At 40.0% G+C, this 72089-nt stretch overlaps 4 protein-coding genes across 4 annotated transcripts; 2 read left to right on the forward strand and 2 right to left on the reverse strand.

Moving 5' to 3' along the window:
* Positions 1-27952: 27952 nt before the first annotated feature.
* ndufa11 (NADH:ubiquinone oxidoreductase subunit A11) lies at positions 27953-30948 on the reverse strand. The gene is made up of 4 exons (XM_072660372.1): positions 30819-30948; positions 30109-30201; positions 29197-29319; positions 27953-28721 (listed from the first exon to the last, which is right to left on the reverse strand). Exons 1-4 carry the CDS (start codon positions 30895-30897, stop codon positions 28609-28611), a joined length of 408 nt encoding a protein of 135 aa, XP_072516473.1. The 5' UTR covers positions 30898-30948; the 3' UTR covers positions 27953-28608.
* A 1408-nt stretch (positions 30949-32356) lies between these two features.
* Positions 32357-36516, forward strand: vmac (vimentin type intermediate filament associated coiled-coil protein). Its single transcript, XM_072660932.1, has 2 exons — positions 32357-33176; positions 34153-36516. The coding sequence occupies exons 1-2, from the start codon at positions 32986-32988 to the stop codon at positions 34505-34507; spliced, it is 546 nt and encodes a 181-aa protein (XP_072517033.1). The 5' UTR covers positions 32357-32985; the 3' UTR covers positions 34508-36516.
* A 1189-nt stretch (positions 36517-37705) lies between these two features.
* On the reverse strand, positions 37706-39427 carry larp6b (La ribonucleoprotein 6, translational regulator b). The gene is made up of 3 exons (XM_072661052.1): positions 39324-39427; positions 38997-39210; positions 37706-38818 (listed from the first exon to the last, which is right to left on the reverse strand). The coding sequence occupies exons 1-3, from the start codon at positions 39425-39427 to the stop codon at positions 37706-37708; spliced, it is 1431 nt and encodes a 476-aa protein (XP_072517153.1).
* A 2416-nt stretch (positions 39428-41843) lies between these two features.
* gadd45ba (growth arrest and DNA-damage-inducible, beta a) lies at positions 41844-43850 on the forward strand. The gene is made up of 4 exons (XM_072659969.1): positions 41844-42069; positions 42219-42320; positions 42442-42697; positions 42990-43850. Exons 1-4 carry the CDS (start codon positions 42026-42028, stop codon positions 43101-43103), a joined length of 516 nt encoding a protein of 171 aa, XP_072516070.1. The 5' UTR covers positions 41844-42025; the 3' UTR covers positions 43104-43850.
* Positions 43851-72089: the final 28239 nt, after the last annotated feature.

Consider the following 72089-nt stretch of genomic DNA (forward strand, 5'->3'; position numbering starts at 1 on the left):
TCACTAATTTATCACTGTTAGTAATGCTTGATGTATATTTTTCTCACAATTTAGGCACAAAATATTAAACAACTCCACACAAATTATTGTCTTCACCTCTTGATTCATACATTCAACTTAAATTTACATTAAATTATTAGATCTAATTTCCAGTTTTCTGGGCTTACTCTATTAACAGTTATAAAATCAATCATATAGAACATCTCTTCTTCTGTAGAATATGTAATGTCAGTATTTAATATAATATTTATTTTACAATATTTATAAAATTTTTAAAAATTATATTACAATTTAATATGTTGTTATTATGTCTGTTCCAATGTTCAGGTCAACTCTGTTACATTTGACTTTAAACTGCATACAATCTGCAAACAGTTTGTCAAATAAATGTCAAATTTTTTGTGTATTCAAGCTTATTCATTTTTACCTTCAACCTTCAGCCAAATAGTGCAGATCAGTAGTCCAGCAGTTTTAACTGGAAACTCTACATTAAAGCGACTTTAAGCAAAGTATCCTACATGTTCTCATTCTGAGTATCCCACTTCGCAGCACTCGCTAAAAACATGGATTGGTTAATGTCTCGCCTATGGAACACACCAAATGCTCTGTGCACATTGTAGAATTGAAGCCTGCTGTGAGAAAGACTTTGTGTAGACAGGTTCATCATTCAGCAATTTCATTCACAGATGTTATCACAAGTGGTTTTGCCATCCGCAAATATTTTGCTTCTTCACTGAGCTTGTTCCGGTCGTGAGCTGCCGAATGCTCACAGGTGTAGATTCTTGGAGGGAATGCCATGTCCTTACCCCCCTTTTTTTTTGCATTCAATGAAGTGTCTGACCATTTCAATCCCAGCATGTTATTATTTACAGCCTTACTACTTCAATTTTCGCAAAGGTGAATCTAGAAATCTGACGGAGGCTCTGTGTAATCTATTATGGTGTTATCCTAGTCATGGAATACTGCTTTGGCAGCTTGTCAGCGCACACATGAAAAGTATATTAGTGCTCTTCTTTGAGTCATCTCCCCTGTCAGGTGAGTCTGCTGTGCCACAGTCTTAAGGGGGTAGTTTTCTTGTTGAAAGGGGCATTTGCAGATTTATGGGCTTTTTCCTATATAAGCCTATTTTTTCCTATGTGTTTCAAGCACGACCACGCATGCATAAACATTCTCTGTATCATCACTGACAAAAAGTATCTCTGAAATGGTAACTTTTTGGAGAAAATAAAATGTTTTTAATGTTTATGGAAATTACTTTTAGATTTGATGTAATGTCAGATCATTTCTATTGGCCCATTCATCATGAAATAATCACAAGGTATGTTAGATGCTGTGCCTTTTAGGGCTGGTATGAACATACCGAGCATCCTTAGGCACAATAGTAGCCAATAAAAACGTATTTACCACTATTAAAAAATTATATTAAAGATCATATACATATATAAAGCTGGAGGTTTTAGATGATAAACAAAAAAAAGATGTATTGGTGTTTTTGAGTGTTTTCACAATAGAGCATTTTTTCTGGACCCAGGTCCACTTGCTCAGTGATTTTGGGAAGTTTGGTGAAGTGTGAAAGCTGTTTTCAAGCCCGGGAGCGGTTCAGAGCACCGATCTCTGGTCTTGCTAAAATCATGGTCTGGGGTTTGTTTCTAGTGAACTCTGGTGTGGTCCACTGCAGGCACTGTGTGTGGGGTTGCATGATTGGTTAAATTTTTCATATGACTGTTTTGACTTATCGTTTGTCTGGCTAAAAACCTTCTCCTACAAGAACGGCTACATGTTTGCAGGTGTTTCTGCATGGTGAAATGTCATGATTGCAGAAAGCATTTGAGTGTCTGAATCCAAGGAAAATAATGAAAATCAATAACCAGATGATCACTGGCCCTACTATTTTGCCAAAACGCACACAGAAAAAAAAACGGTCAAAATCGCGCAACTGATCCACAGTTCATATAGAATTGTTGGGTGTCAAAGCAATGCTAATGAGCCCCTCCCCCAAAACTACCCCATAACTAGACCTGGGTGTGGACTTGTGTATGTGCGACAGGTGTGAAAAAACGCCCTGTGTGAACAACCCCTGGGTCCAATCACCGCCGTAATGGGAATTCCCCTTTTATGGCTTACCAATCAAGTAATTGGAATGCTCTACTTGTCTCTCAAACTAAAAGAGGATGCAAAACAGTTCTGCAGACAAGGAAATGGTAATCTGACAAAGAACTTCTCCAGACCTCTCAAAGTGCTTTGCCAGATTGTATTAGTACATACTGGCTTCAGATAGGATTTGGTTCCTGACCAGAAGAATGTGGAAAGCAACCAAAGACCAAATGAGATGACCAAGATATGAGTGTTTTTTGCTATGATTGAGAAGAATAAATGGCTTTAGATGTCACTGCTTGGAAGTAGTAGTATGACTAGTGATATCCGTTTGAGGACAACGTCTTGGTGTTCAAGTCTTTCAAAACAGCTGGAGAGATCGTTCAGTTTTTCCATACTTTGTGAAGGTTTTACACAACCTGTCACGCTGTGAACTCTAACATCTGCAGTGCCATAGGGATTTATTCTTATTCATTTAAAACTGGATTGGAGCATTTTTATCTCCATTACTGCCTCCGATGTAACCTTGGAGAATTGTGAAAGTTTCTTTCAACGTTTTAGGAGATGCACTTTGGAGCTTAGTGCTCTTGATGCCTTGAAGGAAGTGTCACAGCTGAGAAGCACTTCATGTGCTGTGAAGTGAATTAATCATTAGAAAGCATCTGTGGGACGAATGTCCTGAACCAGGGTCAAAGCCATATTTGAATACGAAGGGGTCCGGTTCCAGGTCTCTCAGGTCCTGGGCCTCATTCCAGTGATCATAAAGCAACTGCACTAGGACATTAAAACTAGCCCCATGTTTTCAACTGTCCTTTAAAAAGTAGTTCTTATTTGGGGCGGACATTTATCTTTCCTCAAAGTGAAGCGATATTTATCTAAGTCATGAAGAATCCTCCCTAAGTTTTTCCCACTATCGTACCTCTCACAGCACAATAAAGCATTTTAAGATGCTGTTACGGTGCGAAGATGATGACAGATAAGGATTATGAACTTTTTTTTTCAGCGTCGATGCAGTGCATAAAATGAAACATTGCTAATAACGATTAAAGGTTTTTTGGCCTGGGTGTAGAAAACAAGAGGAAAGGAGGGGTGTGTCCTACTCAAAATTGAAATGGGCTAGCTGTATCTGCTAATAAATAACCAATTGCAAGTTTGATTTAATGTCTGAAATGAAATATAATACATTATTTTTGGATTTTTCATGTAGCAAATGACGAAGTTGACCATATTCTCAGTTGCTTTTTGAAACTTTCTCCACCTTTTCTAACTTTTGCTGAACATTTCTTGTTGTGACACATCAAACATGGATAAACCGTCACAAAAACAAACAAAAAGAAGATATTTGTGAAAGATGTATTTAAAAAAGAGCCTACCTAAAGGCTTTAAAAGAATATAAAATATTACAACATGACTTTAGTAATATTGTAATACAACCAGTGACCCTTTCCTGGTCTCTCTTAGGTCCTTGCTTGACTGGCTCGGCATCCATAAAATGAGCTCCACTAAGGCAGCAGTTCTTAAACTGGGGTCTTCACAGTTTTATTTTTGTTTTTATTTTGGCTGTTTCTTAAATCTGCGTAATCCAAAATGTTCTTTGTAGATGTTAGAAAATGTTTTAAAAATGAAATATGTGGCAACCAGTCTCCCATCCTGTGCATGGATTGACAACTCCCATTTAAGTTATCTGTATTATCGTAGTGCTACATTCCATGTTTGCAGATCTGTGATAGGCAAGGTGAGGCAAGTCTAGAGAAAAAAAAAATAATAATAATAAGTAGGTAAAGCTGTGCTCATTACTCATTACTAAGGTCAGAACATACAAAGTAGAACAATATATTTTTATAAGTAGTAGAGAGACTTGACTATTCCTGGAAGGACAGGAGGACAGTTTGAAGCAACATTATGTAGCATTTGTACCGAAGAATAACAGCTTCAGAAATCATTGTGATGCTCCACTGACTGTAATAGGAAGAGTAGCACTTCTGTCATTACTACTTCGGGCTCAAAATAGCAGTTTCTGCTCTGTGTAACTTGAAGTGGAGTGAAGTGGACAGGACAATTCTTGTGAGAACTGTGTAATGCTGTGTAACCCAAGTCATATTTGTGTAAAACACTGTAATATCAGCTAGTCCACAAATGCATGTGTAAAGCATGTCCCCAACGCCCATTGCTCAATGTGTGAATTAGACTTAATAGCTGTAAGGGGAGCCTAATGCTGCTTTAACTCATTAGAAAGTATGATAAATTTTCTCTTTACTGAAAACCTTTGGGTTGCATGTTACTGAAGGGCAGCATTCATTCGGCTACATGGCAACTGAACCCTTCAGAAACATTTATAAAGACTTTATGTAGGTTTATGTCAGTTGTCATTAAAGGCTTATGTAGGTCTTATGTAGCCTTATGAATGCCTTCCCTCAGTAAAGTCTTTTTGGCCATTGCATATATCCCATGTTCTCCTTGGGATGTTAGAAAGTGAAGGGGCATTTATATGTATTCAAATTTTTTCAAGTATTAGCCCCAATATCCTTATATCCAAAGGCTTGTTATTTAGCAATTACATGGAAAACAGTGCAAACTCCCAGATATTCAAAACTTATAAGAATCGGGAATGGAAACCTGGGCCCAGTGCCAGGGTCTGTCCATTTAAGTAGATAAAACCACTGAAAATCAGTTTTTCATACCACAGTGTGGGAATGCTCACTTAACACTGGCGTCTGTGTGTGTGTAGCTGTGTGTGTGACTGACTGATCCTTCAGTCTTGTCTAAACAGTATCTGACTAATAGGTCTGCCTCTTCAGTTGCAGTGAAGTTCCTTTGTTCCAATGGCTCATGGACCTGACATTGTGAAAATGCCAGACAGGATATTCTCCACATAAATAGTACCATTAAGTGGCCTTGTCCCCTTATTAGGAAACCATGCAATTGTTCACAAACTTCTTTCGAAAATGATCACACTGCTATCAAAGCTATACGTCTATTTCCCGTTACTGAAGAAACAGAAAAGAACATCGTATGTATTTATGGAACATTTCAAAACAAGACCAAAAATAAAACAAATGGTCTGGTCAAGTGGGTACAGTGGCGCCTTTCAACCTTTCCTTGCACACTTTTCTCAGGCTGGAGAAACAACTGGAAAGCGTACTTTGCCACAATTTAATTGCGCGACTGTGCTGCATTTGTCAAATCACATCCGTCATGTGGTGAAACAGTCCTCCCCCACTAATTCTGGGAGTAAGAAGTGAGCAGTTTCCCCTCATTACATTCCATTACAGTTCTTACTCGGTTAATACAAGAATAGATGTTCATTCAGGTGCAACATAAAAGGAGTGTGGGATGGAAATGCTATTGTAGGCTTCAGCGGATTAGTGTTAAAGCTGGCCAATTTACTGTGTCAGTCACGTAGACTGTCAGTTCAGGGCAAATTTCTCGAATGACAGCGTGAGGCTGGGAGTTGAACCTAAGTCGTTTCTAGAACTGATTGCACAGATTGTGGTTCATCTGGTAGGGGCCACTATGACTATATAATAAAAATAGTCTAAAAGTAGTCCACACTTTACAATATGAAGATGTTTCAAATGGTTCTTTGAGGGATGCCATAATGAAACCGCTTTTGGGTTAAAAAATAAATAAAAAAGAACCATGTTTGTAATAGAGATGTGTGAGGAACCCTTTAAAGGTCTAAAGAACATTCAGTAGATGTAAAGGTGTTTTGTTTTTTTGCCAATTGAAAGGTTATTCACACTCACACATCTCTATTTATGGAACCAAATAAAGTATAAAGTTCAAATGTTTGTGGACACTTCTTGTAATGTTTACATTCAGCGACTTTAAGTTGCACCCATTGCTGACACAGCTGTGCAGATGCACACACACACACACAGTTTGTCTAGTCCCTGTAGAGAAGTATTGCCAAAAGAATCATACTGTCTAGACCACATAAACATACACCTTTTGGCACCATGTCTAATGCCAGGCATTGGTTAGAGATGAACTGTGTTCTCTAGAATGATGGTTGGTGCTCCATTCAATACTGTTGGGATGGATTTGAGAGTTGGGGATGAGGTGGGCAGTGATCTTATATTGCTGAATATAATCAAATCTTCACAGCAATGCTCTAAAATCTAGTAGAAAGCCTTCTTTCCTGGACAGTAGAGACAGTTACTCCAACAAAAGCAGGAGAAACTATTTTTTAATACCTGTGATTTCAGAAGAAACAATGAATGAGCAGGTGTCCCAATCTTTTTTTTCATATAGTGTACCTTTAAGAGTACCTCTTTAAGCAACTGGAATTATTTGATAGAAAAATGTAAATGTTAAATGAACTGTTTGAAATGCAAAACTCCTGTGATAGAAATAGTTTTGGGTTTGCTCATCTTAGATGAAGTAATATGAAAAGGTTCCACTCTGTCACAACAGAATTGGATTAATTTTCAATGGGTGGTATGGAAATGAATTTTGTATTCACTGTTTAAATTTGGTGGGATTGGGCAGATTTATAATCATTGGTTATAATTGGTGGGACTGGGTGGAATTTATCATCATTGGTGGGACTGGGCGGATTTTATAATAAATTAATGTTTAACCCATTGTACGATGACAATACATAGAATATTATATACCAAATATGGTAGCGAAACACACAGCTTAAACTAGTGATAGTAAAAGGTCATAATGTTAACTCAAATAGAAATAATAGAATAGGTAATAGAAATTCCTTCATATACCATATGAATCCTGCAGAGGTGAACCAGGCCTATGTCTTATTGTTCTGTCAGTGTTCGTAACTGTTTATGCTCTCCCACAGCTTGTCAGGCTTTTAGCTTTCACGATGTCTTATTACTCACAGACAAACGATTACGCTGAAAACATTCTTCTGATACTACCTCACCATTAATCATGAATAATAAACATCAGCGTGCACCAAACCATCACAGTGAGTTTTCAGAGATCCTGTGCTCAGGAGAACATGTTGAAATGTTTTGCTTGAGTGACAGCTTGGTCTTTTCATCTGACAACAGGCTGTCTGGGTCCAGCCCATACAATGTAATCAGTGTAAAAGGTGAATAATATCCTGCTTACTCCCTCTTCCTCTCCTGCTCTTCTGAAGCTTCCTCAGCGAGCTACATGATACCCATAACCCTCTCTAATTTTTTATCCCTGCTATATTGAGTAATAGGTAACTCTGTAATGGAAACCTCTTTGTGAGTTTAAAAAATCCTCTTTTTTAAAGCATCAGTTTGAAGAAAAAAATCAAACTAACCCTAAATGTAGTCAATCAGACTAGACATGTTTGGTGCTTGAGGTTTGCTTCTATGGTTTTGCACTGGACTTATGAGGCTACTGTGGCTAACACACAGTGGAAGTATACAGTAGCATGCCAGAGGTTGGCCACCATGACAAATTTCTTCAATGTCTAAACAGGACTTTCAACAGGACTTGTTTCCAAAATGCATCAGACTTGTTTAGATGTTCCTTTGAAAACTGATGCTGGATTTTGTGGTGAGGACCACTTTCATTAAGGTCATATTTGTTCAAGTATCACTGCACAAAAGAATAGTGCACCACCACCCCAGAGTCTGCTAAATCTCTCTAAATGTTTCAATTAGCCTTTCTAGCAATCATATGAGCAGTTCTCTCAAAAAGTTATCTTGGTCCTCCAGACCCTAACATGACCTTCATGGTTCCTTTTTTACTGCCATTTTGGGAATGGCTACCTGAAAACACTTTGCTTTTCACTTTTCTTAAAGTCTTCTCTTATAGTCATATTTTTATTTTTTGTCATTTTCAGAGTGCTCGGCAGCTGCTTAGAGAAGGATTGTTGGGAAAAGGTTTAAAGACTCTTAAAATTTGCATCACATGGCCTTTTCCTAATGATGATTGAGAAACAAGACATACCCCTAACATGCTAATTAAGGTCTAATGCTGCGATCTAACCAAAAAAAGTCCCACTTTTTATGTCCCATGGTAGCATTGTTAACATTGTCATAGGTTAGCACTGTTAGCGATACCAGACCATTATGATAACAATCATCCAAACACTGTGTCAAAGTTTCTAGATAAATGGACCAATAGAAACACATCTACAGATGTTGGAGTTAGCTTTTTTTTTACTGTTAATGTGCAGAGCATCCATTTTGGATTTTGAACTTAAGGTTTGTGAGGCTCTCCTGACTTTCCGAGTAGGAAATCTGCCTTGTGGGGGCATTCCAGTTGACATGTCCTGATTGGAACTTGGGAATTTTGACATCCCAGTTCAAATGGAACACCGCATAAGACCTTGATAAAAGTTGCATGGTGCTCCTTTCCATTTCCATTTTCAACAAAGTGTTGCTTAAAATGTTGAAAGGAATGTCCAATCTTTAACTGTATGCCTTTTGAAAATGAATTCATTTCCTGCTCCCTTAAGTATTCAGAGTAAAGAGTTTTGACCAGGGTGCCCAAACATTTGCCTACCACTGTACACCTAAAAAAGTAGCATTTTGGAATCAGTCATTTGCCTAAAATCACTCAAAAGTTTAAAAAAAATAGTTAGTTTGAAGCCTGAATTTTGCCAATTTTCTAAATATGTAACAGGGTCAGAAATGCTGTTATCCAGGACTATTTGAGATTACTTAAAGCCATCCCATATCTCTATATTTTTAAAGAGTTGGTCACATTACTAAATGTACCATTCACTTCCCAGTTCATACATGAACAATATTCACAGTTTACATTTACATTTATCTGCTTATCCTACTGTACATTATCCCCACCCATTAATTCGGAAAGTTATTAGGAGTGTTTCAGCCCTGGCGGCTTTGGTTTGAGATACAACACAGGCCAGTCAATCAGAACAGAGGTTATTTAAGCTTGGTTGCTGTCAAGAATAAACCAAGTCAAAAACTGCAGCTTTACAAGAGTCTTAGCTTTCAATAGTGATCAGTCAATTTGAAGCATTTCTATTGGTCCATTCATCTTGAAACTTTGACACGTTTTTAAATAACAACTGAGTTAATTATATATCAAAAAATAAAAAAGATGTTTTTGCGTGACAGCAACAGCATTCGAAGGGAGAATTATAAAGTGGTGGGAAGATGCTTTCTTGGATAAACCGTATAAGTGGACCCCAGGGAAAAGAAATCAAATACAAGTCGATGCGGTTTGAGGCAAGTGTGTGATGATTTAGGAATGTTGTTTGCACTGCTAATGAGAGGCTGTAAGTTTTCTTTGCTTCTAGCTACATTAGCCATTAGCAAACATGTCTTGGCTGATCTGCTATATTTGGGGCGAGGTAAAATTGTGTATCCTTTTTTCTTCTGTGGCTTAACCATTCTTGTAAATGCTTATCTGGGAATAGATCATTATTTCTTGTCAAACTGCTTTGACAAGAATGAGGCAGGAAGTGTAGTCTCAAGGTAATTCCTGGAGAGGATTCCTGGAGCTTTCAGTCAACCTCTGTGCTGGATGCTTTAGCATCTTGGCTGAGAGACTAATTCTGTCCATATCATGATAATAATAATAATAGTAATAATATAACTAGTGTTAGAATTCCCAGGGTACATGATAGTCCTCTGGTGCAACTGGACACAATGCCTAATCATGGTATTTTAGCCAGCACTCTTCTGTGTTCCAGCCGGCTGCTGCTTATCACACTGTTCCGTGTCTACTACCAGCCGCTAGGAGACGACTGTATAGAAAAATGACTAAAAAAACACAGATGTCTCTCAGATGAAAGGCACCACTCCCAGTGTTTATGGGCCATATGATGAATGGTTCCGTTCAAAACGTTGTTTATTTTTTTCCCGTGCCTTTCCGACTGCTATATTGCATGTTTATGTCTAGCTTTTTGTCGCAGCATCTGCTTTTGCACAGTCAGGTTAAATGGAGAGTGAATGTAAATAACAGGGTCTTCGTTGCATACTGCAAATATATTAAACATTTATGGGATTTGCATAGACAGCCTGCTATGCGCCATATGTCTTTATGTGATGTATTCAGCACCACTGTGCAATGCATGTGGACTGTCACAGGTTAGGTGCAGTGTTTTTACTGACTTGAATGATGGATTACAGAGCTGCACTATAAGGACAAATGTGCTCATTCAAAGAGTTTATTCTGCTTTTGTTGGAGTAACTGTCTCTACTGTCCAGGAAAGGCTTCTGCTAGACTTTGGAGCATTTCTGTGATTATTTGATTGCATTCAATGACAAGAGCATTAGTGAGGTCAGGATGTTGGATGATTACCACCCAACCTCATCCCCAAATCCCCAACTCTTTAACTTATCCCAAACATATTGGATGTGGCACCATCATACCAGAAACACATTTCCACTGCTCCACAGCTCAGTGCTGGGGGCTTCATACCTCTGGCATTAGGCATGGTTCTTACTTCACTGTAAGGAACCCTTTTGGTAGCTTTTTTGAAAGTGTACACATCCATCATTTATCACTGTAACGTCATTTTAATGGATTCTGAATTGATTTTGAGAAAAAAAAACTTGAATTGATATAGAAGTTTTATATATTTTTTTAGAACTTCTTTTGCAAATGTTCTCCATAGTACCACAACTCTTTTCCCAAAACCACTGAAATGTTCTTTAGGGAATTAAATGCGGCTTTTTTTCTGCATTAATTCTGTTTAGTACCTTTTTTTTATTTTGGGCTTTCTACAGTCATCATTGTGACTTTAGGAAGAGAACCATAAGAAAAGGATTATTTATAAATAATGGTTCATACATGGGTCTTGTCTTGGTAGTAGAGTCCTAGGGATAGAGAAACTTTACACTGAAAGTTCCTCAGCACTCACACGTCTCATTAACAGAAAGTGTTTTTAAGGAACTACTAAAGGGATGTTTAGGAAACCAGAAATGTTTTTTTTCTGTCTAATAGCTCCAAATAATCACTTTTGACATATTTATGAATGCCTGTCTTACCTTGGTAGCAGACTGTGAACACCTGAACGCTATGCTCAGTTTTTTTATGTTTTATATAGGACTATTCACCTAATCTGACCTCCTAAACGGTTGAACGACAAAGCCTTAAACAAAACAACTACATGTTGCTACTAGTAGATACAACTTTAGGTTGCATTATTATACACTATACCATCGTAATCATCTTAATCTATAGACCACAGTTGGGTTATTTTGTTAACAGACCCAGTTCTATTGTGGAACAGATGTATATCATTCTGCAGATGTGCATTTTGCAGTCTTTTGTCAGGTGGTGAGTTTTTAAAGGAGAGAAAGTCAGTTGGATCCTTGCTTCCAATCTCTCCATCCCAAGTCTTTGTTCTTTCAGGGGGAACTTGAGGAACTGCTTGTAGCTTGGCCCTAATGCCTGTATAGCCTTTATTCATCTCTTCTCCTTAACTGAATAGCGCCATAACTCTTCCCTGCTGAAAGAGCGGAGGAGGCCTTAAGCTGCTCTTTTCTAATGGGATATCCGCTCTGAACGTCCTAGCGTTTTATTAAAGATGGTTCTTTAAGACAAATGTTGTTTTCCACTTTACAGAGTCTTAAACATCAGTTATTGGCAATTGAGAACTTATGAAATAAACAATGAAGTGAGGTGAACAGTGTCCACTTTTGTTCAAGCTGAATCTGTACTGTCTTCAGAATTTTTACCTACATTCTGATGAGAATCCTTTATTTTCCTTCTCTTTCGTTTCATGCAACCCATAGTTTAATCATGCATTAGTGGAGTAGAATCAATGAATATGCTTCTGCACTGTTGCTGTAATCAATATACATGGAGGAATATGCATGATCTTATTTTTTATCTAAATAGATGTGTGTCCATACCCAACACAAAGTGCTTAATTGTATGATTAATTTTCTCTCCAGTATATACACTTGTGTTCACTTGTGAATAATCCAGCTGGGGCAGTTCTGACATTCAACACATATTTCTTGTGATTGCCTGAACGGGGGGCATGACCATTCCCAGCAGGTTTCGCTTGGGTGGACTTCAGCTATGCCTTTGCTTCCTATATGCCGCATGTTCCTCTCTCCTTCAACAGAAATAGATTAGGTGATGTGTGTGAGAGAGCACAGAGGCGGCCACACATATCTTTTATCTACTGTCATGTAGATTATAGCACTTACAGAGTGCCACTGTTCCGCCACTGAGAGCGAATGGAGACACATTCTGATAGTTTAGAAGTGGAGATTTATGAATGAGTGGTGCATAGAGACCTGTTTTCTTTGGTGCTATGGAGAACACAACAGTAAACAACAGTATATATGGAAGAACTATACAATGAGGACATGAACCATTTAAACAGATGGTTGTGTGCTGGCTTTGTCATGGTTTTACAACCTTTGCTAAAGAACCCTTGAAGAACCTCTTTTTAAGGGTGTAAATCAATATCAGCTTCATCCTTATTATTAATTACGGCCTATTTTAAGTTGTGACAGGTTTTTACAATTTTGCAATTGCCTATCCATGCTGTCAGGCAAAGAAATCTCCACAATGGCAGCTTTACAGGAGCCTTCTTACAAAAACCTTCTTAACTTTGAGTGGACGTCATTGTAAAAAGATTTTATTCCAAGTTATTTTGGAGCATTTCTATTGGTCCAGTTATCATGAAATTCTGACACAATGTAAAGATCTTCTGCCAGGTTCAAATTATGTCAAAAAGTGAAAAATGAAAAATGGAGATACAGTTTTTTTGCGCGAGAACAGTGAAATATTAACGCTTGTGTGAAAATATGTTCTAAAGAAAATTATGGCAAGGTTATTCGACGAAGGTATCAGGAAGTACTATAGATATGTTCTTCCAAAGAACCGATTTGGAAGATTTGCATCTATGTTTTCTGGAATTTCTCACGCACCTGCTTTTATCAGATGTAAAATGAATGCAAAATTGTGAAATATATATAATCAAATCCAACACCAGTAACTCCCATCACATTCCTTTTGTAATTTTGTTCAACTTTCTAGTATTATATTTAACTACAAATGGTCTGATGTTTAATTTCAGCACATGCCCATCCTGGAGTGACATATTGGCACTTAAGCCGCAGCTTAGATGACAAAAGAGGATGTGTTCTTACCGTTTGCCCGGCTTATCCAGACTTGTCAGCGTGTCTATGTTTTCAGTTGACCTCTGGGTAAAAATGGCATTGATCAATATTCCAGCCCTTTCACTTGGGGACAGGTACCAGCGCAAGAGAGCGCGGCTGTTTCTCCCTCGGTTTCTTGTTCTCTTTTCGTGGTCTTGTCCAGCGGTCAGTCTACGGTGCGGGACGCTGAAGGGTTAGCCCCCGAAAGTGCTGCATTCTTTTAGCTTCAGAGGACCATCCGACGTCCAGGGGCTTAGGGTGTGTAAGAAAGCTCTCCAAATCCCCATCTTGCTGCTAAGGGGTTATTGTGCAATAAGTCACGCAGGCATTTAAATCAAAAGCGTCTTCCTCTGGCTAAAAAAAAAACCCAAAAAAGTGTTTTGAACAGATGGTTTGCTTTTAGAACCACCCCCCCTCTTTCCAAAAGATCTGGAATACCAGAGCTCTGCGTGGATTTCAGAAAGTGAAGATAGCAATAACAACAACTTTGGGTGTGAATCCACCAAATATCAACTAATAGAGAACTTTAAAAAAAAGAAAAGTTTGAAACGCTTTAAGAATAAAGTTCAACTTGCCAGTCTGCTCGTGTCCCGTGAAATATAATACCGAACGATGGCAATGTGGCTTAGGAAAGTTGTTTATTCCGCAAGAATTCCTCTGCAGTGATTCACTAAAGTGAGGAAAAGCTGATGGCAGCACACTCGTGTGTGTCTCTTCAATCTCTAACGAGGAATATTCCGAAATCCATTAAACATGTTCCAACTTCCAAGAACCTTCTCACCAACCCCAATGATTCTTCTCCTCAGTTGTTCCGACGAATGGAATCGGACATGAGGTCTTCAGCACTTTGAAAGAGTCCTTTAGGGACAAGTCTTCAGGTACGTGATCCCAGCCTTGATTACACAAGCAAAGCCCAGAGCTCTTCCTTGGGCTGGGACCAGAATGTTACCTTCTCTTTTTTGATCCTGTCTGCTCAGTGGATTAAGAGCGAAGAGGCGCTGCTACTTGGTGCCTTACAAATTTAACACTTTCGACAATAGCTTGTAGTCATTTCCGTCCACTGCAAGACCAGACCAGTTTCTTGTGGGGTGAATGGAACTGGTGCGCAAAAAGCAAGTCTCCAGCTGGCTTAGTGCTGAAGAGCTGGTGCAGAGGGATGGTTTAGGAGGAGAGATGGGAGGGGGGGATATGGGGAGTGTTGTGAGAGAGATTGCTGCTCTTTACTCTTCCTTTACCTCCCCCTCCTTCACAAACACATGCAGGACTAATAGGCTCCACCTCCAGTAAGTGACTGAGAAAAGGGTAATTAAAGTAGATCTGTAGGAAATGTCTAAATGCATATACTTGCACAGCAGCTGATGTCTTAATATCTTACAGTGTCTTTTACTAAGTCATTTCCTAGAGTACCAGAATCATCTTAAGCCTTTGAACTTATCGGCAGTTATTGTCAGTGATAACAAAAGTGATAACATTTATTTTCTTTGGTCCATAGGTGCAGTCTGGAAAACAGTTCAGTACTCTAACTTTCCATACAATCAGTACCTTCAGTTCTTTATTTACATAAGCAATCACTAGACTGTAATGTTGCTCCGAAATAATCTGATTGCTCTGATCAGATCTTTGAAGTTTTATGACCCGTGTGTGCTTTACACACAACCTGATACAGCCTCACATAGGCTAACAATAGCCAAAGCGTTCGCATATTTGTTGGTAATAAATCACAAACACTCAATTCATCATATGATTTCATTCCTGTTACTACATACTGAAATCGGCATAGGCCTAAAACCTCTCTCACCTCTCTCACACTTGGTACACTCCAGATGGTACTGAGAAAAAGTAAGGTGGCCAAAAAACTGCTATTCAAGTACTTACCCAAACTGAGTACACTGATTTATATTCAAAATGTGCTCTCCATACAACTAAACTAATTAGCACTAATTATACTCTTTGTAATGAAATGTGTAGTTGGTCAGTGTTCCTTAAGCACTGATGATATTTCCAAAGTGTTCAGAAAAGTATATTGTGTATCACAATAAGAAAATATATCAAATGATTAAATATTGTCATACTGCCCACCATTAAGTCTGTTTAGAGCAAAGATGTAGAGAAAGAATCTGTGGCTGTTTATTGCCACACTTAAAATCAGTTCAAGATGATTTTTGCTTGTTTCTGACATTACTACCATGTACTGAGTTTTGTTCTGATATGAAAAAAAGTTCATTAACCCCTTAAAAAGCCTATGGACCACTGGTGGGCCAAAAGTGTCTATTACTAAAGAATAGCCCCACCAGTTTGTACAGAAGTCCCCGTAGTGTGTAATAAGCCTTTCTGCAATAAGGAGTTGCTATATTGTGATATACTTTGTATCAGTATTGAGCATTGCAGCGTTGTGACGACCCGAGTAGATGTTCATCCAAGGTATAACAGTACAAAATGTCCTCACTGTACACTGGAGACAGAACTGGTACATTTTCTTGATTATTATAAAATTATATTAAATGTCAAAAAAGTCTAATTCTAAGTCTAAGTCTAAAAGTCTAAAGATTCTAAACTTTTTATTCAAAACATGTTAATGTTCATACGCAGAAGATGATATATTATACCAATTTAGGTTTCAGACATCTAAAACAATAATGGACAGGCAAATTGTTAGGGAGTTTAATATGTACTTGCATGATTCTAAATGAAAGTAATTGTGTCTGACTTCTAAACGAGTATTAACTATTAATTAAGAATATTTAATACAAAAGAAATAAATCCCCAACACACATTTACTTGCACATGATTACAAGATAAAATGCCTCTAACAGTCACTATAACATCAAGAAGCTACTTGGGGCTAAAACTCAGTGTTGTTTCTTCTTACATGGCATTCTCCGAGCATCGTCTGCACTGCATTGTGCTGAATCTGGCATTGGCAGTCTTCACTGACCTGGGCTGCATGCCCAAAGCTCTATAATCAATAGGCTTTCATAAGCAAATGTGACAGTGGACTATCCTTCATTTTTCAATACATTTACTCATTTGAGATCCCCAACAACTGTTAGTAGACAGCATTCGTGAGCTTGTTCTTCATTTTTCAATTCACTTGAAAACATCATCGGTCTGAATATAGGCATGAAAAATAGACTAGACTTTAAGCTGAATGTAATAGGGTCTGTTGTAGCTTACAGCTTATAGTCTCAGCTGACAGTCAAGTGTATTTCATCAGATAGTCTGTTATCAATTAATGTCTGTAGACAATCCCTAAGGGACTGTCAAAATAAAGTGTGACCGAAAATGCTGGCACTGATACTGGATTTAAGGAGCCAGAATTTATCATAGCCAAGACTGTATATCTGAATCTGACGCATGCTACTTGCTAAACTCCACATACTGCCAAGAAAGAGTAATGGCTGAGAAACAACCAATGAAGAGAAGACGTCAAGAACAAACATTGATCTTTTCTGTTTTGAAGAACCAGTTGGTCAGTATTGTTTTGTACTGTTTGCTAGTTGTTTTCTATTTTTTTTAGATTTTTTTTTTAATCCATTTTCTCCTCAATTTAGATCGCCAATTACCCAGCGCCTTCTCCCCGTAAAGCATACAACACTCCCGACACTAGTGAGGGTGAAGACCAACATGAATCGTTAGAGAAGAATAGTTACCTTATTCTGCTGGACCACTCGGGGCCAGCAGATTAGTTTTTGACAACTAATCCCAACTGGTTAGCTTTGCAGGAGCGAGAGTTTGCTAACATTAGTTACTACTTGCTATGTCATTGTTTGCTGTAACAATGTATCATGGTGTTTGTCCATACAACATTTGCAAAGGCCATCTAAAATAATTTAAAAACTATTTTGGTAGCACAATTGGGATTATTTGGTTTGATGCATAATTTGAAATGCTATACTATGTAGCGCTCCCGTCCTTGTAACTTATAACTAGTCAATACAAACCTACGGCTTTAGAGTTTTACAGAAACATGTTGTGTTGTGTATTTTCCATTTGTGTGCCTGCATGTGGTTTATCTGACCCAACTATCAACCAGACTTGTCAGCATGTCTAAATGTTGAGAAATTTAAGATGAAGCATTAATGCCTTGACATAATATGTGCTTTTCTTCAAGGTGATGATCCAAAAACCACTCCCTAAGTTAATTTAACTCTGTCTAACATTTGCACCCTGAGAAATTAAACCATTAGCAAGAGCTAAAAGTTTACTCTTGGAAATGGAGTTAGCAGAGTAGTTTGTGACAGCCCAGGGATCATGTTTCCAGGGTGTGGTTTTGGGCATATGTTATTGTATACAGTTTCAGGAACATGCTTTGCAACAATCTGTCCTTTAGCACACTTTAAGAGAAAATGGAAATGTGGACATACAAATGGTACAAAAAAACAAACAAAAAAAACTGTGGACTCCAGCAAAACAGTTATTTTTCAGCAAAGTAGCATAATTTTGTGTTTCTGAAAGAAAGAAAGAAACACTTGGTAACATTGTTGAATGACATGAGCGAGTTAAACAGACCTGACAACTTTCCAAAGTGAAGTACTTCTTTAAATCAGCAGCGGGGGAAAAAGTCAGCTAAAGTTCATTTAGAGCTTGTTAACACAGTGGGCTGTAATGCCAATCTAGCACTCAACCAAAGGTAAAAACATTTATTCTCATGTTTAGTCTGAGAACGTTTCAATACTGGGGCCCGATCTGAAACCGAGCTGAAGAATCCATTACAGTTTCAAGATTAATCAAATAGTTTTAATGTGATTTTTTTTTAGTTCTTTTTTCCCTCAACTCTGAAGACAAGATGAAGCGAGGTGATCGTTATCCTTTTGGCCAAGCTTGACCAAACAAGTCCGGATCTTTGTCATCTATCCTCATTCTATAGCGCAACAGCGTATTTGTTTGGTTCCCTTGGAGAATAAGTCTAGAGGATGGCAAAACACTGGGGCATGGCTCTGAGCCAGGTATATATTTTTTTCCTCTTGTGATAATGACATTGAAGAGTAATTTGTTGACTGTTGGACAGCTGTGAGCGCTCCTGAATGCGTATACTATACCACAGCGACCCTCTGAAGAGAGATCACATAACCTGAACATATGTTCAAATAAGGCCTTATAATACGATTAAGCATTAAAACCTGAAGTGCTGACTGTTTTTATTACATTAAAAAGCCAGCTAAAGCTTTTATTTTATGCTCATGCAAGCACGAAGATAACAGCGGGGCCCGACGAGGATTTAGCAAATAGCTGTCTCTGGCTGCTTTGTGAGTGTGTGTTAACAAGGATCTAATTTAGCCTCACTGGGGTGCTATGAAAATTCTCGTTTTGTGTGGTCTGCTTTAGCGCAAACCAAATGTAAACCCAGCACCCAGGTTGAAACGTTTGTCCTGGCACGGCATCCGTTGCTAAAGGCTTTGCTCACTTGCTGCTAATGAGAGAGCTTTGTTACACGACGGATAAAAACAGCAGTCCAAACACTCGTTCCGAGGCAAGACAATCCCAGTAAAAGGCAGCTGTAACTGGAAAAGTGGTGATTTCTCCTCCTTGGTATTCCAAGTCACTTGATTCTCTCCCCCCTTTTTAGTTTAGAGATTCATTATTAAGGTCAAGAGACGGATTGAGGACAAACTGTTCTCTATGCAAACTCTGATTGGGGTTGTAGCCAAAAACTTAAGGATCAGGTAAGGGGTTGTGTAGCAAACTGTTGCCCTCAAATCATGGTGACTATAAACAGTCCTGAGAGGAAGGGTCTGCAGCTGTGCTTGGCTGAGAAACTGAAGCCTTCCATCTGCAGAGTGTTGGGTTTGGTCTATTAGTGAGATAGCAGTCACCAACACAGCTGAATAATGCTGGTGGAATTACACTGAAAGGACAAATAAAGAGGTGAAGTCATTTTTGGGCACACACAGCCACAATGGCTCAGAGTTTGAGGTGGGATAAGAGGGTTTCCCGTTAGTGGTTCCCCAATAAGTTACTGCGGATCTTCTCTAATTAAGTTGTATGGTTTTGTTGTTCAGAGTTTGTGAATATTTGGGGGGATTTAGCAACATCCTGTTGGGGGCCCCCCACCCAACCCTGCTTGATAAATGCTTTGAAAAACACGTAACAATTAATGTGCATAAAGTTTTTTAATAGACAGGTACAAACTAGCTATCTAGAAAGCAACTTTAACTTTAATGTCAGTTAGATTAACACTTCATGTTTGATGCTAAGCACAGCTAAAAACACAGCTAAAAACAATAAAATCACAATAGTTAAATATGTAGCAGTTTCCATACTGTCTAAAAATAAAAACAAATAAAAACATAAACATTTGTGGGGCCCACTGTTGGCTTTTGATTTAGCCTGCTCCACCATCAGCATCTTTTAGGTATAATATATATATATATATATATATATATATATATATATATATATATATATATATATACTATAACCCAAATGTTTGTAGACACCCCTTCCAATGAATGCATTCATTGCATCCATTGCTGACACACACACACACACACAGTTTGTCTAGTCCCTGTAGAGAATTACCACCAATAGAATATGGCTTTCTGAAGCAGATAAACATGAGCCTATTGGCACCATGCTACCTAATGCCAGGTGTGGGCTAGAGCATTGAGCTGTGGAGCAGTGAAACTGTGTTCTCTGGAATGATAGTGGTGCTCCATCCAATACTTTTGAGATAAGTTCAGTCGTTGGAGATAAAGTGGGGTGATGACAGTAACTCCAACAAAAGGAGGATGCACTCTTTTTTAGTACTTTTTTTAAATTACTTTTTTAATATCCTTGATTTTGGAAGAGACAGTCAATGAGCAGGTGTCCCATTACTTTTGTCTATATAGTTTCAGAAAATACATTTTTTAAAAACCTGCCTTCCTTCTTTATTTGTGAATTGTCCTGGCCCTTGGTCCGCCCTAAGGCAAAAAAAAAAGTAAGCACTGCCCTTGCTGTAACCAGGAGAACCACCATGAAGCTGTGTGTCAGTTAGTTACCTTTGTGGACTACGTAAAAAAAATGGCTGTAATTCTAATTTTTTCAACTACTGAATTAAGGCTGAAAGTCTACATTTCAGTTACGTTTTTGATTGCTTTACTGTAAATCCACTTAGGTGGTATATAGAGGGCAAATGTGCCACTCTCCAACTTCTAAGGGACCTGACTGAATAATAAAAAATCTATAAAAACATTTTACAGAGACTCTTGAAACCTCTGTTTCTGAAGGAATCTGTTTTCTAAAGATCGTAAATATCAGACGCTGGGTGTGTGTGGAATAATGAAGTACAATTTGTACAAATTCCACTGCCATCCCCCTGTCTTCCATTCTTTTTACAACTGTTATGGAACATTGTTTAATAATCTGAATTGAATTATATTTGAGTAGGTTCTATTCATACTCCAAATTACATGAGCTATAAATGGGTGCATGTAACCTGTCTCTTGAAGATGTGAGACCTACCTCTGCAACATGTAGAATAAATCAACGCCCTGCAATTCACAAGAGCATTGAACTATAAATTGTTGATGAAGCCAATGATGTTGAGCATAAACTTGATCGAAGGGACTTCATCATGTGGGTGACCTAATGAAAAAGAAAAGGAAACACAGCTGGATGGGATTACACACTACTTTCCCTCCAGTTCTTTATGGAACGCACCCAAAAGACCCACACTGGATAAAAAGGTTCCACAAATTTGTTTTTCAAAAAAAACCCATTGGGATTGAAATTAGAGTTGACGTGCCAGCATTAAGACAAAACAATTAATCAACAGATCGAAACTGTATAAAAGAAAGCATGTCATAGATTCCCATGCAGGTCATTTGTGCATAAGCTTGCTGCACGGCAGTCACCACAGGAGCCAAGTTAGCTTTACAAATGCTTCTCAAGATCATACATCTGCTCAGACCTAATGATTCTTTAGCGAGCCTTTTAACGACAGAAAAATGTGGAAATAACATAAATACTGTAGAGGGTGAAGATAAACTGAAAGTGAACATCTGCTACACTTAGGAACAATTTTTACCATATTCCCTCTCTTGGTGGTTGACAAATATTGTGCGATTTATGTTTTGTTGCTGCATTCATAGTAACCTGATGTTTATATTTGCGGCGAGGCTCAATTTGGCGCTTTCTAAGTAAACACTTGCTAAAGCTGCCAGATTCACAGGCAGTGATTATATTAGGACTCAAAGTTGAGGCCAGGGCTGGAAATGCACTACTAGCTTCTGAATTCTCTCAAGATAAGAAAAACATACTCTTTTGTTTTTGCTTTTCATTTTTTTTCTAAAATGCTAAACTGAGGTATCTATTCTTTAACATGGGAATTAGCAAAGGACAGTTTTCTGCTCCTGCAGTGTGTCGGCAGCAAACTCATGGGATTTATTCTAAAGGCCCTCAAAAAACAATTATAAGAATAAAAGCCTCAACGTACATAACTCTGTCATCTTCTCTCTTCAAATGACACACTGCCGTGGGGACGCAGCACTGTACAGGAAGTTTTCCCTGCACGTCTACAAAACATTCTATCTCCTGCGATGTCAGAAAGCACATTATCAGCCATGAGGGCTGCAGGCAGCAACCTTTTTTTTCACTGACTACAAACACTTTGTTGTCACAAAGTGTCATAAAAGACTGCTACAAATACTCTGTTGTCATAAGAAACAGCTACAGATATTTTCTTGTGATGTCATAAGAGACAGCTACGGATGCTTTGTTGTGATGTCAAAAGAGACAACTACAGATAATTTGTTGTGATGTCATAAGTTAGCTGCAAATGCCTTTTTATTATGATGTCATAGACAGCTACAGATACTTTGTTGTGATGTCATAAGAGACAGCTACGGATGCTTTGTTGTGATATCAAAAGAGACAACTACAGATAATTTGTTGTGATGTCATAAGTTAGCTGCAAATGCCTTTTTATTATGATGTCATAGACAGCTACAGATAGTTTGTTGTGATGTCATAAGAGACAGCTACGGATGCTTTGTTGTGATGTCAAAAGAGACAACTACAGATAATTTGTTGTGATGTCATAAGTTAGCTGCAAATGCCTTTTTATTATGATGTCATAGACAGCTACAGATACTTTGTTGTGATGGCATAAGGGACAGCTAGATACTTTGTTGCCACAATGCCATATGATAGCTACATATACTTTGTTGTGATGTCATATGAGACAGCTGCAAATACTTTTTTATTGTGATAAAAAAGGGTCATAAGACATTGCTACAGATTATTTGTTTTGATATCATAAGAGACAGCTAGATATTTTGATGTTGCAGTGTCATAAAAGACTACTGATACTTTGTTGTGATTATAGGACAACTAAAGATATTGCGATGTAATAAAAACAGCTAGATACTGTGCTGTTGCGATATCATGAAAAAAGGTTCGGACACTTTATTTTGATATAATATAAGATGGATACAGATGTTTTGTTAATTGTGATATCATACAATCTTATGCAAAAGTTGGGCTTTTTTATTGAAAAGTTGTGAACACAGCCTCTGTAGCTAATTAAACATAAAACCCAGGACATCTTAATGCAAGGTTAAATAAAAGGTCTTTCATAACATAATTGTCAGCGTAGCCTGTGCAAAACTTTGGGCACACTGGAGTCAGGACTTGCAGTGTGCAGGCAGTAAACTCATAGGCTTTAAGGGCGCTTATAAATCTATTAGGAGTATGAAAGGCTTTCAAATGATACACTGCCGTAGGGACACAGCACTGTGCAGAGTCTTCCTGCATGCCTACAAAATATTCCATCTCCTGTGCAAAGAGAAACCTTTCAGAAACCATATTATCAGCCACAAGGGCTGCATACAGCTTTTTTTTTTTTTTTGCTGACTGTACACTGCGACGTGCCTTTGTGTGTGTGACAGGGAGTGTGTGACTGTGCTTGGATGGGTGTGGGTTAGTGTGCGTGTGCGAATGGACAAATTTGAGAAGTTTGGCTGGAATGTATTGAATTCCCTACGCTCAGCACTGTGTAAATTATTCAGTGGTGGGATTTTCTTGGTTTGGAAGTTTATTAGTTTAAGCCCCACTGCATGTGGGGGGATTTTGGTTTCTTTCATTTGCAATATTTCCAGGCAAAGCTTTATTTAAGCCTTCAGCTTTATTTATATAGACATGTATGAAAATCTATACTAGTATATATAACCTACATTAGATATAATGCATGTTACTCTAAAACAATAAATAAACACATTAAGGTGCTTACTCACACATCTAGCTGGGCCTAGTCTGGTTTGTGCAGCTTTGCATCGGAGAAGATTTTGTAATCAACCCATCAAGTTCCACTGAAAAGAGAGCATTAGACAGTACTGCATTATTCTCATAAATTACTTACATATCATCACCAAAATGGCTTTTTTCCTTCCAACAGTCTTATAACTTGTCGCAATTTAATAAAACTTCCACAGATGTTTAGTTATTGTGATGATGTAAGACAAAGCCAGATACTTATTGTGATGCCATAATAGAAGGCTATGGAGTTGTGTTTATTGTGCTATCATAAAACATGGCCACAGATATATATTGTGATGTCATAGGAGACAGCTTTAGATATTTTGTCAATTGTGACATCATCAGAGACTGCTACAGATACTTATCATGGTGTCATAAGAGACAGCTATGGATACATTCTCATTGTGATGTCATAAGAGAGAACCACAGATGCTTTGTATTGTGATGTCATTAGAATAGACAACAAATACTGTTATTGTGATGCCTTAAAAGACAGCTATAGATACTTTCTTGTTGCAAAGTCATAAAACACCACATATCCTTTGTTGTTGTGATGTAATAATAGAAGGCTACAAAGTTATTTTTACTGTGCTATCATAAGAGATGGCTACGGATACTTATTGTAATGTCACGGGAGGCAATTATAGATACTTGGTTATTATGATGACATAAGAGACTCCTGCAGATACTTACTGTGATGTCATAAGAGATGGCTACAGATACTTGACTATTGTGATGTCACAAGAAACAGCTACAGATACTTATTGTGAGGTCCACAGATCCTTTTTTATTGTGATGTCATAATAGTATGGTACAAAGTTGATTTTTTATTGTGCTAACAGAAAACAGCTACAGATACCTATTGTGGGGTCCACATATCCTTTGTTATTGTGATGTCATAATAGTATGCTACAAAGTTGATTTTTTTTTATTGTGCCAACATAAAAAATGGCTACAGAGACTTATTGTAATGTCATGGGAGGCAACTATAGATACTTGGTTATTATGATAAGAGACTGCTACTGATACCTACTGTGATGTCATAAGAGATGGCTACAGATACTTGGCTGTGTCACAGGAGACAGTTACAGATACTTTATTGTAATGTCATAAGAGAAGGTGACCTTTTTAAACAGTTGCTCCTTGTATATGCAAGTCCACTAACAGCTGCTCTCTTGAAGGGTGGTGAGTGCATTATCAGCGTGCTGTCCATTATGCAGGAAACCTTTTAACATACTCTGATATCAAAGATATTCGTTGAGTGTCTAAGCATTTGCTCCATTATGCGAGCATACAACCCACAGACTCTCAAGTGATGAAGAGCACTTGCAGTTAGTTTCAAGCTTCCCCTTGCTGTACATGCTGTAATGCCCAACATCTAGTAACAATAAAAAACTGCAGAGGCTGACCTCTGACAAAGAAGAATGATGCCCTTGCGTCAAGCCATCCTGACGCACATTCTGGGTCGATGCTAACTGCGTTTGGGCTTCCAGTGAGACACAGGGCCTCTCTAGATTAAAAGGTTTGGGCGATCAGGCTGAGCTGGCCGATCTCCAGCCATTTCTGGCCAATAACATAATGCAGCTGGTGGCAGAAATAGACAGCAACTTTTATCTTGTGTACACACAAACTAGCTATTCATCAAGCCTGGTTGAAATGTAGGCTTGTAAAAACTAATGAAAGGTTAGCATTAGCATATTTCGCTAAATGCAGTGACGCCAGTGATGATAATAAATAATGAGGCAGTGTTTTGCTCTGTGTCTGCAAGTGCTTCCTTGTGAAGGAGAAATCAAGCCAGAGAAAGCTAATCAATAACGAATGGAAAGCGAGGAGAAAGCCCACATCAGCCCCTTTATTCTTGCAAACTCATTAGAATGGGAGAAGATGGGAATCAGACTACCGGAGTGCTGTATTATACAAAAGTGAGCTGGTTATTTTAAACTGATGCCAATGCCCTCATTTTTCAAAAAGGAAAAAGAGTCTGAATTTAGAAGGTTGAAGGGAAAATGTGAAGGAAAAAAAATTCCAGTAAAAATGGAGAACATAATCATGTCACGATAAGGGGAATCTCACCATAGACATCTAGTTGTTTCCAAGTGTTGATATGATCAAATACTGTAAATCCTTGGGTTGTGAAGGTATGAATCACTGCTAGATGTCAACACCTTGAAAATCAACTCTTGAAAAGTGGTGATGACAAGACCTCATCCATTGCACTGCATTGTCACGTTCCTCACATTCCACAAACTGGAATACTTGGAAATGGATTAACACTGATGGAGGAAGCCAAACAGTAGAGTGGGAAAAAAGTAAAAAGTGCCTCCTAAGCGACTCCAAAAGACATTTGGAACCGCAAAAATAAAGGATACTGCCATAATAGTTCATAATAGTTCTTAAAATATCTGGTAAGCTTTTCACTAGATGCCTGTTTTGCAGATATGTTCTAGGAATCATGGTCCAGCTGCGCACTGGACGTTTAGTTTTCACCAAGACTTAACGTTAGGGACAAGTAGTTGAAGTTCTACAGTCCACCCACCTCTCAACAAGCACGGGGGCGGTCTATGCCGAAAGCCAAAAAACACCAATCAAAATCTCCACAAATTTGCCCTCCTTTCCACCTGATGAAACGATGTAAACTACAGGCAGCTGTTTCTAGAATTAATTAATTTGGTTTTAAAAGCCTGTCCATAAATGCTTAAGTAACTGCCTATAAATATGCCCCAGCGAGTTCAACGGCACTTCAATAAAAATCTAGCACCTTGGAAACTCCTCTAACCAACTGATGATAGAGCTGAGGCTCTGCTCGAGTCATGTAAACCACCTGCAAAAGTAGGATCTAAAGAGCACTGCTTAGAGACTGCAGAATGTTACAAGCTCAAGGCCTTGAGTATGCCAGACCACCCTGAAATGAATGTGTGCATATGAATGGAATGGAACCCTGATACCGCACACACAGCTCATTCATCTGCTGAATTAATTCAATAAATAAATAAAGAAATAGATCAGTTCATTCCTTCATAGGCTACAGCAGAGATAGTAAACATCTACATAAAATTTGACTCATGTTAGAACCCAAGTAGCAGTAATTAAATACTAAGTTGGAACCATCATGGCACTATGCACTAGCTTGCAAAGTTGTGCTGGTGATGGTAAATGACAAAAGAAATCACAGGAATGTAAATGCAGTGCTCTACTCTGTTAATAGTTATTGTTTGTGGTGGCTCAGCGGTTATTGATGACAGGGTTGTGGGTTCAATACCTGGGCTCTGCCCTTGAGCAAGGCCCTTCACCCTCTCTGCTCCCCAGGCGCAGGCTGCCCACCACTCTGTGCGTGTGTGTGTGCTTACTGCCCCTAGTTCACTATTGTGTGTTTACTGCCACAGATGGGTAAAATGCAGAGGACATATTTCACTGTACATAGTGCAGTGACAAATATGTGCACCATTATTATTATTACCATGTTATGTTTTGTGTTATTAGGAGTTATTTTTGCTGTGTGGAAGTGACTGCGTTTTACTGTTGAGCAATATCTCCATCTAGTGGCAAATACCAGGAATAACCACTGAAGACTGAAAGTCCGCTAACAAAGTACTGCCCTTACCCCCAGAAATAATACAGGCAGTGTGTCTCAACTGTTTAAACCTTTGCTGAAGGAAAACTAAAGGGCCTACATTTTTCTTGTATTTCAATTTTGTCCCATTTCACCACATTTGGGCATCTGTTAACTACTAAAACCTTCATATTTCAGCCATAATCCACTTTTTCATGACTATTTTTCAACCTTTCTTAATTAGAATTAAACAGCATGTTTATTTATTGTATTCTTGTATTTATTTGTATTATATATTATATACGCTTTTTTTTCATATTCTGGAAGAAACAACAAAACCTCATCTGTCCAAACTGGCAACTTTATAGCAGAAAGACAAAATAAATATTCTTAACTTTTACCAGAATTTAAAGCACCGTTATGTAGCTTAAAATAACAGCTTCAGGATCATTTTAATGCTCCACTCATTGTAACATTGAGACATGGCATCTCTGTCATGGTCACTTAAGGTCGGAGTGCTGCTTCTGCACTACATACATTTGGTGAGGAAGACCTTTATGTAAAATCCTGTAACATTACTCTACTATTTCAGTCCACATGCTTCTTTCACTTTAGATGCCAGTTCTGTGTCTTTTAGCTTGTCAACAAATGCATGTGTATAGCCGCCTACATTTGGCAAAAAATGTGACACTTTAATTCCACTAGGTCATCTAACCTGTCCTCCAGTACACAGCGTGTCTCGACAAAACAGGCGAAACACACCAGCCACACACTGGCATTTGCTTGTTTATATACTTTTTCATCAGTATTTTATTGTACTCTTCAGCTTTATGTTTGAATTTTCTGTTCCACCTTAAAACGTGCAGAAGACACACGCTTTCTGCATGTAAGTGCAGCGCTGTTTTAAAAGGTGTTATATAGACTAAATGCTGGACGATAAGCACACTGCAAACTTTTCACATTGTTTGCATATTTAAAAATGATATTTTATATCAGTCAGATCCAGTGAATACATGAACCAAAGTCATGAGGTGTCACCTCTTTATTAAAACTGGCAACAACAAAAAAAACGGCTATATTAATAAAAATAATGACACATGACTCTTGATCTGATCATCTGCACAGTTACTGTCCACATATTCTCCACACAGCATGTTAATATATGTTAATACAATATGTGATGTAACGCTGTGCAGCTGAGTAGTTGTCAAAATCAAGAACTCCCCCACTCGAACCGTCACAGAGAGACAGAACTTTCCCTTGCAAAGAATTGATTACTCAAAAAGCAAACCAGAGTGAGCTGTTAAGTTCTGGAACTATTTTTACAATTTTAATACATAGGCCAGGATATGAAAGATAGATGTGAAATGAATGGTATTCAAATAATCTTTCAAACTATTAATCTAAATATCTGTACATTTATTTATTTATTTGTTTGTTTGTTGGTTGAAGCAGAAGAAACGTGTAACCTCTCGTAATATTGGCCCTTTAAAATCCAATATGTCTTTTTCCTTAGTCCTCTAACATTGCTGTGGCTATTCTGACACTGGAAAAAATACCAAACAAAAATGTACTTAACAATAACTCAATCCACAAATCAATCATTACAGTCATTACACTTTCACCTTCCAAAATTTATTTAAGCAATGTACAATATGAACACCATACTATCAGGTGAAGGTTTTACAACTTTGGTGCCCCACTCATCCTCCAGCCCTCCATCTTCCCCACTTTAGTGAACATGGCCAGCGTCCCTAGAGCAACACATGCTCCTGTGCCAACTGCCACACTATGTGCTGTAAGAAAACAATGGGAGAAAAATAAAGCATATTAGAGTCATTTCATAAACAAGTAATTACTAGAGATTGTAGATTATATGGCTATGTACGAGTATCACATGTGTTTAGTCTAAATATGCACTTGGCTGATAATTTAGCACATTCTGCAAATTGCCGCAGTCTTGTGAAAGGCCCCTCGGTCACAGGACACTGCAGTTCTTCATTAAACCACTAGATGGCAATACGGACCTCACTTCCAGTTGATTGTGCAGAGCCAGTCTGATATTTTTTGGTTGTTTTTGGCAGTCCAGCTTTGAAAACTTTCATGAAAGTGCTACATGACTACGTTTCCATTTCAGTAAGAGTGTAAGACAGTGTAGGAGATCCTGTAGTGCATGGCAAAAAAACTACTGGGCACAGTATGTGCAGATTAACATGGTGAAAAGTCAATTGTTTTTCATTGGCCTGTTGCTGCAGTCTCTGCAAAACTCACATCGAGCTCCCAGAATGGCACCTGATGCACATCCACCAACGAAGTAGTTTTTGGGGTCCTCAGGAGCATCCCTAGCATGGGCAGTCAGACAAGTGGCCAATCCAAATACCGCCCCCAGGGATGCTAAAATGTCACAGATGAACAGTTTTTATTATGTTATTAGTATTACTTCATTTTACTAAATGAGTTTGCTTCTAAACTAAATAAGCAAACTTTGAATATCAAACATGTCTTGGCTGCATATGGTCTAAGTGACAAATCATGTTCAGTTCATTTGTTGCCAAACTATTCATTTAAAATGATCAGGCATCAGTATTTCTATATCTCAAAAAAATATATATTTCTTGGATTTCTAATGGAAAAATCTGAACAAATATGCATCCCATTGATTGCATGCCAAAACTTAAATAATACTCTAGATTAATACTGGATTCATTAAAGAATGACTGGATCACCCTGTATTTCGAGAAGGAAATCCCTAAAATGTAACGGGGGTTAAGCTTTTGGCTGCTTTATGAACCAAACACTTGTCTCTTGGGCCCCCTAGTGGCAGGGCCCCTGAAGGCTCTCCACCTGTTCACTCTTACAGGCATCCCTGCCCTAAAAGGTGCCACTACTTCATGCATCCCCAACAATTTTGACAGACCACAGTGGTGGGACTTGACATCATGAAATAGGGCACCAAATAGTTGCCCCACCGCCCACGACTGAATTGGAAAAGCTTGAATGCAAGAACCAACAGTGAGTGCAAAAGTACTAAGCTTTAAATTGATCATTGTATATTGATGATCAGATCAGCACAGGAACAATTATTATAATACTATTATTGAAATTGTGACTCATTAGGTAAGAGAGTTACATTTTGATATGCACCATAAGCATGTGATATTAAGAAAAACAATACTCGCATACCCATTGTAACTGTGCTATTTGCTGCCCTGGTCAGGCCTTCAAGTGCTGTTTCAGGCCGGAATAACGCTATATGAATCGCTGAGCCCACAAGCCCTGAAAAGAAAACAGTGTTGAGAGCACAGTAAAACACAGGCCAAATATAAGCCACAACAAGCAACATTATGCAGTTAGACTAATGCTTGCTGATATGGTGCTGACATTACTGTATACCTATAGCTGCACAGGCGCATGGGTGTTCTTTACACCATACAGTAGGAATGTTGTCAGCTTTCATTACTGGAAAACCATCTCACTAGATGCCTGTAATTTGTGGTATATATTAGTTATATATAAGTGTACTGTATTGTATTGTATTACAGTGTATCATACCTCAGCACACTGGTTTGCACCACACATGGCATCTGTATTACATACATGTATTACATAACTACGCTGTGTTGACATCCATGTGCCTCGCTAGTGTATCCATTTTATTACTACAGTCCACCATATCCCTCTAATCATCTGTACTGTTCATTGCTCCTCTTGAATGTCAGACTGCACTGTATTTTTGAATGTCCTGTTTGACTGTGATCTTTCCGTGACTTGAGCTGGCTGGCTGGCTGGCTGGGTAGCAAGCTAGCTAGCTCGGTTAACGCTAGCGAGCACCGAGCACATACAGAACCCACCGCGACCGAGATGTTTCTCACAAGTACATAAAACTCACTTACCCATGGTGGTGGCCACCTTGGTGGTAATCCATGTTTTCTGAACACAGTCTTTGCCTTCTTCGAGTTCCCAGTAACCCATCTTGGAGGCAACAAGGACACTGAGAAGTATCGCGAGATTTTAGCTCCGCCGCTTCTAGTGCGGATCGTCGTCGATCACAAGCTGCGCATACTGCCCCTTATCGTCTGGGACCCTAGTTCACTTTTTAGATTTTATTAAAGCCACCCATCTTAATCCATCATTTATTGGCATCAGATCTTGAACATGTAAAACTATTTTTATGACTAGCAAAATCTGTATATATACATAAAGAAATTCTGTATATATACATAAAGAAAACAAACATTTGTATTATATTTAATTAGTTTATGTTATATTTATATTATATGATTGTATGAATCTTAACATCTAAGAGTAAATTTTACTTTCACAATTATATAACTAATAGAAGAGAATGATGTACATTTGTGTACCTATTTTTTCTTCAACCCGACAATATTATCTATATGAACTCTTCACCATAATTACTCGCCATTTAACCTTACTGTTTTTTTTATTTACATTTTTTATACCTTTTTAAGTTTGTCACAGCTATAAAATTTTGTCCTTTGTGGAATTACATACACTGAATAAAAATAAAAATGTTTAATATAAATACAAAATAAATATAATGCAGTACATAAACGCAACTATATGTATAAATAAGCAAGAAAAACATATATTTTCATAAGAAACTTAAAATAATGCATACATTTGAATTAAATTGTTGCTGTACACATTTTGTAATGGAAAGCTAAATCATTTTGAAATGTTACATACAAGGAAATCTGAATTTGTAATAATAATAAAAATTAATCTTCAGAGTTTATTAGCTCATCTCTCCCTTTCCATCCTCACCATGTTCTACAGAGGACTGAGGGAGCATCCTGAACAGCCGCATCACTGTGTGGTTTGGACTTTCCAGCAACATCTCTGACTGCAAGATCCTACAGCGGATAGTCAGGACAGCTGAGATGATCACCAGGGTCTCTCTTGGGTCTCATCATGGATATTTACACCACACACTCCATCCACAAACCCACCAGCATTGTGGATAACACCAACCTTTGTACTTTCTGCCATCTTGGGCTGCTCTATGTTGCACCATGGCCTTGGAGGACCGTTATTTCACTCCAGTGTGTATCCAGTTACAACAAATTGGTACACAATTATGTTATTATATGTGTTGGTTTATTTGACTTGATATGCGTAACTCTTTTCTTGTGTTATAATTACTGAATGTTTGCTCCAATATGTGAAGCACTCTGAGCTGCTACTGGTGAAGTACCCAATAAATAAAGATTACAGGAAAAAGTCAATATAATATAATATGAAAATAATACTGATCATTTTTATATGCACTTCAGCCTCGATTGGAGCATGAAAGGAAAGATTTGCTGTGGTAATTTTGACCACTAATTTATGAACCCATTTATGAATAAGTTGTGTTGCATCTGTCTGACAGCGGTCTGTCTTAGGAGCTTCACTTCCGGGCCGCGGTAGCCACAGGTTGCTCGCTTGTTGCCAAGGAGCCCTAGCGACATGAACACGTCACGGTAGCGGCGAGGAGAACCAGTGGAACCAGTGGAACCAGCGCTGTTGTTCTAGCTCAGTTAGCTAACAGCCTGGGAATTTTCTTAAGTCATGTCAGAAGAGCCGCTTTGGTCGCTGAAAGTTGTGTTTATAGAGCGAGTGAAGCTTCCCTGATTTGCTTGTCAGGCTCCGTGTATAGAGGCCAGCCTGGGAAAGGCTTCAAAATTGAGCTAGTTAGCTAGCTAGTAGTAGTAGTAGTAGTAGCTAGCTAGCTAGCTGTCTCAGTATGCTATGCTAGCTAAAGTTCGTGTGAATGCACTTGAATTAAATTAAGCTTTTCTTGTGTCTGTGAGTCAGCAGGCAATCTACAGGCTGGAATTGCGGCAAAATACGGGAACCATGTATGTTGAGAGATAGCTAGCTAGTTAGCTAGTTGGCTAGTTAGCCGAGCAAGCTGTCAGCCCACAAGAGGTCCGGGAGCAGCAGAGGATGTGCTGGTGAAGATGTGTATCCTCCCAGCGGCCAGGATAAATAGTTATCATTGTTAATCGACAGACCCCCGGAGCTTTCTAAATCCTGCTCGGCACGTTCGGTGACATGTCGTCTCCATCGCCGGTGCAGATCCGAGAGGCAAACGCGCATTTGGCTGCTTTGCACAGGCGAGTCGCGGACCTTGAGCGTAAGCTGGAGGCAGCTGAGAACACCGTGCGGGAGCAGGCGGAGAGCCTGATTCGGAAAGACGAACAGCTGAGGGCTACGACACAGGAGATAACCGAGAATAAAGACAGGTAATTCTGGGGATTCTGGGGGTCCCAGTATTACAGTTCGTCATTTTACCACTTTAAACACAGCAGATTCAACCGATCAGCTGATTTCAAAGCTTATTAGATCTCAATGTAATCTCTGCAGGCCTGTAGCCACCTAGGGCCTGAGTTTGACACCCTAGGGTAATTCATATAGAATGTGGTAACTGAGTAGCTTTCACATGGCTTGTTTGGATTTTATGGTTGGTATCTATGGTCAATATCTTGAACATACTATACTTCAATGGTTGAGATGTAAACCAAGTCATTCACAGTGATTTGTTGTGAAATGTTGCATTGTAGAGAAGCTTACAATTTCTTTGCAGTGGGCGTGTTCAGAACTATGGGTTTCAATGTTCACAACACAAATGTAGCCATTTTTTTACTATCCAAAACAAGCCGTGGCCTTACAGGTGTCGGAGATGATGTATGTGATGTTCATAGTGGTGTTGGAAAATGTGGTAAATCTTTTGCCTTACAAGGCCTTACATGCACATAGTTTAAGTCCAAAAGCTTCTCAAAACATTTCAGAACCTTCAGAGATCTGTACTTTTATTATCTCATGTTTTAATGTAATGTTGATACTTGTATTTGTACAAGTGTACTTTTTATTACTTTTATATTTGGTGGTACTGGCCTTCCAATGCCTTGCATGAATCTCTGTACCAGAATCTCTGTATCAGGCCAGAAGCTTCTCATATTTACTGTAAATCTCTGTACCTCAATGTAAGTTGCCTCTTGGAGGCTTAAAACAGTTGAGATATCTGGTTCTTAGCACCATATATTGTAAACAAATGTAAGTTTCTGTGTAGAACAGCGCATTTCACCTGAAACTGAATTACTTTAACATTGTAACCATGCAATCATGCATTTGCAAACATTTGACATTCTGACTGCTCATCAGCACTCCTGATTCCCCTATCTACTAAGCCAACTAACTCTGTTTTCCTTATTTTTCAAGGGAAATTTCCTACCTCCATGAAAAGCTTTATCAGTCAGAGGAATCCATCCAGAAACTCCAGCACATGGTGAAGGAGAAGGATTCCCTGATCAGCCAGCTGCAGCACCGCTGTCAGCTGCTGGACAACATCTGCAAAAGCCGTCCGTTATTAGATAGCATGCTGGCCCAGATGGCAGAGGCGGAAAGAATGGGGCCCGTTATTGACTTGGGCAAGCCCACCGCAGACACGTCGCTCACTGACGGCGAGTCAAATTGCAGCCCTAGTGGCCTTTCCAATCACAAAGACTTCTCGCTCAGCGAGGACGACGTGGACGATCAGGAGCTGGATGGCGTCGTATTCGGAACTACAGTATGAAAAGCAGAATGAAACTTCTGTTTTTTCCAAGCTTTGTGTCGGACTGAGTAGATTTAAAGATAGGAGCAGACAGCAACTGTGTACGCGAAGGAGTTAGCCTGAATTTTATTCGATATATATTTTCCATTCAGCAGTGTGTCCATACTTTACATCTACCTTTCAGTACAGTAGCACGGACGTCATTCAGCAAGCTGTTCCTATGCTGTCACCAGAGCCGCTGAGAGCTGTGTTGGGAGAGCACGGTTAAGCAGGATGGCCTACATTTATATGTGAAGTTTATTTTCTTAATGTGAACACCACAGCCTAGTCACTTTGATTTTATATAGTTTTATGTTTGTTTTAACCACAAAATCGACCAGTTTTCTAATTATAGGGTTCATCCAGCAAAGCTTCTGTAAATGTTTTTTAGTTTAGGGGCAATAAGTAGCTTGTGCAGTCCTGCTTTGCCATGCCGTTATGATTTGCAAAAGAGGAAATGGAACCTAAAGAGGCAATTTTTCAACCCAATCTGTATCTCTAGCATTTGTTTGATTACCATTGACCATAATTTTGACTCATTTTCCTGTATTGATGAAACGAAGAGAAAACCCTTAAAAAAAGTAGTAGGGCTGTAACAATACAGTTTTACAGATTTTTGTCCCTACAGATTTTACACCATAATGCATTTTTGATACAGACCTAAAAAAGGGAATGCCAGCATTCATTTTGCTTTTACTTAAAGTCCAGTTGCCAAAACAGAAGTGCCGTAACTGATGCAAGCATGATCAATGCAAGTCTTTTTTTTTTTTTTTTTTGTAGAACATTTTAAACAAATCATTTTAATACACACATTGTACAGTTATGTTGAGGCATGTTTAGTTTTCCTACTTTCTATTGACTTTTTAGAAGTATGATTGAGTTTTTACAGGATAAGTAGAAACTGTTCCATATTGTTAAAAGTTAAAAATGTGTATTGTGACATCCCTATGCTGAATCGGCCAGCCACTGGCTTCTATAGGAAACGTGTATCTAGCAAGTTTTCTTCTCTTCTTAGTTTTGAGTCAAAATGAATATCCATAGTAATCAGCCACATATTACAGCAGATAGAGATTAGGGTTGGAAAAAGCTGGAGTATTCCTTTACATACTGTACCTTGCTCAAGGGAACAACAGCAGTCGTCTTGAGAAGGGAGAAGCATTGGAAGCTACAGCTTTACAGTCTTCAGTGAATTTCCCTTGATGCCAAATCTAACTGTTCATTTACCTAGTTACACGTTTTGTTCACTTTATTATTACATTAAAGATCAGGTCAACTGGATTTAAGAGAAATGGTTACAGTTTTACTACAGTAAAGTTACTGTTGCATTGAGCTAGACAAGTCTCTATTGATTTGTCATCTAAAGAAGTAAAGCATACTGCTGATTTGGTTGGAGATAATCCCATCTCTGCAGCTTTGTGTAATTGCAGTTTTATTTCTCGTCCTTTTCGATGTCAAGACAGGATGTGCAAGTTCTTGTTTGCCTGGTGGGGTGGTGATTTTTTTAATTTTTTTTATTTGAGTAAATATTTGAGTAAATTTGATTTAGTAATTTTGAAATCAAGTCTATGCAAGTTTAAATCTTTTAGTGTGTGTGTGTGTGTGTGTAGGTATGATCTGGAAAGGGAATGGTTATGGTTGTCTAGTCACACTTCTGGATTGATTGTTGCATTAGTCCTTCATAAAGGCTCTCATTCAAGTGAGTAACTGTTGCACATATTCTGAGTGTCTCAACCGTCCTATTTTTGAACATTTTCAGCTAGGGAAAAAAATACAGCTGTTCAATATCTTCCTCTTTGTTTTATGCAAAGGTAAAATGTGCTACTGCATCATGGCACAGTTCTTGTGTTATCAGGGCATGTGTCTTGTTACTGCCCGGTATAGGAGTGTGTGTATGCTACCTTTTATTTTGTACTGAGTTAATTGGTGCCTCAAAGAACATGGTGAGTTGGTCTATTTATTCTGAATATATCTAATAAACTATTTTGTTATTCTGTGATGGCTCATGTTTAGTACTAGTTTCCCTTTTTAAAAAAAAGCAAAATGTACACTATAAATGTTGCAGCGTGCTGAGAGATATTTACATGTTGCAAGTCAGTCAGTTTTTGGTATTTAATGATATAATGCAACTACTATTGGGAATATCATCAACCAGACAAAGTACACACATTCTTTACTTCAGTGAAAGTAGACACCGTTTTGTATAACTGTTCAAATATTAACAATTTCAATATTTTGAAAGGCTATTAAGTAGCAAAGTTGTGTGTGTGTGTGTGTATATATATATATATATATACACATATATACACACACACACACACACACACATACATACATACACACACACACACACATATCAGCCAGAACATTAGCACACCCTTCTTCTACAGTGGCATCTATTAAGGGGTGGATATGTTTAAAGGTGTTAAAAGCAGGAAAATGGGGAGCATAAGCATCTGAGCTACTTAGACAAGAACCAATTTGTGATGGCTAAACAACACCAGGCAGGTCTTGTGTTTTTTCTGGGTCAGTACCTGCCAAAAGTGGTCTAGTAGTGTGTACATGTGTTTCACTTTGACAATTTGACCAACAGAAATGCTCCAAAATTAGTAAAAAAAAAATTAAAAAAAATGAAAGACTCACAGAAAGACTTACAGCAGTCCTGTAAAGTTGCCTTTTTGGAAATGCAAGGTTTTAGCATTAACTTTATCCGCTACACAGTCAGACGCCTTTTTTTTTTAATATAATGACTGTATTTGCATAGTGTAACACTGAAGGGGAGATTTTTTTTAACCAATGTTATTCAGAATAAAACAGGAATTGTTCTTTAAACAAATGCACAGAAAATAAATGAGTTGCCTATAGAGAATTGGTTTCACTTATTTTACAAAACCAGCTAAACATGGCATTTGAAAAAAAGGGTTTAGAAATGACCTGCTAAAGAATGCCTGGAAAATCCCTTTTAGAATGGACACCAACAAATACAAAATTTTCATTACAAGGTCATCTTTATTTATTCATTTATCTGATACAAAACTTCTTTTTTTTAAGCATAAAGGAGTAGCTTCTTCACTTGGGTATAAGCAACGCATTCTGGGGTCAGTAATGAAACATTGATTTAAAAGAAAACATAAGTGCTTTAAACTGCAGATCACAAGCCAACTGCAGAAAATCTTCAATGCATCACTGTGGCAACAGCACCTTTCCCCTGCCAATGCTGTTGTGGAAGCCTTTGGTGCCATCAGGTCCCATCGGCTGGCGCACAACTAGCACACCAAGTGGCCTCTTTATCTGACTGGGTGACATGGGCCAGCTTTTCTCTGCTTGAATGACCTGGGCAGCATTTCTGCGCCGTTGGACCCAGGGGCTCCCCACGTACCCTGCGCTGTCCTGGGAGTAATCCCCCGAGCCTTTGCTTCTGCTGTAAGCTGAACTGCCAGCCGAGGTAGGGGTGCTACTGAAAGGTGGGATGGCCAACGGGGAGGCGGCATGGCCTCCAGGGAACAGCTTGCGGGGTATGAGGGGGCTCCCGACAGGGCTACCTAGCGGGTTCCTGTAAGGGTCTGAGCGGAAGGTAGACACCCGTGGGATGGCCAAGGGGCTGCCGTACAAGGCCTGGGGGCGGGAGACCCTTCGGTTAGGTCGTGGTGAGGCTGGGGCAAAGTCCGACTCAGAGGAGCTGTACAAGGCTGAATCTTCCAGAGAGTAGGGATGCCTCTTGGCCTTCCGGTTCGGCTTCTTGGAACCATCGTCCTCAATGCACTCCTCTGACTCTTCCTCGGCATGGCTCTGGCTGGTTCCAGGCTTTCTTGTGCCGCGGCTACCAAGGAGCACCACCCGAATTCCTTTCCCGCCGTGCAGATGCTCCTCTGCTTTGAGAGCTTCATAAGCCTTGCGGGCCCCGTCCAGGTAATCGTACTCCACCACTGCACACAGCTTGCGCCCGAGTTCTGTGTGTTTCTTGGTGTAGCGCTTGAGCTCAGCAGGTATCTCTTTTCCCGGCCGTAGGATACGCAGGGAAGTGATTGTACCATGTGAACCAAACACAGACATGGCAGTCTCCATAAAGCCTTGCTGCTGCTCTGCTCCAGATGACCCACTGTTCTCTGCCTCTGTTGAAGTGACGTTATCCTGGAAATTCCAAGCCAGCAGCAGTTTTGTCGTAGGGATGCACAGCAGCCATTCAGGAACAGGGGTTCTCCGTCGCACCTTGGTCCCTGCCTCGTTCACCTCAAGCTGCTGAGAGGTATGTGCTGCAGCTAGCGTTGTACGCCAGTCACGCGTAAGCTCTCTGATCTACCAGAGTAGAGAAGTGCATGTCCAACATTATGGAATAACACTTTGTTGCACAGGACTGTACAGATATGGGAATTCTGGTACCATGCCAGTATCTTTTTATGTACATACACACACATTCATAGATTGTCCTGCATTAGCTTCAGAGAGAAATATCATCCATCCATTTTTAACTCACCTTTTTAAAGGAAGTCATTAACTTCAGGCTGACATAACCCATCTTGTTCCTCTGGATGTGTTTTAACAGGAACGCATCACCCTGCAGACTCTCATCAGAGAGGTAGCGCTCAAGCTGGGCAGCTATTTTCTGTCTCAGTTCACTTGGTGGTGGAGTCCAGGCCTCACCCTCACACCCTTCTTCTTCAAACACATCAGTCAGCTCTGCTGAACTTCTGCAAACCAATGTTCAATGAGCCTTGAAAACAGACCTAGCTTACACTACATGTAAACTTAACACAATTTGAATTAGTTAAGAGCCCCAGCTGAAGCTTAGCTTAGTTCTTACCCATCCAAACTATCATTCAGTCCATCGTCAGTGTACGAGAAAGGGTCTTTGGAGTGAGACCCCTCCTCACAGTGGAAGATATCCGTGAACGTGGGTGAAGACATACTGCGGACAAAGACATGATACAGATTTTCAGGCTCAGAAACTGGAGGAGCAGACTAAAAAGTTTACAGCTGCATCTAGACGAAATACTACAGATGCTGAACCAGTAACTGAAGTGGAAGCTAACCTGGAGAGCCTCCCCCGGCGGGTCTCCCTGTGTCACCGCACGAGCCCAGGTGAAGCCATTTAGAACGGTGATTTTAAAAGTGCATACGTCACAATTGAAAAATAGCGCCTATTGGACAAACGTCAGCGAACGTGACCAACCGCGAATAACTAACTAGGAAGCCACTACGACTGCTAATAATAATAATAATAATAATAATAATAATAGTTTAATCTTCACACAGTCCTTATCATCTAGTCTGTTTTCTGTGTTACATGTTATACATGTTATACATACACAGCTGTCGAACAAATGAATGTATTAATAAAAAATTATTACACCATAAAAAACACTATTATATTATGTTTTGATAATTCACAACAAAAGAAATAACAAAACGAGCTATATTAAATATAACAATAAAAAAAAATGAATGTGCACAAATAACAATGACAGGCCAGTCAAACCAAAGGGAATAAAGCAAAGGGGAAAATCACATAAATAAAATAATTAAAATGTATTATTCAAAGATAATTACAACAGTTTTAATTGTAATTGGAATTTAATTGTAATGAATAATAAAAAACGTGATGTGTTCCACCTAAGCATTTCCACCTTGCTAAAGACATTAATCAAACTTAATAGGCTCTTGGACTTTGCTTTGCTGCAGGATGTAAGTGTTTTTCATGGCTGAGCTGAGGTGTCAAGTTGAAGCTCAGTTTCCAGAGGTGTCTAATGGTGTGGATTCCAGTTGAATGGGTACAGCAGGGGGTCCAAGAACAGACAGTAGCGAGACAACCACCCCTGACTTTTTCCACGTAGCTTCCTGAACTCAGTGCAGTGAGATGAGCATTGCTCACTTGTGTAATCCTCCCTGACTTGCAAGATGTAGGAGGCAGTCTGACCATCCAATGATCATTAGGTTGAACTGCAATAGCATACTTTTTCAAATGAAAGCTAAGCGATTAAGTGTATCTCACACACGGCAAAACAGTTGACAAGAACCTGGCCTGAAATATAAATAAACCTATTATCCTCCTGGCATTAATAGCCGCCAGGTGGCAGTCTCGGACTAGAAATCTCCTCTGCAGAATTTAAAAACATGGACTAGTTCTTTAAACGTGATAATGACACTCTCATACTAGCATCTTAAAAGGAATTACTATTATTATTTTCAGAAGCAATTAAATTTATTTTAAAAGGCATTAAAAAATATTACACATTAGTTTGCTTTTTTCTATTTTACAATTTGTTAATATAAGTGCATATGCAAAAGTTACATGACACATTCGCTAGGGGGCGTCAGGAGTCTGTGATTTGATTTCGTGAAACTTAAGTAACGTGTCTTTGGGGTGTTTATTTAAAAGAAAACATCAGAAATGATTACAATCCATGTCCACATTCAGACAGAATAGAAATCAAAAATACAATGTTGCAGATCATTGGATAAAGTGTAAAACATTTTTTTGTGCTTAGTCGATGACTATTTCTGCTTAATTAATTAAGTCTTAGGTTCTCGTTATTAAATTGACCTTGTTTCTGCAGGGCCATGCAGAGGGCAACAGAACAACAACAACAACAACAACCTGTACCATCAACAACGTACTAGAGCAGGTCGCCATAATTAGAGCTTCTGGAAGCAGAACAGCGAGTGATGAAAGTTCCAGGTAAGTTCCAGATAAACTCCACCACCTTCCAGAGCCTCTGCACACTGTACGGGGACAACCAGAGACTCAAGCGAAATGTAAATACAACCGATATGCCAGGAGATCTGCAAGTGTAATGCACGCTATGGCACATCATGTTTTGTTTGTTTGTTTGTTTATTAGGGACACATTTTCATTAAAGCTCTACAACTTAGTGGGGCTGCAAAAGAGCTTTGTATTATTATAGCACATTCATTGTATTCCTATTTAATCAATATCTCAAAACTATATATATATATATATATATGTATATATGCAGAATTGACTTTTTGATAAATGATGTGTAGGCACATGCACATGTACATTAATAAAATGACATGCATGATGAAATTTTCTGAATTTTCAGCAATGTCTGAATTCAAGGTGAAAGGGAAGCTTAGGAAATTCCATCAGACTCGATAGTGATATAAACAACCAGAGACCGAAATGGGGTAGTGGTGGTGGTGGTGGTGGGGGGGGTGATCGGCCCACGTGGGCTCCGAATTGGAGTCTCCACAAACAGCCAATGGCCTGAGAGCCGAGAAGTTTCAGAGCCAATGGTAATACAGTGCGTTGGAGGAGACCACTCCCCCCCGGTAGATATATGCGTAGTTTCGCTGATACCCGGCAGAAGACACTTGGCGAGCACAAGGAACGAGACTAACAAGCAGGATACTCTCGAGCACTAGGAGACGTGTTTGGATTACTATCTACCTTGCCTTTTCGTCGACACTCTCGTACTTGGATTTTGTGATCTTTTTGGGGTACTTCTTGAGACGTTTGGATTATTACCATCATCTCAACACAACATGACTCTGGAAGAAGTCGTTGGATGCGATATGGCTGACAAGAAGTAAGTTCTGATCTTGGTTCGAGTTTGCATAGTCTTAAGTGTCTCTTGCATGCATTAGACGCTGTATCTCAGTGCAGTTAGAGTTGGTGCATGGCGCTCAATGCAACCAAACCCACAAGTTGCTGATCAAGTTTTGCATTTTCTTCTAGAATGGACACCGTGAGCCAAGCCTTAGAAGAGCTGCTGGTAGCAGCACAGAGACAAGACTGTCTGACCGTTGGGGTTTACGAGTCTGCAAAGCTGATGAATGTGTAAGTATCCTACATTGTCCTAACTCTAGTTTGAACCAACCGTCATCTTGAATGCTAGCCCTTCCAAAAACATGCTCTGTGGACTTGGCACTAAATTCGTTTCCCCCTTTCTCGACCACAGGGATCCAGATAGCGTGGTATTGTGCGTGCTGGCCACGGACGAGGAGGACGAGGACGACATCGCGCTGCAGATCCACTTCACGCTGCTGCAAGCTTTCTGCTGCGAGAACGACATCAACATCCTGCGCGTGTCCGGCTTGCGGCGCCTCGCTCAGGTTCTGGGCGAGCCGGGCGACGTGGATAACAGCACCGGGGGCAGCAGCAACAACAACAGCAACAGCAGCGAGCCCAGGGACTTCCACTGCATCCTAGTGACCGTAAGTGTCGACTTTCACTTTGCGTTTTGACGAGATCTGAAGATGACATTACTTCAGATAGCTTACCTAGTGCTCCGTATTACCGTAATACACGTAGTATGTAAAAACACGAATATGCTCGGTATAGCGGTATAGCTTAGCCCCCGGACTCTCTCGGGACTCCCCCCACCAGCGCTTATAGATACATCAGCGTATTTATGCTAGCTTTAGCGATTAGCCACGGTTTGCATTCAGTGTCATTCTCAGAGCCGTTTGACTTAACGTCGTTTTGTCTTTGCATTTGTTTCTACAGAACCCTCAATGCCAACCACTGAAATGCCAGGCTCTTCAAGAGGTGGGCAACTACTGCGACGAGAGCCGCTGCAGAAACCAGTGGGTGCCATGCCTGTCCCTGCGCGAGCGCTGAAAGCTTACCGACCGGCGCGTGGGAACAAGAGAAAAAGAAACGAGCGATTAACCGCCATTGCAAACCCGAGAATGCAAAAGGGGGGCTTTTTGTGTTTTTGGCCACCGCTCTGCATCAGCCAACGGCGACGAGGCTGAAGAGAGAGGGAGGAAGAGTGCGCTTCACTCCGCAGCCCTGGTTCCGTCCTCCGCGTGAGGGAGGTAGCGGTGGAGGAGGAAAGAGAAGAAGCAGAAGAAGAGGAGGGGGAAAAGGCGGAGGAGTAGGAGGAAAAGCCGTGATGGAGCGCACCGTGTCGGAGGAGCTCCGCGCGGGGGCGCGCGCTTGGTTTCGCTGTGGACAGAAGCCGAGAAGGGGGGGAAGCGGCGTAGCACGACTGTAGAAAGAGAGCGCGAGCATGGTGTGCGGTTTTCTTTTTGCAGGTCACTCGCTGACTTGCTGGACTGAACTCTGTGAAAAAAAAAAAGTGTGCTAGCAGAATCGCTCATGTGCATGGACATGAGGCCTGCTGCCTTAATGGCATGTGGACTGCATCTGCTTTGTGTGACTGCAAGAAGGAGGCCAGTGTTACAAGACATGATGATGTCTTTGGGACTGATTCAATATATGGAAACCACAAATGGATTTTTTTTTTTTTTTTTTTTTTTTTTTTTTTTTTTTTTTTTGTAGGCTATAACTTATTTGCTGTAATTTAAACAGAGTAATATATGTGTGGTCAAACCTCATGTGAAAAGTCATTGCTGTTTCAATAAATTATTGTTTGGAAATTGAACATTTTGACTTGGTGTCTTGATATGGGGAAGCGGGAGGGGTAATGCAGACAAAACAGGAACCTCACACACACACATGTTCGGACATCCACTGCCTAAGGGATGGATTATGCAAACAGAAGTAAGGCACATTATATTCTCAGTTTGCTGAGGGGGAGAGTCTTCACATCCTCATAAACTGGAATCTGCGTCAGTCTGCACCGTCACAGTTGCAACACCAGGCTCATGGAACAGGGACCTGAGGTCATTTGAGTACTGTTTACTTTGGAAAGCTGTCCACTCCACCAAGTTCACACAAGCTGAGGCTATTGCCAGAAAGAAGCAGGCTTAAAGTCTAACCAGACGTTCACTACAGTGCATGAATGATTTCATGAATTGATCTGAGTAATTAAGTATATAGGTCAAAGCTCTGGTAAACTTGTTCAAGCCTAAACCAAAACTATCTGCACTAAACCAGTTGATACAGAGCTGCCCGTAAGCAGCAGGTGGAAATGCTAATCCCAATGTCTTGATGTATTTGAGAGTTGGCAATAGTGGAGGTGTACTGACAGTGTACTTTACACACTATATGAGTAGGTACTCTACATGAAGCTAGACTTTACAAAATGAACATTACAGTATATGTGAATAGGGTCATGGGGTCTACATAAACAGTAGACTGTGTCACTAAACAACAATAGTTTGAGAAATAAAAGATCTTACACCTAACTAAGCTCTCTCTGCAGTCCACTAAATATTTATTAAATGGATTGAAACCTTAATCTCAGAAATGGGATTGAGGATATAGGCCAAACTGAAAGCTCTGGTGAACTTGCAGTTCTCATCCTAGTCTTTACTAGAAGCTTTGATACTGTGGGGTATTTTTACTAAACCAGTCAACATAGAACTGCAGGTAGTTTAGTTTCCTAATACCAATCACACTTAAGTATCAGTGTATTTGAAATTGAGTCATTTCTGAGCTGTAGTCTCAATGTAGGGGATGCATACTTAAAAACTTGCATATTATGCACCAGACAGCCATAACATTAACACCAGGTGAAGTGTTACAGTGGCACCCGTCAATGGGGTGGGATTGGGGAGCATGTAAACAGTCAGTTCTTGAGGGTGATGTGTTGGAAGCAGGCTAAATGGTCAAGCGTAAGAACCTGAGACACTTTGACAAGAACTAAATTGTAATGACCAGACGACTGGGTCAGAGCACCTCCAGAACATCAGGTCTTGTGGGGGGTTTGTCCTTGTGTGCAGTGGTCAGTACCTATCAAAAGTTCTCTACTAGCGACGGGGTCTTGAACCCCTAAGGCTCATTGATGGCCTCACCTCCCAACTTGCAGGACTTTTAGGATCCGTTGCCAACGTGTTGGTGTCCTGTGGAGTCCAAACCTCGACAGGTTAGAGCAGTTTTGGCAGCATGAGGGTGACCTACACCACAGTGTTAGGCAGGTGGTATTAATGTGATCCTAAATGATGTAAGGAATCAGAAATTGCCAAGGATATACTGTACGACAGCACGGTTGGTAATAGAGACAGGACATGATCAGGCACACTATTAGACAGTATATGAGCCTGGCTGTGTCGTTCTAGCTTTAACCTTTACAACCTATCAACACTTGGATCCGGCTGCATGTTAGCTTTAGCTAACGTGGCTATTATGTAACTGAATGAGGACTATATATGCGTTTTGGACGTGTAGTGCTTTAGAGCTACGGTTCAGTATGTCGGAGTGAATGTAGTCTATGTCACGCATAACATTCAAGCGTAACATTGGTGGCATCAAACCCCAAATCAGTAATATTCACCCAATATACAATCATTCCATGCTCGTTTTCTCCACTGAGCGTAGCGTGTGCGTCTGCGTGTGTGAGAGAAAGTGTTGGTGGGCATCCCCGAGCTAATTATGTATTCCGCTCCACTTACGTAGCCTATCACCGATTACGCATCGGTATCTCCGGAAACGTCATTGACCAAATATGGGCAAATCTGAGCCTTTCTCGGAGGTTCCACCGAGCAGTGCGAATGTCTAAACACAGCGAGCTGCCTTCTGAAGGACGCTGAAGGCGGACTCCACTGTTTCTCTAGAAATGGTCCAGCGGAAGCAGCACGACTCTTCCCTGGCAGGTATGTGAGGAATGCGGAAAAACTCATCTGTTGTTCCTCTGACGAGCTGTGAGCGTTAGAGGGAGAGAGAGAGAGAGAGAGAGAGGTTTCTGTCAGGATGCACACAAAACACACCAATCACTCTTCACTTGCCTGTATTTGTGTTTAAGATGAAAAACAAGGTCGTTTATACCATATCAGCATATTTCATATGAATTCATATAGCTATATATATCTATACATATGGTCAATGCTAGAAGTAGTAGTATAAATACTACTACTACTAATAATAATAATTATTATTGTTATTATTATATTAAATGTTTATTGTTATTATACAATAATAATAATAATAATGTACATTTAGGCACAATCTATACACAAAATATTAGGTATTTAACAAAAAAGTCTGATTTTCATTTTTTGTGCTCACTACATCAACAGCTATTAGTTAATCAGTTGCACAGAACAGCTCTTCTGTAGAATTTGTAATTTCAGTCATTAAAAAATATGTTATGTCTGTCTCAATGTTCAGGTCAACATGGATAAAACAGGTGAACTGCACTTAGTGATGTCACTTTCTCTGGTGGGAAATATGTGGAAGGCAGTAAAAAGGCTCCACTCAATTCCAATGGGATGAACTGAAGTAGGGGTTGTGGTCAAGAACCCATTATTCATCAGGCTTCAGTACCTCACCTCAGTAATGCTGTAAAGTGTAACTGTAAACTGTTAAGCATGGGGTGGATTGATCAAGCTTGTGCTGCAGCCAGTGACACAAGGAACATTTCACGGGTAGAGGGAAGAATTGTAACTTTTGTTGTTGTATATATTCTAATAATGTATGTCTTCCCATGTGCAGTATGTACAGTACTGTGGCAATTTCCAATCAATAAAGTGTTATTTTTTTCTTATCTTATTTTTTGCAACATGATAATGATCCAAAACACACCCCAAAATCCACAATGGACTATTTCAAGAAGTGTGTGCTGAAGGTTAAACAATGGCCCTTACAGAAATTGAAAATCTGTGGATAGACCACGAAAGCATTCCAAGCTGTAATACTTGCCAAGTTATGTGTTACTAAGTTCTGGCCATGCAGGATGTCCAAACTTTTGGAAATCTGTTCATCTTTTACTTGCTTAGCTATTTACAGTAACAGAAATTTTGACCATGAGTGCCTGTGCATGATCTTTTTTGCATGCCACATGTACATATAAATGGACTGCAGTTAATTCTAACTGGTGGATAAAAAAATTGGCTGACTTGAACTCTAAATAGCTATAGTGCTATTTTTGGAATAGTGGAAACCAGAGCTGGATCTATGTACAGTAGGTACTTCGGCACAGAGGGATAGAGGGATGGGTGGAGAGAGGGAGACCAGGCCTTTCACAGTAAACCAAAGCAGTTCACACACAGACATAGAGACGATTCCTCTCCCCCTCCTTTTCCTGCACATAAAGCCTTGATCTGTGTGTGATCTGTAATGAGTATGTGCCACCCAGCCTGACTCCCGCGCTGAGGTCAGCAGGTACACAGAGACTGGCGGCAGGCGAGGCTCATGCGCGCCGAGGCCTATTCCCACCCACAGAATGAGCCCTTTTACAGCTCGGCCCCCTCAGACAAATTTGGAGGCCGTGACAGAGGCACAGGGGGTTTTATGGTGCCGGTGCTGTCCCGCGTTCTCTCAACCAAATCAAGCAGGCTATAAAAGCCACGAGGTTCTAAATGCTCTCATTTCACAGCGCTCCGTGTGATGCCTTTAATCAAGGCAGCTCCAGCACTTTATCTCGCCACCATAAACCAGTAGCTCATGCTTAATTAAACATACCAATTACTGGTTTACAGCAGATGTGATGTGAATGTTCTAGGCCAAGAGGAGATGAAGTTCATATGGCACTGCAGCACTGTCAGAACAAGGGGGTGACTAAAAAACGCAGTCAGGAAATGAATGCAGGGAGTGTATTTATACATTGTTGGTGAACATCGCTTATGAATGTGAAACAATAACCTAGAAGGGCTACCAGTGAAACCTTTATACATTCATTTTAATCTGCAGCCTTACAAATATTATGTGTCATAGCAACTGTTAAGGAAACATGTGAAATGATTCGAAACAATGCAGAGCTATCTTGTTGGTTTTCCTGTGTACACAGGCTCAGTTTGAGGATTTTATTGACCGTAGATAAACTTGCATCTGTTTTGTTTTGTTAGAAAACATGTTTGCCATTCTGATCTGCACATGCTCAGTCTACAGTCAAACACAAAGTGTTTGGGTCCACGCGTACTAAAGGTTTCAACCTCACGCTCAGAACAATATGCAGTGCAATGCCACTGAAAAACCATAGTTGGTTGCTCTAAAGAACTTTTTGGGCTGAGGGGTCTTAAACCCCTCAGACCCTGTACGTAAGCACTTTCATTACTAAATTGCTGTCATAATTCATAGGCCCTAAAATGTAACCCTGTGGGACTCCACTAGATCTGCTAATCAACTAATTCACAACAGTTAATACTAATGCAGTTAGTCTGCATTAGTATTAATAGCTGAAAGGATCAGTTGGTCCATGTTCATTTTAAGCATTATCATTGCATTTTCAGTAATTGTATGAAGATGCAAAATAATTATACACAGCCTCTTAACAGCCTCTTAATCGCCTCTTAAGGTGATTTCAGTGTGGGTTAGGATCACTTGCTTGTCGTCTTTTTCCCCTAAAACAAGAAATTGTGAACATGAATGTGCAAATCATATTACTTATTAAACACAATAACACTGCATGGTATGAACAAACCTGTTATTGATAAGTTGAGTGTGTATATGTTTTAATGCAAATTTGCATAGTTTGTTTTGAATAATAATTATAATTATTATTAAAATTAATTAATAATAATAATTATTATTAATATTAAAACTCTAAATTGTGAAGTTTGACTTGTATTGTAACTGATAAGGGTGGCTTATAGCAGTAATGACATTAGGGTGGGTGGGTTTAGAGAATTACCAGGATTATTTAGATGACATTTGGCCATTTTGTCATAAGAATGCCTTTGGTTTTTGTCTGAGAATTATACAGAAATGTTCTATAAATTGCATGAGTGCTGTCCTACAATCTTCTGGTAACATATTCTGGTTCAGCACCTTTAAAGCTCTTTCGCAAAGAGCAAAGTCTGTCTTTTTTCTGTCTGCATCTGTAGCACACAGTCTCTAACAGTGGGAAAGAATATCAGTGCTTTACCTAGTACTCAATAAAGTCCTTTCACTCAAAGCACACAGCCCATTGGCCTTATATTATTATTATATATTATTATATTATGAAAATGATCAACCATGGTAAAATATGAAATGCAGGATTCTGGAGCCACTTACAAAAGAATGGTGAATGGCACCAGATGTCTGAAAAGTTGAATGCCTCTTAGAGCACCCTTACAGAAAGTTATTAGCCTACATGACATGGCTTTGTTTACATCTTGAACAACTGAATTATACAGAGTGGTGAAATTCCTCTTTAAGGATATTGATCAAATGTTACTCATGCATTTATGTTCAGCTTACCAGGATAAGGAGGGCACGCTTTCCTTTATTTATTTTAAGGGTGTGAAATTCATGTTCACTTTCTAGGGAAAAAAGTGTGTGGAGATTATATGGCTTACAGGGAGGGAATGAACTCTGATAATAATAAAGTGCTGTTGTACACCAAACCCTTAGTGGCGTGAGGCAGACAATGGCTGACTGTGTGTTCCAACAGTCACTCCAAAACCGGTGGAAAAAGTGTGTACGCAGAGGCTGGCCCTGCAGCACAATAGCAGTCTTCATGAGTGGCTGAACACTGAATGAAAATCAACTGGACGACTACAGGCTGGAGCCAGGGAGAGAGAGAGCGAGAGAAAAAGAGAGAGAGAGAGACAGAGAGAGGAGGGGAGAGGGGAAAAAAAAAACAGGAACAGAGGGCTTTTTCTTTTCCCCAGTAGCTATTACTCATGCCTCATGCCCAATAGCTCCTGACAGTATAAAGTTCGGAGGACTTAGCTATTAATAGCCTTGCGCAAGTGGCTATTTTTAGCCTTACAGCGCTTCTATTTATACCAAAGGGAGTGGCGGCCTCGTGGAATAAATAAAGCCACTGCATGGTTCGGTAATGGACTTGCCCAAAGTCCTCAGCTTCATTTTCTTTCCCCCCTCAAGTGGTTTCCCCAAATTGCTCTGCTTTACCTCAGCACATCCTCGTATACAGGCTCTTTATTTCTAAGCTGCTAGGAAAGGTTGCCTGACCGGCGGTTGTGGAGAAGGCAAAGCATGCAACAGTAGCCCAAATTACAGGATGGGCCAGCTCCCACACCCCCTACACCCCCACACCCACACTCTCATCCCAAAGCCATAACCTCCCTTTCATCTTAAGAATGCTCATCCACCACCCAAACTAAAGCAGAGCCTCTCTCTTTGATATATGCCAACTTGCAGAACTTACAGGAACATCCCTGTAAATCACACATGACCTGAATCTAAGGACAGCACTAGGCAAAAAAAGTGTGTCTGTTGTTTGCTTCTTTACTTATTTTGCACTGGTGTTAATGTGAGGCTAAGTTGGCCAATGTAGCTATATGCAAATGATCACATGCTCTTGATGTTAGCTAAACTTGCTTATGTCACACTGTATGACATGCTGTTATCTGTGAACAAGGACAAATACAGACAGGCTGCCCCTACTGTGTTTAGCTAGTTGACAGAGGCCTACATTAGTCTTTTCATGTAAAGTTGTTCAATTACATTACTTATAGCTACATTAGCCCAATGCAGATGTATAGAAGCCAGCCTCTGACAACAATTGAGTCTTGGATGATGGTTCTAATTTCAAATAAAGGGAAACCTTTTATACAAACCATTGCTGTAAGTGTGAAACTGACGTTTTAGCAAACCGAAACAAAAGCAGGTTGTGACGTGATTTACTTTCTTCTAAAGGAAGTGGGACAGTTTCATTTACTTCACTCTTGACAGTGGCCTTATGCAAGACCAGTTTTCTCTGCAGGGGAGCTGCATTCTGCTATGCTGACTGAGCAAGTCCTTTTACAATTATGCAAATCTTATACATTTTCTTAGGTTTCCATGGTTAGCCTCAACCAAGGGTAGAAAAAAGAACGGAGAATCCCAGCTTAAGTGAAAGTACTGCAACTATACTGATTTGCTTGAACACAAGTAAAGGTATCATTAAAAACCCTGATCTAGCCCATTGTCCTTCCTTCAATGTTAGCTCGCGTTAGGTAACCCCTAGCTTGACAGACGCTCACAATAGAACTAATTTACAACGTAACAGTTATTAAAACAGCTATGCCTAATACTGTCTGCTGTAGAAGCCTGGCTTACACTATATGTCCAAATATTTGTGGACGCCCTTTCTAATAAACGCATTTAGCTACTATGAATTGCATCCATTGCTGACACAGATGTGCAAATGCACACACAGCTTGTCCAGTCCTTGTAGAGGAGTACAGAATAGGACTCTCTGCCAACAGAACAATACTCTCTGCCAACAGGACAGGAATAAACAATAAAAGAGCTGATGTCCTGTTTTTTGCCACCTATGTTCTCCAGTGCTGTAAATTAAATTTAAATCTGTTATTTTCCGCTTCTCTTCAACTTATTTTCCAGTATATTTCTGTAACAGTGCCAATGAAACACTTCTCATCATTACTAGTGATGTGCCTGTACTAGTAATTCCTGTGTGTGACCTCTACGTGCAAGGCAGTCCGTGCAAGGCAGTCCGTGCAAGGCAGGCCATGGAGCTTCAGCTATCTGCTTATGAATTCCATTACATCTAATTGCATTGAGCTATGAGCAGCATTTGAAGTTGAAGAACAGCTGCACATGAGACAGTGATTATCCAACTGGGACAGGGCATTCCATAAGACATCAGATGTGCACATGATGATGGACCAAGAATAAAAGAATTGCCTGCTGTAAGGGGAGATCAGGATATGCGACCACAAAGTATAACTAAAGCATAAGTGGTTCTAGCACTGTGGCAGTCATAGCGGAAATTAAATCCTGTCTAATTTGAGGCCAAGCATTTTAGTCAAGCACGGTGAGGGGTTTAAAACAGTCTTGCTACAGTCCTGACAACATGCCTTTTCTTCTCAGAGGGGATGAAGAGTGCATGAAGAGTGCATCACTGGCTACAGGCTAGTTATTTTGTACCAGCATGAAAATGACTGGTAACTGACCTGCTTATCCATGTTCTGCCGACAGGCTGTAGCTAAATTATGCAACTCTTATAGGACGCCAGAGAAACTGAATTAAGTCTAGTGGAAAGTCATAGCACACTCTGTTTATAGTTGCTATATAATGCTGAGATTCCAGTCAGTTGCTGAGTTAAGCTGTGGTAACACAGCATCGTTTCCGTCAGCGGCTACTTTCACCCAGAGCTTATGTAGGTAAACCTGAGCATTAATCCAGACATCAGACGCTTGAGCCTTTAGAAAACAAGAGGGCGAGCTGTAGGGCAAATTAAATGGAGGAACTACTCCACTCATATCTGTATTGACAGTAGAAAAGGACTCTGGAGCAGATAAACATGGATCTATTGGCACCATGCCTAATGCCAGGGGTGGCCTAGAGGGGTACAAGCCCTCTAGCATTGAGCTGTGTTCTCTGGAATGATGGTGCTCTATCCAATACGTTTGGGAGGAGTTGGAGATAAGGTGGGGTGAGGATAATCTAACATCCAGACCTCCCTAACACTCTTGTGTCTGAATATGATTAAATCCTCACAGCAATGCGCCAACATCTAGTACAAATGTCCCTGGACAGTATTGCCTTGATTTTGGGAAAAAAACAATGAATGAGCAGGTGTCCCAATACTTTTGTCCATAATTGTATTTTGTTATTTTTTGACAGCAATCTGTAAAGCTTTCCCAACCTAGCAATGGTTGCTATGAAGGAACGTGTGTATGGGTGGAGCATGGATAAGTCAATTAGGAAGATCTAATGTTTGCATTGATGTGTTCATCACCCTTCATGTTTATTACTACGTGAGCTGCATTGACTGGAGTTAAAGAAAGATATACACAGCAGAGGGAGAGAGAGCAGTAAAGAGAATGAGAGAGAGAGAGAGAGAGAGAGAGAGAGAGAAAGAGAGCGAGAAAGAGAGATGGTAACATGGTAACAATTAAAGTCAGCCCAAATCCTGGGTGGGCTCATTAAGTGTTAAAGGCAATTACCACCCTGGAAAAATGATTGCATTACATTTGAACTCGGCCTTCAAAAGTCATTTATAGTAGAGAGATCAAGGGCGAAATCTCTGAGTAGGCTCCAGTGGGGCGGGCCTATGCAGACGTTTGGGTCTGTAAAGCAGCGAGCGCAGCATGGTAGGCTTTTTTGATGCTATTATTGTAGTATTTCACGGCTTAACACTTCAGTCTGATTAAAAAGAAAACCCAGAGTCTGGCCCGATGGCTGGTTGGGTCCTGTGTACATGTGTTTGGTGGATACCTTGGTAGCACACAGAACAACAAACACAGACTTTGATTAAATTGCGTGTACTTCATTTAAAGTCACTAAACCGAAGTCATTATATATGCAAACAGGCTTACAAGTCTGAAAGGCATGAACAAATATGTGTTCTTCCTCCCCTGCCCTTTCTGCTGAACTGCAGTGAACTTTGCTGAGACGTTGCTGAACTGCAGAATTCCAGCTTCAGGCTTCTTTGACACAACTGAGAGGGCATTGTTTGCCTTTTTTTTGGGGGCCACGTGTAATTGGAAGGTACGTGTAAAACCAGCAGGACGCTTTAGAGAGCCTGAGCGCTGGCTGACTAGTTTCAGTGGGGTAGGGGGTGGTGGAGAGGTGGGAGTTAGGGGGTGGTGGGCAGTGGTGGAGGGGGTGGGGGTGCAGGGTTGCGCTAATGCTAACCGGCTTGACAAACCCGAACAGTTGGAAAAAAAAAAGACTTTAAGTGCGGCCAGTCTCAACCTCTCCCAGCCCCACACCCAGCCACAATCAAGAGGCGGTGGGTTAGACCGTGGCAGCCCAGCATGATGGTAGAGGTCAAAGAGAGACAGAGGGTTTATAGGGCGTGGTGATACTTTCGAGACTACAGCTTAACAGCAGAGAGAGAGAGAGAGAGAGAGAGAGAGAAAGAGAGCGAGAGAGACTACACTAATGACAGGCCAAGGCCCCAGAGTTTCAATTGCTTGTGACCAGCACATTGGCATGAAAGGCAGAAAGCTCATGATGAACACTTTTATAGAGCAACTCTGGTGCACGCTGTCGTTGTTACAGTATCTACTGCTGCTGCAGTTTACGGGCCTACACTCAGACCTAATTTGCATCTACTCAGGCCTGCAATACTTGCATTCTTATTAATATCTGTCTCATACCGCACTAAGAAAGCTTATACAACATATATAAAATATGTGGCACATAACTCATTCTTCTTTATTCTATAACTTTATTCAGTTTTATTCATTTAGTGTTTGTATTGTTGATACTTCTGAAACTGCGTCTGAAACTATGCAAACAATGTGCACATTTACATCAATTACACTGAATGCATCACCCTTTGTGCAGGGTTATTGTGCAGGTTCCCTAGGTAATGTCCTTTATGATCCAGTTATTTTGCATATAAGATCAATACTTAATTCTAATCAGGAAAAGAATAAATAATACATAAGTATAATATAACATATATTCATTTAATATATAATAGGAATATTGTCACTGCCATGTAACCATTTCATATCTCCACAAAGTCATTTTGGAGCATTTCTATTGGTCCATTCACCATTAATTTGTGACTTGAAGAACATCTGCCAGATTCCAATTGTGTCAAAAAGTGGAAAACGGCAAAGATACAAGGCTTTGTGTGATAGCAATGATATTCAAACAACTACACTGCATTAAACATAGAAATCTGATGAACAGTAAATAACATAGTAATCATAGTTTTTCAGGATGGTACATATTCATGGAGGCTTGCAGGTATCAAGGGATTTGAGTGTAGACTTGTACAGTGTGTACTTACTGTACGGTGTTTTAGCATTGCACCTCATATCTTGTTTAATTGAACAATACTGTGTATCCCCACTGTCATGCAAAAACTTGTTTTTGACTGAATCTGGCAACTGCTACAAGATGCAAAAAGGAATATCTGTGCAATTTGCAGAGCATAAAAAAAAAACCAATCTCCACTTAGATACCAATGAAGGCTTTGGTGCTTACAGAAGATCTAAAGTACACCTTTACAATAACTTGGCTTTAATGATTTTGGCTTTGGTCTAATGTTCACATTTTAGTACTGAGCCTAAAGATCCAACCAGAAACTGTTGTATCGAGCAGCACAGCTGCTGCTAGGAACTGCAAGCCACTAAAATGTGCCCTTGTGTTCTGTGGTGGTAAACTGAAGGCCCGTCTCGGAGCAGCTGTTTGACAGTTCCTGGTTGAGACATAAAAGCGCAGAAAATAAACAGTTCTCTGAGAACTGTGTCATTTTTCAAAGTTCCAAGGTATACATACTTATCACGAGAGCCGGTACATGATTAGGCGAAATGCGTCAGTCAAGCGAGGTTTTACCACTTCCAGCTCGAGGGTCATAAATTCTTCAGGACTTCAGTGTTTACAATCATACATGTGATGGCTTTCATTTCCTTCAAAGGTAGATGATTGACAGTAAGCAAGAACTTTAACATTCAAATCTGCAAGGACGGACTTAACTTTCTGTTGACAAACATTTGCACGTTGGCAGATGTCTGACACTTTATCCAACCACAGCAAATGAAGTAAGGACTCTTTGCTTGAGCTTTATGGGTTTTAGGATTATCATGGATAAATGAATTGCTCTTCATAAACGATGCATGAACTTTTTATCATCAAAAAATAAAAGCAAAAACCACTCTAAAAATTGCAATTAGGGCAATAACAAAAGCAGTGTAATTCTATATGTATTGATTATCTCTTTTTTATTGCTATTTTTTTTAATTCATTTATTTATTTTTATGTTGTTCATATCATTTTTTTTATGATAAAAAAGTCTCAATACAAAATGTAAATCTATTCAATGTGCAACAAGTCACACTATTACAGGGTTCCTGCTTTTTACTAGGACGTTTCCATACATTAATACATACATACAAACATACATACATGCAAAGAGTGTATTAAAAGCCTCTCAGTATCAACTAGTTAAAGACACATGGTTACTAGATATACTCCTAAACACTGAGTACTATATGCAAGACACTTCCATAAGATACAGTTCCGTCTGTGAATACTGTGTTGTTCTTTAAAAGTAAGGCTCACTGGTTTCAGACATGCCACTAGTGTCGGACAGTCTAGTGTTATTTTGGTAGCGAGGTAAATGATGGCTATATAGAAGAAAGTCGAGGCACGTCAAGACAAGTTAGATACAAAGTCATAACCACACGGATATCATATTTTCCTGTGTCTTATGCATTAGGAATAAACTGAATATACGTCCGTATTGAAATCTATCCAACTATCCCAAATTGGGAGCAAATGACTTGCAGCTAGGTCAATATAGTTGACTGATGCGAACTAGCAAGGAAATCCTCTAAAAAGTTGGTTGGTTCTTCAAATCCCTAAAGTGGTCGGGTTGTTTTGCCAAATACAGACAACATGTCTCCAATATACTCAAAGAAGTGAGACACGACACCACTGCACCTACATTCATGCCACTTTTCTCTGTTATGAAGCTTCTAAAAAGGAATGGATGGAAGCTCCTGCAGAAATGGTAGGAATTTCACATTCTACTAATGGTGACTTATGGTATGGGATAGCCGAGATGTACTAGGTTAAGTTTATGTTGAGGTGGAGGTTCAGATAAAAAAAAGACTGGTTGCCTAGTAACATTCTCTGTTTGAATCATTTGATTTCTGTGTGTCTGAGTTACATCAGTAATTCGTACATATGCATAAGGGTCAACCTATATTCAGTATACTGTACAAATCCTGAAATGCTCATATGCACAATTTCCTCTTGAGACCAGGCTGTTATAGCACTATTGGTTTAAGAGAGAGAGAGAAAGAGAGAGAGAGAGAGAGAGTGTGTTAAGCAGTGTCCTATTCCATCCATCCATCTTCTTATCTGCTTCTCTCCGGTCAGGGTCAGGGTGGGTTGAAAGTTTACCTGGAAACCCGGGGTGCAAGGCAGGAATACCCCCTGGACAGGGCGCCAGTCCACTTCAGGGTCAGTGTTCTAATTATGAACAAATATCGACAAATATTTGTATAATGAGTAGAGACTGACTAAACGTATCCATTTATTATTAGGAATTTTCTCATTTACCAGGACTTTCCCTGATTGCATTGGGATATGTGGAGACCCAGTATTAATTAGCTAACTGTGTATTTACATCTAAATAATGGAGAAAAATGACAGTAATACGTCTTGAGGGTTTATCAGGCTGGAAATCTCAGGGTCTCTTCACCTTCCTACAGTCTTTGGCTGCCGCTCTAATCTTAAACACATCAGCCTGTTCTCTACATGTTTCCATGGCGAGCTTCGTCTTCTCCAACCCTCCACTGTCAACCTGAACAAAAAGAGAGACACACCCCGTCCTTTTTATCTTGGAAGTGCTGTCCGGCCTCCCCAGCTGCACTGACATCTGTTTTTCCCTGCGGGACGTGTGCCGTTCTGTGCTCTCTGAAAGGGGCCTGCCCAAATTGCATTCACTCTTATTCACACACGCGTCTCCACAGTCACACACTTATGACCTCCTTTGTGCCCGCTACTCAGACTACCAGCCAGTGGGGTTAATTGGTTCCAGACAATGGTGCAAGTGTACAATAGTGTCATGGTAATGATGTATTATGAGGATTTGTTCCAAGTTCAGTGGTCTCTCCTTGAATTTGACATGGTTTTGGAAATGAGCCATCATTTCGGAGTATTTCATTGGACAGCAATGCTATAATTAATCAAAAGTGAAGTATTTTTTATGTTTTATATTTTTGTGCTTCTAATTCCCAAGTACATTTTAAATATATTGTTACTGTCACAAAAACCTTGTATCTCCAAAATGGCAACTTTACAGGAAAATAAAAAAACAACCTTCTTAACTTAAAGTCAGTGTAAAAAGATTTGATTCCAGTTCATTTTAGAACATTTTTCTTGGTCCATTCATCATGAATTATTGACATAATGTACAGAACAACTGCCAGATTCAAACTACGAAAGCACAAATGGAAATTCAAGGTTTTTCCATGATTGCGACATTACACTTGAATCAGTTCTAGTATTTTGTAAATTTCAAGAAGCCCTGCAGTGTAGAGAGAGGGACGAAGTATCTACTTGTAACGGATTGACAAATATGCATGAGAAAGTCTTCAGGAAGTGAATTACTTAAACTATGAGCTTGTTTTGCAAATCCACGTATATCCACCTAGTTCCTGGGAAATTACATCTATTTCTCCAAACTTCTGAATAATTGAATCATTAAGTTGCAAGTCATCCAATGTGGTTGCAATGTCTACAGCACAAACATGGCCATTTCTTTTACTATTCAGAGCAATTAGAAGAACCTAAACATGATTTAGATTGTTTATATGTAACAGGGATGATGATAAAGCAGTGGTGAATGTTTTTATGGGAGAAATATTTTTCTCCTTATGTGTCTATTTATCAATGAATTAAAACAACAACAACAGCAGAAAAAAGAAAAGCCTAATTAAACATATCATAACATGGTGTGTTTATAACTATGTAATACCATGTAACTATGTAAAACCATGTAACATTCTGTGCTGGAGCTTTTTTAGAGATCTCTGGTTCCATTCCTTACCACTGTGAACATTTAGAACTTAGTAAGATTCTCTAGAATGGAGCATTTCACACCACACCACTGTGAATGACTTTGATTACAACATGACCATATAATTATGCAGAATTATGAAATTCCTCTTTAAGACCAACAAGTCTGTAACAAGTAAATTAGTCTCTGATGGTTTCTGTCAGGCTAGTATGCATGTGCTGCCATTACCATCACAAAGGCAGAGCTGAAACACCCCTTCCACCCCATCCACCCCACCACATGACTGAGTCAACTCAGCAGCCCTAAAAATACACACTAACCCTTGAGTCTCAACCTCGGTGTCCCCCCCACCTCCCCCCCCCTGCTCCGATACAGTCTCTCTCTCTCTCCTTCTTTCTCGCCAGCCTGCCAACACCCTCCTCCTCCTCCGCATGCTGGCCCTATTTTCTGTGCAACAAAGAGAAATTGGGAAGGGGCGGGAGCAGTGGAGTTGGAAAGGCAACGCATGGGATTGACCTCAAACCGTTGGCGTTACCCGCCACTGTGACGTTTGAGGAGCGAAAGGTCCTCCTGCGCTTTTCATGACACACTCAGCAGCTTCCCAGAGGCCGCTTGGCAGAAACCTGTAGGCTATTCCTGTTATGTCTGCAGGTTCAGCCTAAAACAAGCGGGGGAGGAAAGAGGAAAGCATAAACGCTGCAGTCGAAAAGAGTTGGCCTAGACAGGGCCGAACTAAGAGTAGCTAGCTGGCTGGGGAGAGTGATAATCTACTTATTTATGGATGGACACACAGTCACACTCACACCCTCACACACACAAGGCACTTTTGTTTTTGTACCTTGACGGGACATGTCTGTAACTACTGTACCTATATGCAGTAATTTGTCCCATATGTATAATGTATATGCACGTACTTAATATGTCTCATATGTTGAATGTATTTTGTCATGCAAAAAGCACAGTCAATTGCCCCAATATAATATATGCCCCAATGCATATAAGTGCGAATGTGAATCTGACAGTTGTTCTTTACATTGGGTCAAAAGTTCATGATTAATGGACCAATATAAAAGCTCTAAAATGACTTATGACTGATATTTATGTCACCACTGACAGTTAAAATGAAAAACATTAATTATCCTTATAATAATTTTCCATAAGGATCATCACAAGGGCCAAATTGTGATGCCTAGACAACAGGGTTAGAACATCTCCAATCAGGCAGCTCTTGTGGAGCCTTTTCTGGTATGCAGTGGTTAGTACCCACCAAAAGTGGTTTAAAAGACAACTGGTGAACCTGCAACATTGGCAACTGCGGCTCACTGATGATTTTTTTTGTGCTTTTTTTTGCGCACTTGTCCTGTGTGTCTACTTGATGAACCCTATTTTCCTCTTTTTGTCTTCTTCCTTTAAAGCCAGGGCATTTCTGTCCTTAAATGTATAAAAACAAACATACAGACCCACACATATGCACAGCACCTCTCTGACTCACACACCCCAGAGGCTGGGGAAAGCGTCTGGACAAGGGGGTGTTCCCACCGAAATCCATCATAACAGTAATAACCCCACTGATGGAGCAGACCGCAAGAGCTCAACAACAACTGGCCATGCCTCACTGCTACTGTCTGATCCCAAACACACTCACACTCACTCTTTAAGCCCATCATTCTTGTGTCTGCGCGGCCCACGCACTCAGGCAAAAGAGCAGAGGCTGGAAAGTGGGAAACCTCCAGTAAAATGCTCCAGCAAAACAACCACAACAACACTAATTTTTCTCCTGGAGTCTTTTTAGCTCTAAAAGACAGAGAGAGAGGGACGTGGTCATATGCTGAAAGTTTTACTCATCACGTTCAATCAGACGGCAGCCAGACCAGACCCTCCCCAAACTCCCTATTCTAAACAAAAGAAGGCCGGCATGTTATAAATATAGCACAGATTCAAATGTCAAAGCCTGTGTTTCGGTAAGAATAGGGAGCTGCTCTTTCATTATCCCTATCAAAATACGGCTTTGGTCAGACTTTGGTTTCATCAAAATGTCAGATTGTTCTAAAATAATGCTCAAGCGCACACTAGCAAGTAGTTCAAGTAGTTGTGCACACTGTGCAAGTAGTTCTTTTTCTTCATTGGCAGCGTGAGGTTTGCAGATATGAACTTCTAAACAAGTCAATCGAGAAGGTGCAATCTTCTCTGCACGTGTCTGCGTCAGATTAGCGTCAATAAAGTACCTTTAGAGCAAATTGGCTAAACTGCTAAATTGCAGCTCTTACTGTAAGTCCATGGGGACAAGTTGATGGCCAGTTACATTTACACATAAATGAGAAGCAGTAACACAAGGTTGAGAGCAGTTTCAGTCTGCAAATAGAGTAAAGGCAGAAAGGGCCCCTTTAGAATGATTTTGCACAGCCTTTATTTTTGTAGTATTTTTAAAGAGAACCTCTACATCTAGCTTCTATAGAAAGCAGAAGTGACACCATCAATGACGCTCCAAATTCTGCCAGACGATCCTTAAACGGCTGCTGTGGTCTAGTGGTTTAGCCTTGAGCAGAGATGAATGCTGCTTCTAAACACCTTCCAGTCCAAACCACTCCAAACCATTGAGACGGCAGAGACCTGAAGCATTTATGCATAAAGGTAAAAACGGCAGTGGGACGACTGGAATTCTGAAGAGAGCTGAAGAAAAAGAGAGAGAATCAAAGAGAACAGACGTTTGGCTCGGAGGCAAGCAGGTGGAAGTGTGTCCTGTAGACTCCTCTTTGTCAAGCAGACAGCCACTCACTGTCATTTACCAGCGTCCCTCAACAAACACACCTGCTGCTTTCCAACAGAAGGAAAAACTGATATTGCACACTTGCTTCATTGTGGAGGCTCCTCTGGGCTGCAAAGTCCATGGACATGTCCTGACATGAGCTTGCAGGCAGTTCATGCACTTTAAACAACAGCTGTATTATTGGCTTGAACTGTGTTGGATACATCTGTGATATTATACCTCATAATGTCAAGGCAGGCCGACCTAAATTGATAAAGTGACTGATTATGCTGAGTGTATGACTCCTAACTCACACTTTTTAATACAAATTGAGGTGATCTTTAAAAACAACAGCATGTTAAAAATATCTGCAGAATAAAACTTTCCCCTATCAGATGATGTCCCCAGTCTGGTCTTAACTTAAAATGTATAGCTGACCAAACTGAGATGCAGAACTAAAAAATTAGTTAAAAGTTAAAAGTTAAAATCTTAACTTGAAAGTGAGGAGAACACTCAGTAATCAGTTACTGTATCATTTTAAGTTTAATTACAGTGTACTGTAATAGCAGTACACTGTAATAGCACATTTATATAAAACAGGTCCTGTATTACACCAGACAGTCTATATTGATTCTAATTCAATGATGCTGGGAAATGCTGTGGGAAAAAAAATTATCACACTGTATGGTAGACTGGGATTATCCCATCAGATTACACAACGCTGGAGGCTACAATGCTTTACACACACTGACGCTTCCCTGCTGCTGTGAAAAGTCCAGAGATGCAGTGCCTGTGTCTGTGCTTGTGTGAGTGTGTGTGTGTGTGTGGCTACAACCTGGAAGCCGAGATAGCTTGGGTGCTTCGGATGCCCACCACAGTCACAGCTGGTGGGACAGACAGGCCTGACTGAACAAATGCTACCCTCCAGTTTGTACCCCCGCACCCCAAAACACTCTCCACCGACCCCCACTGGCAGTTGCTAGGCAATTAGCTTCCACCGACCTAATTCGAATCCAGCGTCTGTTCCGCTTTCTGTTTGACAAGTTTCTTGCACTTTTTTTCCATCTGAATTTACTGGGGCAGAGCATGTCCTGCTTTAAGGTCACTTTAGCAATGACTAACTCATATTGTTATCATGTTCTGTGGCACTGTCTTACTAGTCAGGCCATTTCTCAGCAAATAAATATGTGCAGACATTGCTAAAAAAAAAAGAAAAGAAAAGAAAAAAGAGCAACACTGCTCTCACTATTTTGTTCCTTAAACTGTCTCATAGTCTAGACAAGAACATTCGGCAGATTACTATCTAAGAGAAAAGCCTCCCAGCTATAATCAAATCATTCTAACACGGCAGCAGATTATGATCAGGGACAAAACATTCCCATCCAGCAGCTGAAAACTGCTTTGTCTAGTTTGATAGTGGTGCACGGTTCAAATATCAGTTTCAAAAGTAAGTACTTTCCTAGACTAAAACTCTCACACCCTGAATTTTACTCAAAGTGGACACATACTTTCCAAAGGAGTAATATGTTACATCAACAAGTGCTTGTCTTCCCATTAATTTTCTTTTGGCAGTAATAGTTTTGATGCAAAATACAGTTCCTATCCAAATGTATGCGGACACTTAAACAGCCTATGGCCCACCAGTGTTATTACAAACTTCTGTTATCAAAGAATGGCCCCACCAGCTTGTACAGCCGTCCCTGTAGTTACTGAATAATACGTCTGAAGTCTTGCTGCGTCTGAAGTCTTAAGGGGTTAATTCAGCCCATTTCAGATTTGCCCATTTTTGACATTTTGGTGTTCAGCTGCACACACAGATTTCATAAAGGTAAATGAGATTTGAGTGCAAACCTTCACATACTTCAATTCATACTTCATGTAAAGGTTTGTTAAACCTTTGTTTTTGTGGACTTCTTCTATGGCATTGCTCAAGGAACCTGTTTCTGGCACCTTCATTACACAGGCAGGCGAATGTAGCATTAGGAGTCTTGCACAAGGACTCTTATTGGTATAGTACAGTGTTCCTGCCTGGCTAGGAAATTGAACGGCAGTCTTCCACAGGGAGGACAATGCTGTTACCCATTACGCTGCACCAACTGCAAACCTGAGGTCACCAATAGTGACCAATAGTATGTGTAAAATCCTTCAATACTGGCCCGTGGAGTGGTTTAACTGCGTTCTCTGTAGTGATGGTGCTCCATCCAATTAGCATGGCGTTCATGATTCAGAACTAATCATCCAGCATCAGTACATGACCTCGTTAATACTTCTCAGGCTGAATGTCAAAATTTGCACAGCAGTGTTCCAATATCTTGTGTGGGGGCAAGCAGCCTATTAATACCCTTGATTTCAGAAGGTGTCTACAAACTTTGATCTACAGACATTTTATTCGATTCATGGGGAGATGATGTACTCATCTGAAGCAAGAACGTTCAACGCATAGGTTTTCTCAAGGTACAGGACTCAAGAGACAGACACAAAGAAAGTTAAACATAATACGTTGAATCTATAGACACACAGTCATGTCTAGAGTTGCTGAGTCTATGAAGGTTATCCACATATGTCTAAAAAACATAAGCCGTGATATGAACTCATGGGTGTGCATGTGTAAAAAGGATGTAGAGAGGACAGTGACAAATAGTAAGATGACATTTTCAGGTGCAGTCAACACATGAATGACTAATCATGCAAGTGACCCTGGAACCCCAGTGAGAGAGAGAAAAAAAGCTTTGACTCTGACTCATGTTACAGAAGAAACTCTCAGCGCTTTGGGGGGAAAAAAACACAGACCTTACAGTAAAGTGCTGCTAAAAGAAGGTCTCCGGAAAAAATATTTGCATGGATTTGCATGGCTTTGCATGGGCCCAGCCAGACGGCGTGTGTAGCGCCTCCCTGGCTTTTCCTGGCCGCCTGTGACCCCTCCCAGTCTGAGAGACGAAACGTGCGGGGGCTGAGGCTGGGACCTCCTCCCACCCTGTCTTGCTACGGCACACCCTGTCCCGCTGTCTGTGTCTGAGAGAAGGAGAGGGTGGAGAAAGAGAGCGAGCGAGCGAGAGAGAGACAGAGAAAGTTTATCAGTTAGTGTTGACTCAGAGGGAAAACCCAGGCGTGTGTGCCAAGAGGGCCGAGGGGAAAGACTTTCTAGACAGGCTAAACAGGACTCAGACCACTCTATTAAAAAGAAATCTGTGTGTTTTGCACTCGTGCAGGTGGTGTGTCTGCTTTTCCTTGCTGTCTGAGCTGGAGCCTTGAGACGGATTGCTCACGGATTTGAGACAACACGCCAACACGTCACTCCTTCCTCCTAACAGAACGTCTGGGTTCTCCCAGCATTCCCTTTTAGCATTACATTCCTATAAATAAAGGTAGCCAAAAGGAGTTTCTTTTGGAGAAACACCATGGAAGAACCACTTTTGGTTGTGGTTTCAACTGTGAGTTTTTCAACTGATGGGTTCTTTAGGTTCTTTTGGAAACTTTATCCAGAGAAGAACCCTTTCGGCACCTTTATTTTTAAAAGTGCGGGGTGTTTCAAGTTCCATGCTTCAGTGAAAGTCCCTAGATAAACCTGCTTACGATCTAAAAGCCAAAGAAAGCAACACAGAAATCCCCCCCACTGCGTATTTCCATTTCGGCCTGTGGAGGCTGGCAGAGCATCGAAATGTGGCACAGCATCAAGTGCATCTCTGATTAACCACACGAGGAGTAATGAGTGCCAAAGCAGCAGTTGGATAAAAGCAGAATGCAAGGAGAGCCCATCAGGGAGAGCTGAATCACAAGTCAGCATCATGACGGGCACAAAATTGTCTCATGGCCTCCAACAAATATGAGGACCATTTTATGCAATACCCAACAGACCGGTGAATCATGTTTAATTAGAGCTATTTTCATCTCGCTAAAGCAAACGCTAATGTTCAGAATAGATTGGCAGCACACGTCTGTTCTGACATACGGTGATGCAAATATTGGCTTACACACACACTTTAGAGCTGACCCACAATTACCACACTCATTTTCACAGAAAATAAGAAATGCAGTGAATCACTCAAAAACTTTAAAGGGCTTTCAAAGAGAAGTAAAACCCCACTGCTTATGACTGAACCCTAGAGGGTCTGCTTTGCGGCATCATATGTGAGTTTCCCTTCTCTTAATCAGAGTTCAACATTCGAGGCAACAAATTCCCAAAGGGCTTTTAACCACGGGTTAATCCCCAGCATGAGTTCTTGCAGTATTTAGGAGAAACAGAAGAAGAGGTTATGCTTATCACACATTTAAAAAAAAAAAAAAGGTGCCAAAGAAAGTTTTTTGAAGCTACAACCAAGAAGAAGAACCCGTTTTGATTCCCTAAAGCAGTGGTTCTTAAAACACTCCTCGAGGCCCCGTGGGCAGTCAAAATTTTTTGCTCTATCCATTAATGTTGGGAGTCCTGAGGGCCAATTTGAGATCCACTGCTCTAAAAACCTGTCCAATAGATGATGGCTTTAAGGAACTCTTAGAACTTAAGTTATAAACCTTCAAAGAGTGTTCAGAGAACCTCAACATAATGCAACAGTTCAATACTAATTCATGATTTGGTATATATATATATATATATATATATATATATATATATATATATATTTATTCTCATTAACTGAGGTTAATGAGAATAAAGGTTAAAGAGTCAAAATATGGGGCACACCAAGAGATTTGAGCTCTCAGAAATCTTTCTTAGAGCTTAATTGGCTTGTTGGGACCATAGCTTGTTCTCAGTCATAAAGCCTGTGGACTTATGAAGTTTAGATGCAATGATCAAGGCTATGTTTGGCGAAAAACGGGTGCAGAACTTCTATAAAAAAACACCTCTCCAATTTTTAAACAAGGGGTGGATCAATCATGCTTTGGCCTTGTGTTGCAGTCAGTGACACTGACAACATTTCTCTGGTAAAATAGGGGTATATGGATTTAATAAAAGTTACCAGCATATTCTGCAAGTGAACATCACACAGTGTGTAATAAAGCACACCTCAGAACCACGCTGGATTATCTCAAGATGCACAAACTGAGGGTTTCACCCCAGAGAAATTGAAAATCTATGAATGGACCTCAAAAGAGCAGTGCATGCAAGACGGCCCATGAAAATCCCCCACACAGTAAGTGAAAGACTCTTAGTTGACTTCAAAAAGCATTTCAAGCTGTAATACTTGCCAAAGGGGGTCTTAACAAGTACTGACTTATTAAAATACTATTATACTAACTTTGCTTCAGGGTCCTTTCCCTATTATTAAAGAAAATGTGTCACCTTTAACTTTCTGTCTTTTAGAAATTGGATCATTTTCTACTCATGTAGCTATTCACAGTAACGGCAATTTTGACTGGGGTGCCCAAGCCTTTGCATGCCACTGTATATGTTCAAGTCCAAATGATTTACCAACCCTTATTAGAGCATTAGAGCAGACAGGGTTCCATACTGAAATGCGGGGCTTCTTTTCTTGAAGAAGAAACTGTTCATAAAAAACATCAGCAAAAATAAAAGTGCTTTGAAGGAGCCCTTGAGTGAAAACATGTTAGCATGTTAGCATGCTTAACATCTTGAGATTCCAAAAAGGAAACCTCAAATTTAGTCATACAAAAAAAAGCTCTCTTATGAGGTTGAAAGATAAGGATGAGTTATCCTGTGGTCTCCTTGATTCTCTACCATCTAAAGAGGGTACGACTCAAAGGATTTCACAATAACAATAACGCCCTCTGTGAAAAAGACTCAACACGACCAGAGGGACCTTGATGAAAAACAAATTATGAATTACGCAAATTGCTTCTTTTTTTTTTGTAAGAGGTGACAGACTCTTTTGAGCAGATTGGGAAAACTAATCAACATCATATGGTTCTGAAACACTTGTGTGAGTTGTTAAGATATCAACACATAAATCAGCCACCAAATAAGAGTGACTAATCTGTTATATAGTCCATCCGGGGATTCAGCTGTCATCTTAGTTATAAAATTACCTGACGCACAGACCCCTGGAGGCACTCTTTTGCTTATCAGATGCAATCTGAGGACACCGTCTGATCTAGCTCTCCGTGCTGGTCTATAACCAGAATCTTCTCAGCTCAAACCAAGCCCGTCCCAAAGTGTGGGCAAAAAACACAAGGAGAAAAGCTTTCAACTTCTGCCGGCAGTGAGTAGATCACACACATTCCATGTAAAGTCTTTTAGTGAATCATACAAGACACCGACATCGGCTGCCGTTGATCTTTCTGTATAAACACTATTAGGCGTGTGTGAATAGTTCTGTGTGAGAGCATCTAGAAAATACCCCCCCCCCCCAAGTTTCCCTTTCCATTGAAGTTCCAGACATGCTGTGTGGGAGTCATAACCAGAACCCTTTGATATGACATTATATAGGAACACATTCTCAAGGGTCTTGAAAAACTCCCCAAGATACCAAACAAGGAGTGCTGAGTAATAGTAGAATGTCCTGATCCCGGGACATCATTTTTCTTTTGCCGTATTCTGTTCCCAATGCATGCATGATTAGGTTTCTCAGAAATGTTGGACTCCAAAATGTAAGGGTCCAGAAAACTCTGCCCTAATAAGAGCCTAAATAAAGGGTTCTTCAAGGGTTCTAGGGGTCAGAATCATGACAACTCTTCGAATCCTGAGCAATGCTGCTTTGCCATCAGCAGCCGGAGTCAGAGAGAGCACAATTTATCATGCTCTCTCCAGGGGGGGTTGATGGCACTCTCTTCCCTCATCGTTCTTAAGCGTTGTTGGCCAGCACAGGTGTCTGTTAGCTGGCGCAGTGCAGCTAGGGACCCGACACTTCGATTGGTGCTGGTTAGAAAAGAGACGGTGGCTGGCTTTGCATGTATCGGAGGAGACATGCTTAGTCCTTACCCTTTTAGTGTCTGGAGCATTGCTAGTTCTAGGGGGAGCTAAGAATGTGTGGGTTAATTGGCAGCACAGCATTGGAGAAAAAAGAAAAAAATAATAAAAACATAATATTAAACAGCAAAGCACCATCTGAATGTCGAAATGTTTCAATGGTTCTTCTTCATGATGGAGAAACTGCAGTATATGGTTCTTCAAAGACCTTTAAAAAATGGTTCAGTAAGAACCAGAAAGGGTTTCAAAGGACCCTTTTTTCTAAGAGTGTACATTCAGCACACCATTCAAAATTTCACATCTGTCACCTCTTTTGTCTGAACCAACATCAAATACATGGTAATAAAAGACACCAGGCTAAGTCAATATTTTAACACAAGTTTTTTCTGTTGCACGTGTGGCTTAAGAACACATACTTGGCCATGTTGTTGTTCCCATAGACAATCAATATCTGATACAAGGCAGAGCAGACATTCGATTTACAAAAAGAACCTTCCAGCTTGCCACACAAAGGTAATCTAAACGCATTCATACAAACAGTACGGTTCATTTAGGAGGAAAAATATTCAGGTGTGGTTGGTTTACGTTCAGAAACCCAAGGTGTGCTTTGGTGGGGCTGTCATACGCCCACACCAGCAGAAATCCATGCAGACGCAAGTATGCAAAGTAGCATTGCAAGACAATGATTTTAACTGTGAGTCAGAGAAAAGCTATTGCCAGGATCTTCTGCTGTTAACAACTGAGAGGAATATCTGCATATTTGTGCATGGCTCTTTATCTCCTGCAACACCTACTAAGCACTCCTTTTTGCAGACTGGTGAACTGGTTAAAAAAGCAGTCTGACGGCTCAAGAACAGGTGAACAGTCAGCAAAAAAGTCAAGGCAGATCAAGCAAGGTGAGGGGTCAGACCAGAACAGGAACAATAGCACTCATTGCTGGCCTTTACTCAACCTCTCCACCTGCCTTACTGTGATTCCATGACAGAAAGACACAAAAGCTATTCGACCCAGGAATGCACTTTAAAGAGCTCTTATAAACTTGTTGACTCTGTTATTTTACATTTATAGCTCGTTGAAAACTTATATTTACCTTAGCTTAATTAGCAAATAGACCTTAGCTTAACTAGCTTTAGATAAGCAAATACACATCAACCTTAAAGTAGCACTTCAGCAAAAATGACATTTACAGTCTATCATTTACACATGCTTTGATGCTGTAGTTTGCTCCATTAGTTTGGCTATGAGGCTAATGTAGCTAACATGTAGTTGTGCAAAGCAAGTTTATCTGAAATTGCTTTGCAGCTATGTGGGCTGAGGCAAGTGTGTAAGGATTTGACAATGATAATTGCAACATTAGCTTCTATTAGGCCACACTAGCATTATAGCTCCATACCCCAAACATGTCTTGGCTGGATTTGGCGAAGGGCAGAATTGGGTTTGATTTGAACCATCGCTTTGTGACCTCGCTTATCAGTGCTATTTTAACTTAAAAGTTTTTGTCAACTCAGAAAACTGGTCCTGGAGTACATCTGCTCTGCATGTTGTACTCTTTTTCCCGCACACCCAGTTCAACTTTGCAAGGCTTTGTTTATTTATTCAACAGGTGAAGCACATTCTGTTCCAGGCTGCATCACCTGGATCCTCAATGAGGTGTGATTCAAAAAGCTGTAGGCTAAATCTCACTCAGCATACTTAAAGTGGGTCTTGGATTTGCTTATGAAATCTCTGATTAAAAAGAAAAATAGCTTGGTAAACAAGCAGAAGTATGCATGATTAGCTTGACATTCTGTGCCGCTTTTGATTAGACCGTTCAGTCATCCCGCAAATATGATAGGAATGCAATCTGTAGGTTACTGGGATCAGACGTCCTTAGTTAACTTGGCTAATATGCAAACAGCGGCAAGAAAATTGTGTCCACGGAAATAAGTCTACAGGTTCGCTAGTCATACTATGACTAATAATCCCCTTGTAAACAGCTTTTGCAACCTTGAAAACATTCTCTGAGTCACCGCGTGTCTGCAGAATGTGTAGTAAAGAAGAGTGAAACTCCTCTTCATAATAAATCACTGTGGCGGGGACGTCCCCCTGTTTTTCTGAATTTAATGAGTTATAATATGCTTGTTTCAAAGAAAGCTTGCTTTCTTGTAAGCAACCTTGGGAAATATATAAAAAATAATATTATGTTATTGCTCATACACCCTATGATCAACTGTTTGTGGACACCCTTTCTACTGAATGCAGTCCGCTACTTTAAGTTGCACCCATCACTGACAAAGATGTGCACACACACATACAGCTTGTCTGGTCCCTGTATAGAAGTAATGCCAATCAAATAGGACTCAAATTGGATTCAGAATGTATTGTAGATAATTCCTGTAGGCTGTAGATAATTCCACACTATAAATGATTCCCACACTATATTTTTCATATATCATTAATTCATTTGAATTGAATTTTCCTTTTCAAATATCATTAATTTTCCATATATCATAATATACAGTATATGTATACTTTCATATAAGCTATAAATGTTGAGCCTATAGTGTTTTAATGTATGTTACAAATTATGATGCATTTAAATAGCAGTGATGATTAAAATGTGAAGTGATTCCAAACTTTTGAACGGTAGTGTACAAAAACATTGTGGTTTGCACTGGTGACACTATGGTGATATCTGGCAGCTGGGTGGGCAGTGATCCAGACAGACAGATCTTTGACCTTTGCCTGAAAATGTCATTAGCATGTGTGGAGTGTGGAGGCGGGGCAAGGCAGTGGACCAGGACAGGATGAGGGTGTTGTTGTTTTTTTTGTTCTGACCTCTTCAGGACTACCCCCACCATAAACAAACTCTCTCATTATCTCTCTCTCTCTCTCTCTCTCTCTCTTTCACACACACACACACACACACACACACACACACACACACACACACACACACACATGTTTACTGAAGTCTAATGCTTTAATGAGCACAGGAAAAGAGTAGGATGGGGTCACCTAGCTAGTCACCTATTCATGACCTTACATACACAAGTTGCAAGAGGCTCTTGACAGAGGTCCATGTTCACAAACTGTTTCTATGACTCAGGATTGTTTCCAAAGTCTGCTTAACATTTAAGAAAGATACTAATTAAGAACAGTTTTAAGAATTTTTTTAAGTTTTAATTTTTTTTAACTTTATGATAGCCTTGTACTTGAGTGTTAGAGATCAATAGGCAAGCCTTTAAAATTATTAGTTTAAATAGTTCAGTTTAACTTAAATGAAAGTGGAGTTTGTTCTTATAGCACTGTTAGTGTTCAAATTCACTTCGCTTTCAGCTTTAGCTTACTCTGCTTTCACTCCATTTTGCCTCCACTGCATGGATTTAACTGAATATTGGGAAATTAAAATTGTTATTCTGCATTATTTATGATAAGCTGTGAAATAAAGTCTGTGTTACAAATGGCCAAATGGTGTCAGACACCTGGTTTAGGCAAAGGCCTCTGTAGTGTGTGCATGAGGTAGGGCATGACCCACTGTGGATTCTTCCAAAAATGACCTTCTCTATTCACAAAAGGGCTCACTCAGACATTATCCGGACTTTGTACTAGGGGACACATACAGCTCCTCCGGGTAATGTGCGTAAAACCTCTGGGTTATCGTACATGTTGGAAAGGGGCTTAACGCTCAGCGGTTAGAGCGCCGGGATATCGATAACAGGGTTGTGGGTTCGATTCCCGGGCTCGGCAAGCTGCCACTGTTGGGTCCTTGAGCAAGGCCCTTTACCC

Source organism: Salminus brasiliensis, chromosome 17 (genome assembly GCF_030463535.1).
Source record: "Salminus brasiliensis chromosome 17, fSalBra1.hap2, whole genome shotgun sequence".
NCBI lineage: Eukaryota > Metazoa > Chordata > Actinopteri > Characiformes > Bryconidae > Salminus > Salminus brasiliensis.

Excerpts from the sequence above, each read along its gene's own strand:
- ndufa11 (XM_072660372.1), bottom strand. The coding sequence starts at position 30,897 with ATGGGTTACTGGGAACTCGAAGAAGGCAAAGACTGTGTTCAGAAAACA. Across the intron at positions 29,320-30,108 it reads AAATAGCACAGTTACAATGG|CATCCCTGGGGGCGGTATTT; the intron begins GTATGCGAGTAT and ends GTGACATTTTAG. Across the intron at positions 28,722-29,196 it reads TGCCATTCTGGGAGCTCGAT|CACATAGTGTGGCAGTTGGC; the intron begins GTGAGTTTTGCA and ends GTTTTCTTACAG.
- vmac (XM_072660932.1), top strand. The coding sequence starts at position 32,986 with ATGTCGTCTCCATCGCCGGTGCAGATCCGAGAGGCAAACGCGCATTTG. Across the intron at positions 33,177-34,152 it reads ATAACCGAGAATAAAGACAG|GGAAATTTCCTACCTCCATG; the intron begins GTAATTCTGGGG and ends TTATTTTTCAAG.
- larp6b (XM_072661052.1), bottom strand. The coding sequence starts at position 39,427 with ATGTCTTCACCCACGTTCACGGATATCTTCCACTGTGAGGAGGGGTCT. Across the intron at positions 39,211-39,323 it reads CTGAATGATAGTTTGGATGG|AAGTTCAGCAGAGCTGACTG; the intron begins GTAAGAACTAAG and ends ATTGGTTTGCAG. Across the intron at positions 38,819-38,996 it reads TAATGACTTCCTTTAAAAAG|ATCAGAGAGCTTACGCGTGA; the intron begins GTGAGTTAAAAA and ends CTACTCTGGTAG.
- gadd45ba (XM_072659969.1), top strand. The coding sequence starts at position 42,026 with ATGACTCTGGAAGAAGTCGTTGGATGCGATATGGCTGACAAGAA. Across the intron at positions 42,070-42,218 it reads TGCGATATGGCTGACAAGAA|AATGGACACCGTGAGCCAAG; the intron begins GTAAGTTCTGAT and ends ATTTTCTTCTAG. Across the intron at positions 42,321-42,441 it reads TCTGCAAAGCTGATGAATGT|GGATCCAGATAGCGTGGTAT; the intron begins GTAAGTATCCTA and ends TCTCGACCACAG.